Genomic DNA, 63137 nt, shown 5'->3' with positions numbered 1-63137 from the left:
ACCACGAGTATTTTACAGCTGCAGTCACTAAATCGAATATTTAACAGTGCCAGTGTTGCAGGTCGCTCAAATACTAAAATACGTCGTTTACGAGCACAAGCGTCATTTTCGCCATCCCTGGTTCATTAAAAAAGCGGCATTGCGAGAAAACAAATCCAATCTGTTGAGAAATTGTTTAGTATATTAAAGCACAACACAAAAAGCAAAGTAAGCCAGCATGTCGTTCATGAACCCAGTCGATATGGTGGATGAAGATGCCGCGGACTTGCAGTTTCCCAAAGGTAACAATAATAACAACAACAAATTCTTCAATTGCCACAAATGCAACTTACAAGTGAAGCGAAAAAGAGTTTTACGGGAGCCCCACATGGCACCGCATGTTTACCATAACACATTCAATTACCTCTTTGCAGCAAAGCCTAGCACACAACAGGTTCAGCGCTCCACAGCAAAATTTGCCCGCGCACGCACTGATCAAAAAACAAAGCGTACAACAGTCTTTTTTAATGCCCAGGCATTCCACAAGAGATTAGAGGAAATAGCTTCCAGCGTGGACAATAGTGCTCCCACGACAAGGCACCCATGCGGGCCCACTTGTGCGACTTGCCGTTGTAGCCTTATAGAACCGTACATCAAGTGCTCCGAGTGCCTTGATGTCTTGGTCTGCTTGCAGTGCTTTGCACGAGGTCGCCAAATTGGCGCCCATCGCAACTGCCATGCCTATATTATAGTACGGGATGATATTCAGGTGTTTTCCACCGAGCCCGGCTGGTCGGCACGGGATGAACGCACACTGTTGCACGCTCTGCGCACGCACGGCTACGGCAACTGGGATGCTATCGCGGATGCCCTTGAGCGGCGGCATAAGCCCGAGGAGATACGGAGGCACTATCACGATTGTTACTTTGGTGGCATCTTTGAACGGCTGTTGGGTTTGCAGCATACCCAAAACTGTTACCTGCCTGAGCGTATGCCATATGTGTTCAAAATGAGATCCCTCGAGCCGCCCCGCCACGATGACATTGCTTCTATGCAGTTTAAGCTGAATGCAGGCTATCGCTGTGCCCGTGGCGACTTTGACACGCCCTACGATGCTTCTGCGGAGGGTCTGCTGTCCATAATGGTGGATCAGCAACGTGTTGGCGCTGATGATGAGCCTGAAAATGAATCACCCGACAAGGAACTTGTCGACGAGCTGCAGTGCGCACTTGTCCGTGCCTATAACAATCGCCTGAGGTGCCTTTGACCCTGTCCAACATTTACAATCGACTTTATTCAACTGTCAATCTATTTGTAGAGAACGCCAGCGACGCTACAAAGTTATGCGCGATCATGGCCTCATCATGCCCAATCGCACGGTCAGCTGGATATCCAAGTATGTGAGTGCGTTCCGCAGCGATGCCAGCTGCATGCGCTTCCTCGCCCTAATGCAAGTTTGCGAGCCCACCGAGTTTGACCTGCTGGTGGAGTCGTTGAGCTACTTTCGCCAACTACAGAATCGTCTCCATTGGCTCCATGACATACGCCAGCATGGTGTACGCACACTCTACGGCGGCGGACTTTATACGCGCCTCTACAAGCAGCGCCAGCAGGCACAGCGAGATTATGCGCGACAACGGCAAAACGATGTCAACGACTGGCAACAATTGGTGCATCATTACGAAAACAATCAAAATGCGGGCCAGCTGCCACAGGGCAGCAGCTCCAGGGTATATATGTTGTATCCGCGGCGCAAGGCGAGTCCCATGGAAATTTCGGGTAAGCAAAAACAAGGGAACAAAGCATAGAAAATGAATATATCACTATACATACCTGAATGTCCTCCATATGATGGACATTGAATTATGGGAACGGGATCTTGTCTGCGATAATCTGCATATATTTATCATAATCCTAACAGGCAGGCTTTAGGTCTATTATTCTAGAAATTAGCATTAACAGCAACAATTTTTCTTGCAGATCTGCCCGGTTACTCCAAGCTGGATCCTGGAGAACGTAATCTTTGTAGCGTGGCACGTCTGATACCGCAGGCCTATTTGGAGTATAAAAATCAACTGATTGCCGAGCAGGCCAAGCTGGGTCATCTGCGGCTAGGCGATGCACGGCGGCTGATTAAGATCGATGTGAACAAAACGCGACAGATTTATGATTTCTTGGTGGAAAATGGCCACATACGACCGCATTCTTTTGGCTAGGAGTTTTCCTAGCATTACTTTTCGTTTCACTTGTAAATTGCAAAAGCAAATTAAATATTTTGTATATCATGTATGCTCATGAGCTCCATCTGGTTGTTTTGCAGAGTTCGAAAATGCCGAAACGCTGCTCATATCGGAGGTGCACATGCTGCTCGATCATCGCAAGCGCCAAAACGAATCCGCCGACGAGGAACAGGAGTTCTCAGAGGTCTTTATGAAAACCTACGCATACACAGACAGTTTCCGCAAGTTCAAGAACAAAGAGACCATTATGTCCGTGCGCAGGTAAACACCAAACACCTGTCTTAAAAGGAAGCATCTGTTCTAATATTTTATTTTATTAACTCCCAGTTTGCTTATGCAAAAGAAACTGCACAAGTTCGAGCTGGCCGCGCTGGGCAATCTGTGCCCGGAGGCGCCGGAGGAGGCCAAGGCATTGATACCCTCACTGGAAGGTCGCTTTGAGGATGAGGAGCTGCGCCAAATACTTGACGATATCGGCACCAAACGCAGCTTGCAATACTAATTTCGCTAAGTTTTGTAGAAAAAGAATTATTTAAAATATATAAAAACTTAGTTTTAGGTATAATACGATAATGTTACCTATGGCTTATGTATTGTAACTAATATCTGCTCCGGGCAGACTTTCCGCGACCTACGAGTTTTAACTGCTCCAAGGGACACATGTTCCCTAGTAGCTATTTAATTTTTTTATATATAAATTTGAATAGCCCAGTTGTCTAGCAAATGAAGGAGGTCCTATAGCCGAAGGATCTGGGCAACATGAATAAGTTATAGCATCCGTTAATGGTCATGAGATCAACATGGAGAGTTTGGTTCTTTTGGACTCAGCACACAGTTTCCGATTATTTTGGTCTATCGAACTAGTTGAAAGTTCCGACTCGGAACTTTTGCAATGCGCAAGCCGAGATAAAATGTATTTATTTCCGTTTGTTATTTACTAAAAACATAACTAAATGCATTTTTAACAACATAAAAGTAAATAAATGAACGCAAAAGATAGAAAATAGTTAGTTATTTGTTAGCGCATTATTCATTTGAATCAGCCGAAACTCAGTTCAATTGAGCTTGTTCCGTAATGAACAACAACAGAAATGAATGTAAACACGATTAGCTGAAGCAAGTGCCGCTGTACAACAAAGTGGACGCAAAGTACGCAACATGAACAAAGATAACTCCAGCATGCAAATGGATCCGGAACTGGCGTTACGGCTGCTCGCAGACGGCGCCGTTTTGGCCATAGCTGGCGTTCCGGTGGGCACAGAGTTCGGCATTGACTTGTGCGCCTATACGATAGGGCCGGATTTTCGCGGCGTCAAGATGATACCACCTGGCGTGCATTATGTGTGGTGCGCTTCGCGCGGCCCCTATGGCGATACGGCGCCACGTGTTGGCTTCGTGCATTTCTTCCAGCCCAACGAGATACTCGTGCGCGAATGGGACAATGAGCTGGAGGAGCTGCGTCCACGCCAGACAGCGGATCCGGAGCTGGAGCGTGAGCGCATACGCAAGAATCTGGCGCAACTGGAGCGCGTGCTGGCGCCCTACGATTATCGCTACGTGTGCCAGTGGAAGGATCTGACGGGCAGCGTTACCGAACCGTGTGTAAAACGCTGCCAGCCGGAGCTGGGCACAATCCGTACCAACATTGAGCTGCAATCCTGCACGGATGCGGACAGGCCACGCGGCGGCGCCGACAGCATCAGCAGACGCAACACAGCTGCCAAACTGCTGTTGGACGAAAGCGATATGCTGCCTCATCTGAAGCCCGTGGAGGGCACAGCGCCGCGTTTCTGTGTGGTGCCTGCGCGTGTGCCACAGGATGCACTGCCGGCGGATGTGTCACGTCATGCCATGGACTGCATAGCAGCTGTGGATAGGCTATTCGAGAGCTTTGGCAACAAGCCGGATGCGCTCATTGAGGAACTGCAACTGGCATTTGTCTTCTTTTTGGTTGGCTATTCGGTGGAGTCCTTGGATCACTGGCGCAAGCTGCTCGCCCTGCTGGCCCACTCGGAGACAGCCGTGGGCAAGCACAAGCTGGCCTTTATGAAGTACAGTGAAGTGCTGGCCCACCAGCTGCCCCATCTGCCCGAGGAGCTGATGGCGCCCACCACGCACAACACAGTCTACAAGGATGTGCGCGAGCTCTTGGTAAATCTCTACGCTGGCGGTCTCATGGTGAATGCGGAGCGTCTGATGAAGCGACTGGCCAAGGAGCTGGGCTGGCACTTCGAAGGGCTACTCGACGAGGATCCCGAGGAGCAGCCGGTGATCATAGAGCTGGCACAGTAAGGCCAAGTAAGCAAAGCTTATCATATCATTTTCTGCTAGGTTCTTTATTGATGTCTATTTCGGTTCGCAGGGAAATGGCCTCAGCGCAGCGAATGCTGGGTGCGCAGATAGTTCCACAGATCCCTGGCGGTGCGTATGCTGACCATAAACTGGCACAGCTTCGTTTCAATCAGACAGAGTATCAGGAACTTGGCACGCTTATCCTTCAGCAGGGACTGCAAAGTGCAAACCTTAATGTGGACACCAAATGCATCGGGCTAAATTTGTACCTCTTCGTTATTCTCGGGTCCATTCTCGACGACGCTCCACAGATCCTCGGACTCCAGATAGGCGCGCACTGTCATCGACCACGCTTTGTAATTGTCCAGACCTTTGAGCTTCTCAATTTGCAATTGCAGCGACATTCTGTCCAAGTTGTCGTCGTCTCCTCCAGCCCAGCGACTTTTTGCAAATAAATCGTTACGCCTTTCGGCTTGTCCACTTTCAACTGCTGTCTGCCAATTTACCTAGATTTTTAAATATAGATATGTAAGCATTTGTATGCCCACCTCTTTTGTCATCTATATGTGCCTGGCAAGGTCGGCTCGGCTCGGCTGTGCATAACCCAAACAATGGCCCCTAGACCTAGTTCTGCTGCTGCTGCTTCTGCTCGAATCAATGCCGCCTGGCTTTGGCATTGAGCTGAAGTGGACACGGACACTTCGAGCTGTGGTGTCTCCGACAAGTGTCCAATATTGATCCACGTTTCCAAATTGTGCCCTTATGTACAGCGGGTATTTTAGTTTTGTCACGCAATTTGTTGCCACTCAATTTAAATGGGTCTATTAATTTTCTGCAAAGCTATTAAAAAGAAGGAAGAAAAGAAGGATCGTCTGGATCCAATCGATCTGGGAAATGTATAAAATTTAGATTTAAAATTTGAAATATATATTCCCCTATATTTTTTCGCTATCTCGTTGCAATTTCGAAATATCAATAGAAATCGAATTATTTTTTTTAGTTAACCTCAAAAACGTTAAATCAATTTTTGTATTTAGGGTCTATAAGAGTCTAAACTAGAACATTTTGGTCTTTGGTTGCCTCCACTCCTGTCCCAATAAATTGAAAGAGCTCAATTTATGCCTTTTAAGTTTTATGAAGAGCTGACTTTGATTTCCCAATAGTTTGTGCCAGGAGTAATATATCTATAAGTATCTGCACAATCATTCTAGAATAAGATTTGAAGAATTCAAAGCGTTGACTAAAGGGTTACAGGGAATTTTGTAGTCGAGCACACTCGACTACAGCGTACTAACTTTTTGCTTTTCTTAGAAACATTTTACCAAACTCGGAAATATTAATGGAGCAGGAAGTAAGCACTCGAAATCATTTGATTGAGATTGATTTCCCAACTTAAGAATACCCTAGAAAGCTTGAACGTAGATTCCCAAATTGCAAACATTGCACTTTTTACTACTCAGTGCAATGATTCAGATTTCCAGTAAATGCGGGTCTTTATTTGAACTGCATGCTGGTGTATAAGCCGTTAGACTTCTACGAGTATAAGTATAAAAGTATAAGAGATTAAGTAGAATTCGAAGAGCAGTCGTTTTAAGGTACCTCAAATAGAATGCAGTTATATTCCAGCCTTCCAGCCAAACGCATGTAAAAGCTCCTTAAATAGAATGTATGACTTTTATGAATTCTTATCAGATTTATGTGTTTCTTTTGAATATCGTATTTTTTTTATATTAGTAATGCCCACATTTACTATAAATTATTTGTAATCCCAGTATTTCTACGCTTCTACAATACTAAGAAACTTTCAATAATTTATGCTCAATTTCTTTTTTTTTTAATATTTTTATTTGAAATGAATACGAATGTCAGTTTAGCTGTTGATTTTGTTGTTGTTGCCTTTAAGAACCGTGTTTTTCGTTAATAATTATGTATTTGCTGCTGCCAAATGCTTCGTGAACTTTCTGCTCGGCTTTTCACATCTGCCTTTGCACAAATATAAATACATACATACATGCGTACGTGTGTGTGTACATACATATACAATTTCGGCTCAGAGGCTTCTCATTGGCGGAAAATACAAGCGGAAAGTCTTCGAAAAGCATCGTGTTCGAAAAAAAAGGCTGTTCCAATTGGTTAATCAATTTGTTCGCCTGGTACGCAGCAACAAAGGGGGGGGAACACATAAACTTTTAAATGTTTTTGGGGTTTTTTCATATTTAGCTAAATAAAATTGTTGACGGTTAAATGCAAATATTTTGTCGCCGTTTGGTTTTTGGGGTTGGTTTTCACTTGGAAAAATTCGGAAATCTCTACAAATTACATAAGTGGTAGGCATAGAAAATATACAAGTACATACATACGAATGTATATATACTAAGATGTATACAATATATATTTATATATATGTGTACCATTTGTTTTTAGCAACTACAAATACTTTTCTTTTTAATAATTATATATATATTTATTTATATATATATATATATATATATATATGAAATGTTTGTGGCGAAGTGAATTAAAAAACGTTAAACAAACTCTTGTACATATAAAAAACACTAACGTAAACTGCGCTTAATTTTTATTTCCATGCGAGCAAGAAAGAGGTGAGAGAAATATAAGAGTAAAACGGGAAGAAAGCTCTTCTATTTGCATTATTTGTGATTGGCTGGCTGCACCGTGTATGCGTGTTCTTCGTACGTGTGTGTGTGTGTGTGTGTGTGTGTGAACAATACACTTACGTACATACAACTTTAAGCTTAATAATCCGTTTTACTTTTATTTCGTTCGAATTTCGCATTAACTAACATTCATTTTTCTCATTGTGATTTTGTTTTGTTTATATATTTCTGCTTGACTTTGCTTTTGTGTGTTTTTTGCTCATTTCGTTCTTACTTCACATTTGCTTTTTGTTTCGTATTAAATTAGATTTAATTGCTGCTGCTTTTTGTTACGGCATTTGCTTCTTTTACACATTTGTTACGTTACGCTTATGCTTGCTTCGCTTTAATTCAATTTGCGCTTATTCATTTTTTTCTTTCTTTCTTTTATTTTGTTTTTCTTTCGTTTTTGAGTGTTATTTCCTTTTAATTTACTTTCTTTAATTACTTTTATGACTGGCTTAAAATTAAAGTTGAAGTTATGTATCTTAACGTTTTCATGCTGATAAGATTGTTAAATGAATATTATGCCAACTTTCGGATGAAATTTACGTTTTGCTTACTTTGTGTGTGTGTGTGTGTGTGTGTGAGTTTTTGTGTGTGTGTTTGTGTGTTGTTTAGTTTGAAATGATTTTATTTTGTTTTTCGCTTCTCAGAATTAAATATAATATTTATTTAAATATAATATAATGCTTTTGTTTCTCGAATGCAAAAAATTTCAAATGTAGTAGTTGTTGCTGCTGTAGCTTTTGAAGGAGCCTGGGCAAAGAAGATTCGGATTCGCATTCGATGGATGACGGCGACGGCGGCTGCATCTCAATTCTCTAGTTCCCCAACAACAGCCACAGCCACAGCCTCAGCCACGCCCACGCCCACGATCGCCCCTTCAGTTTCGTGTTGCGCTTTTTGCTGTTGTATTTGTTGTTCTTGTTGTTGTTATATTTTCGTGTGTGTTTGTGTGTGTGTTTTTATGCTACTTGCTGCTGTTGTTGTTTTTGTTGCTGTTGTTGTTCTTCCTGTTCATGTTGTTGTTGTTGCTGCTGCTGCCCCTTTTTAGTAGTTGGTTGTCGCTTATCGTTGTTGCTGTTGATTCTTGTTGCCAGATGCTGTTCTTGTTGTTGTTGTTTTTTTTTTTAATTTTTGTTTACTACCCGGTTGCGTGTTGTTTTTATTGTTGTATGCATATATATTATATGTATTATATTTACTTTAGAAGGTATATGTTTTTGTTTTTGTTTTGTGTTTGTTTTTTTGTTTTGTTTTTTTTTTTTTTTTTTTAAATGGAAGGGCGGGGGTTTACTTAAATTACGACACATCCTGATCCTCAACATCCTGAATTTCCTGTTTGGGCTCGCCATCGCCTGTTGTGGAGTCTAGATACGAATACAGAAGCAAAGATTTTAGTTGCAATATAAATATATAAGAACGATTTGGATTGTTAGGGATTACACACCATCTGCCTGCATATCGGACGTCCATAATGTGAGGTTGTCCCGCAGAAGCTGCATAATCAGTGTCGAGTCTTTGTAGCTCTCTTCGCTTAGCGTATCCAACTCAGCGATGGCATCATCAAATGCGGCTTTCGCCAAGCGGCAAGCGCGATCCGGCGAATTGAGTATCTCATAGTAAAACACCTACGATTTGAACAACACATTTTAGTTTGATTTTCGATTAAATACTGACTGATTTCTTAGCGCGCTTACCGAGAAGTTCAAAGCCAGGCCCAAGCGTATGGGATGTGTTGGTGGCAGATCGTTCATGGCAATATCACTTGCTGCCTTATAGGCAATCAACGAATTCTCTGCAGCATCCTTACGGTCCGAACCGGTGGCGAATTCGGCCAAATAGCGATGATAATCGCCCTTCATCTTATAGTAGAATACTTTACTTTCGCCGGACGTGGCGCATGGAATGAGATGTTTCTCGAGCACATTTAGTATATCCGAGCAAATGTCGCGCAGCTCCTTTTCCACCTGACCACGATAGGTCTTGATCATTTCCAATTTCTCTTCGGCGCCCTTGTTCTCCTCCTTCTGTTCAATGGAGGTAATGATGCGCCACGAAGCTCGACGTGCTCCGATCACATTCTTATAGGCAACCGAGAGCAAATTACGCTCCTCAACGGTCAGCTCAACGTCCATGGAGGCGACCTTCTTCATGGCCTCGACCATTTCTGTAAAGGAGCGACAAGAGAGAAACATGTAAGCGCGTAAGAAATGATAACAACTTATGCATATTTTAAACTTAATAAATGTGCCAAAATTGATTAATAGCATAGTCGGAAAAATTCTTAGATATATTTATGACCGAGTTGCGCAATGCTTAATATTTGATAAGTAAAAAAAAAAAAATAGATTTCTATAACTCTTTACCTTAATTCCATAAGTATCCATTGTTTTTTTTTTCCTCTTTTTTGCATTTTCGTATTTATCTACAATTCTCTATAAACACACACAACCTCATACACTATCTATGAGTAGGAGGTGCACACTCTCCCAATATTTAATGGCATAACTTATCACAGTTAGGTACCAGCACGTATAGCTGTTTCCTGTGATCGAGTCTGCCCGTTTTAGACCGATTTTCTCATGGTGTTGATAACAACAACTGTTATGAAAAGTAACGCCTGCCAGACACATTGTTGCACATTCCCAACACTGGCTGGCAACGGCGTCATCGCACTAAAAGCGCGTCATGAATCACATGCATTTGCAGTGACTCTGAATTCGATCGAATGACAGCTGCAACTTACAAGTCGCCGTTATTTTAGTGTGCGTGTTGATAACAGGCCAACTGATACACATACAAAACACCCACACACATACACACACAACAATTTGTAGCACACATTGAGGCAAATCAGTGCTAAATAGCACTGTATCATTTTTACTTTGCCTGCAATTCAATTTGTTCTCTCTCTCTCTCTCACTCTCCCGCAGCAGGCTGCTGACGTATATGCGTGCGTTTGTATGAGTGCGCCGCCCCTTCGTACCCCTCACACTTATAAGTTAAAACAGCGGGAGCTTTGTTATTCGAATATATATATATAAATATATACATATATATAGCTGCAGCACGTAGCTGTGAAAATTGGAATAAAGTTGGCCGTGTGATTCACGGTGCTCAATTTAGTAGCAGCATCTCGTTGTTGCTGCTTTACGGTGAACTTCAAATTGTTGTTTGGCAATGGCACACAATTGCAATGCATTTTGCAACACTGCGTCAGCGTACACAGCGTCGACAAACAGTATTAATAGGGTTGCCATAAACAGACAAATTTCGAAATTCATAGTTCGATTGCACCTGTTCAATTTTTAACAAATAAAAGCTTCGCTAAGACATCATTAAAAACTGCCAACAGAACAGCACATTAATAACAAGGCCAAAATATATATTAATCAAACGAAATTCCCACGGCATGACAAACCCAAAGGTGCCGAAAAGATACGCCGCAAAGACAAAGTCAACAGCCCAAAGTAGACAAAATTATAGCGACACCCAACCTCTTCGAGCAGCACCCACCCACACATGCACATATACCCCACACCTATATAGAGCCAGAACGCGTCACACCAAAGTATTGTAAAAATTGTTGAAGGAATTTAAGACGCTTTTGACAAAGGAAGGTAGGATTCGTCTGCACCTTGAGCAGACGTCTTTTTTCGTGGGCGTGTCAACACACATAAATTATGCTCATACATATATACAGAATACATACAAACAAATTTACATACAGGCAAAGCCAATTTATATATATATATATACATGCGTATATGTGCGTACGTATGCATGTGTTTGGTTATTAGCGTGCCGTTACTTGCCAATACTTTCCGTTAGGAAAGTGTAATTACGCAAGCAAACTAAAAAATACGCCAGTCAAATCTGTAACATTTTGTAGCTTTTCCTGTATTCTCTCTCTGTTTTCCATTGACGACATTAAGCTGAACGCCAAATAAAAAACATGCACGGCAGCGACCTCGAAAAAAAAAGTAGCTAGAATAAGCGGGAGCAGCAGCAGCAGCAGCAGCAATCAGCACCTGAAAGCACACTCAAAGGCTAGCTACCGCCACTGACGTTAATATGTATGGTGGTGGGGGGCAAGGAGGCGTTCGAGGGGTTGGCATTGTGAAGGCGAAGCAGAGGCAGGAGAGGGGCTAGAGGCAGTCACCCAGACGTTGCCGGCTGCCTGGAATGCATTTGTATTAGTCTCTCCAGCATGACCAAAGCTGTCCAAGTGCGACAAGGCCAACGCCAAGAGCTCGCACAAATACACAGACGAATACAGTTTGGAGCTCACGCAGGCGAAAATAAGAAGAAAAACATGTGATACAGACTTTAACGTTCACGTGTATGTGTGTGCCCGCAGTAGCTGCTAATAGTTGATTGACTTCTTTGGAGCGCCGTTGCTTGGGCAACAAGAGGAAGGGAGATAAAAATGCCGCCTGCCTGTGTTAAGTGTTGTCTGTTTTCCTGGCAATTGCCAGCAGAATTGTTAGTTGTAATTATTACTATTAATGCTTAGTCCAAATACAACAAACATTAGCAAACTTCTAACCGTCACTGTGTATTGGGACAGAAAAGGCATCCGCGTCTGTGTGTTTGCAACACTCTAGTTATCTCGTTTTAACGCACACGGCAACGCATTTGAGCAGTGTCGTCGAGCGCGCGCGCTTTTTAGTCAAATGCTAGAAACGCTGGTTTGCTGTCTAGTGCTTTGCATTTTGAGCAGCCGCAGCATTTTAATTAATTGAAGTATTTTTAATTAAATAAGCAGCCAGCAACAATACAATTTCCGACTGTGATGGTGTGAGTAGTTAAGATAGTAGCGGTGAGCGTGCGTGCGTATGCCTCTCAGAGGCACACACACACATACATACATATGTATGTACATACATACATACACATGCGCACAAAAGCATGAGTAATGCTAGTGCAAAATTTTTTTTTCTTTCTGCACTATCAGGCAGAGTTGCCTGCCCTTAAATGCGAGAAAATTCTTTTACAAATAAAAAAAAATTAATAAAATGCGCAACTTATTTGCATAAAAACCAAATAAAAGAAAATATTTGAAAAGTCTGGCTGCAGTCGCCGATCGTTTCGTTTCTTCAGCGACTAACTTTTGCGCCAGTCACACAATCGATTCATTCATCGATTTTTCGCAGCACGGCATGATGACGACGTCGCCGCCGCCTTGCTGCTGCGCAACAAAAGCACATTTTGAGTGGCGATTAAATTGAGCGAAAGGAACAAGAGAACAAGAAAACGTTATGGGCGCCCCTCTCGCGGAGGGCCAACTGTTAACATATTTGGAATATCCATTAAATGATGTTGCTTCTAAACGCAGTTAAGGATTTTCCTTAGAAATAGTTTGACTTGGCAACACAAAAGTTTTTACAAAAACAGCCCTTAGCAACGATGTCATTTCCCCCGCCAACGCGCAGCCCCCCCCCTGCACGCCTATCAACGAGCACTAAATACACAAAATTTCAACTTGAAAATCCCCCCCCCCCCCCCCCCCCCTCCATCCTATAAATTTTCTTTAGAGTTCAGTACCTACATATACAAATGTACATATAATATAATACGCAACAAAACTTGGGTTTTTGCAAAAGCCAACTCAATAACGAAAACCACGCGAATTTTTGCCGGTAAAAATCAGGTTTGTTTTACATTTTTCTTTTTCCAGTCTTTCTTTGCCTTTTCTACAGCGCCGCCTCGCCTGCTCGTCATCTTTTTTATTCGGTATTCGGTCTTTTCGCAGAAACACCACACTCATCGGCTGCGGCGACGCCGCCGACTCGACGCTTCTGACGAAAGCCATTGGCAGCGGGGCGCACCTACACACAAATGTCTGCAAAATTAATAATGCCTACTTTTTTTTTTCTTTTTTTTCACCCGCTGTATAAATTTGTGGACATTTTGAGCAATTTTCGACGTAGCGCAGGCCACGCGACGAGCATGGAACTGGACCCCTCCCCAAAAGTTGGCGCTCCGCTGACAAAAAAAAAAAATTTTTTTTCCTCGCCCCGTTTTTTTCGTACTCACCATCGTAGCGCTCGGCCTGTTCGGCCAATTTTGCCTTGTAGACGTTGTTTTCACGTTCAGTCATTGTGTTTAAATCCTTTTTAGTAAAATTAATCCACAGAAAAAATTATTTTAAATGCTCCCGGTACGTGCGGCGTCGATTATGCTGCTGCTGTCTTCGTCGCCTTCTTTTTCTCTACTGCTTTTTGAGTTGACAAGCGCTCTGCTTAGCTCACTCGCACGCTCGGTTCGGCTGCCGTTCCGTTTTCAATGTCGTCGTGGACGCTACACGAATCTGCGAGTACAGTAAAGAACGTTTGGGGGTAAAATGAATAATTGATACACTGAGAGCGAGCCTGCGTCGTTAAAGTTTTTCAGTTTATAAAACTATTTATAATTTTAACTGTCTTTACACACACACTGACACTAGACGAGGTTAATTTGAATTATTTGATTGATTTTCAAACGCTTACTTCGTCGTCGGTATCTCAAAAATGTCTCTGAGAATGAGAGGCAGAGGCGCGGCAAAAAAAGATGGCTCTTGAATGGCGCTGCACGATATATCGCTGAGTATCGATAAGCGCAGGCTAACGTTCGATAAACATCGTACCTATGTCTCAGCACAGCAACAAAATTACAACACTGCGTTTACAAAAATCTTCATTTTTTCTTGAACAGAGGCGGGAAGTTAAGATATTTACTGGGACGTAAAGATAATTGTTACTTATCGTTTAGAACGGCCTTTGTAAAGGTATTAAATTGCATTGATAAGGATCAATTGTGTTTGGGCTAAGTATGCTAGAGATAGCGATAGTTGTGGCACTATCGATCATGTACGCTGAGTATGTCGTAACAGCAATTGCCGTCATAAATACCAAAACGGAAATTATAAGATATTTAGCAGTTTGCTTATACGATATTAGGTTTTCTCAACCATATTTGCGCGATAGTCCATCACGAATTGCAGGGCTGCCCATTTAAATTCGAGCCTAAAGTAATCGTTCATTTCCAAAATTTGTATATTTTATTGCGAAGTTATGTTTAAACAATTGCAGTACAAATTGTATAGGCACATTGGCACATTTTAATATAAAGCCTCTCAGCCTTTTAATTGCATTTTAAATATTGCCGAATGTTAACATTTTCGAAAATGTTAAATTTCAAATTCTGTTATTGTTAGCTGTTATGCCTCCTACCCATCCGTCAAGTTAAAGGGAACGAAAACATGTCTTAAAATATGTAAGGAAAACGCGAAAACATAATTTGAAGAAATGAAAAGCATGAAACAACAAAAGGTAGGATGATGCGTTTCACTCCCACCACAAATTATAATATACATTTTTAGAAGTCAGTTAACGGCCACAAGGAAACCAATTCAGTTTTTACAGTAATATTTTGTTTCTATCGCTAAACCAAATCGGGCTCATCTTTAAGGGGACCTCATCTAAAATGGCCCTCAATTTGGGAGGCTGGATACACAGTTTTACAGTGACCGACACGCAACAGCACAAAGGAGGCTACACTATTTACAAGATTACATCGATTGTAAGTGCAATTGTACCTTATGAAATATTGAACTAATTGGTGCGCACAACAATTTAAGGTCTTTCCCCGCTCGGTGCCGCAGGCATTGACCTGCCTGGTTGTATGGAAACGGTTTCATGAGATCAAGCGGCTCCACAGGGAGCTCAGTCGCCGGCACAAGAGCATGCAGCTGCCGGGCAAGTTGCCGGAGCCAACCGACAGCAGCTACTTCAAGCGTTTCGATGCGGATGTGATACAACGACGCAAGGACTATATACTATTACTGCTGGACTTTGCTGCGCAGCATCCAGCGCTGTACAAGTGCAACACTTTCACGCAGTTCTTTAGCGAAGCGCAATCGCCAAATGCATCGCCGCTGCGCAAATTGTATGTGGAGCGCTCGCTCAAGTTGCCGGGCAGCGGGGCCATAGCTGAAATACGCGATAAACTCGATTTGAACTACGATCCGCAAGACACATTGCCAAGCGCAGATAGCGAGGCAAATCAGCAGCCGCAGCATGATACGAGCATTGAGGCAAAGGAGAAACCGTCTAAGCGCGACTACACACGCCTACTCACGCCCATGGCTTCCGTGGAGAGCGAGGATAGCGATTACATCTATGAGGCCGCCTTGGAGTTCAGTCATGCCGTGCAGTCGGAAGTTAATCTGGAGTATGAAGACGCCCATAAGCGTTACAAGCGGGGCGTGGAGCTGTTGCTCGTGGGCGCCAAGCATGATGCCAACGAGGATCGCAAGTTTATAGCCAAGGCCAAGATAGCCAAGTATTTGGCGCGAGCCGATGATATCTATGCTAACTTCTTGAGCTCCGACGCCGTCTGTAACAGACATGGTAAAAGAAAACTGCAGTTTCAGCTCTCGCTGGACGAGACGGACAACGTGTCGCAGCTGGAATGTCCCTGGAATCAGTTGGCCAAGTACAAGGTGCTGCAAGTGCTGGGCGAACGTGTCATGCAGGTGCAGTGCATCACACAGCCGCTGTCGCAGCCCGCGGCTGTCATGAAGGGCATCGAGAAGCCAGCGAGCAATTCGCCAACCCAAAGCATCTTTTTGCCACAGCGTGTACCTTATATGTGCCAACTGCTGGCCTACTTTCAGTCGGACCAGAAGATTTTCCTGTTGCTCAAGCAGGCGGAGGGCGGCCGTCTCTTTGACTATATACAATGCTACACGCCCACCGCCAGCAAGTGCGGCGACTTGGCCGATCTATTCCCAGCGGAGCAGCCCCTCACGACGGACAGCGATGTCACCGACTTGCTGCGCAATTCACAGCAGCTGCTCAGGTCCGTCTCGCATACGCTGAGCACCTTGCAGGCGGGCACGCTCACACCCCGGCGACTGAATACCGGAGCCAAGCGTCTGCCCGAGGTGTGCCTGCGTCAGTGGGCATGCGAGCTGGCCGTGGCTGTGCACAGTCTGCACGGCAAGGGTGTTATATTGCGCGATCTGCACATGGAGAACATTTTGCTCGGGAATTCGGGTCAATTAATGCTTACGTATTTCTATCAGAACGAGGGCCTCAGCTCCGATGACAACTACGTGCACAAGGCGCTAAGTTTGGCAGCACTCAACGATCATTTTGTGGCGCCGGAGCGACCTCTAACATTTCGCTCAGATTGGTGGAGCTATGGCATGGTGCTCTACCAGCTGCTCCTGGGTGTGGTAAGCTGCCGTATAAAAAGTCGGTTTTATTTAATTATGCTAATTGGCATCTCTTTGCAGTCCTACAAGTCGATGCATCCTGGCCAGCTGGAGCTCTATGGCTGTGTGCAATATCCATCGGATGCGCTGGACATTTCGGATAATGCCCGGGATTTGCTGGAGCAACTGCTTCAACTGTCCCCGGAGCTGCGCCTGGACTACGAGCAACTGCAGGCGCATCCGTTTTTTGAGGGCATCGATTGGCAGAAAGTTCGGGAGCAAGGCAAAACTTAATCCTAGATTAAAGTTAGTCAATTCAAGAGGGCTTTAATAATCTTGTTAAAAGTCTGATATGAAATGTGAAACACAAAAGAACGTACGTTCCACATAATTATCCAAAAAGAAGAGTCTCAAAATATTATTTGTTTTTTTGTTTGTTTTGTTTTCTGTTGATTGTTTCGTTTTCACTTGTTTGGTACAAAATATGTTACTTTATTCATTAATATAATTGTATTATTAATATCTCTATGTATATATACATTGCAAATTGTAAGTGTATTTAATTCTAGGAAAAAGAGCTATACTTATATTTATGAAAACTTGAAGCAGCTAAAAACTCGAAATTACAAAAGTATGATGCATACACGCATAAGTATTAACATTTTTTTTTTTTTTTGTAAAGACCATAAGCTAATTATACAAACATACAAACACTTTATTGTCTAACTACACAACAGTTTTTGATATACATCAATTTATACATACAACTAGGCGATTAATTATTGGGCCAGAGTTGAGACAAAACCCAATTGGAGTTTGCCTCATGCTGCTGGTCGCTGCTAGTAAGGCACATTTGGAATGCATTCCGTACGTGTTGGCCAATGTAAATAGCCAACAGTTTGTTTTTTTTGGTGGAAACTAAGACTAATAAAGTAGCATTAAGTTGTGGCAAGACTTGTCGATTTTGTTGTTGTCGATCAACTAAACTACGCTTAAATGTAACAAGGAACCAATGCCAACAACACTGGCTGTGATCCACATTTTCTATATATTTGGCATTTTCTAGCACTGTTTGACTGTTTGAAATGCTGCACACGCACGCAAAAAAAAAAAAAAACTCAAAATGGCCGCTTAAAGCGTGCTGCTGCTGCGCAGCCACTGGCAGAGGCAGAGCGTCGCTGCTGCCGATCCACATGAAATGCAGCGCACACACACACACACACGCATGCAAAGGCATGCATAAGAAACTTAAAATGGCCGCTTAAAGCGCGCTGCTGCTGCGTAGACGCTGGCAGAGGCAAAGGCAGCGACAGAGGCAGAGCGTCGCTGCTGCCGACGTCGATGTGTGAGCATTTCTCTTAGTTCAAAAAAGGCGGCAGGACATAGCTTTGCGCCTGTTGCTGCTGCTGTTGCTGCTGCTGCTGCTGCACAGCAACTCCTCCTGCATCCTCGCTCTTGATCACAGTATGCAGGGCGCTGTCGTTGTCCTCGCTGCCGGATGCCGCTGCCGCCGCCGCCACGGCGCTGACATAATGATGCGCATCCATGTGGCAGGCGGCGCCGTTATCCTCCAGGCCCGTTGGCGGCTGGCACTGCACCTGGACATACTTGGCCTCCTCGGCGCTGAGATACTTGCCATTAAGCTGCTGATGCACTGTTATCAGCTGGGTGCTGCCGGAACCGTCCAGGTGCTGCTGCTGTTGCTGCTGCTGCTGCTGCTGCTGCTGCTGCAGATCTGTCGTCTGGTAACCGTTGCCCGCTTCAGCTGCCTCCGCATTGCCGCTGGCTGTGCCGCCGGCGCCGTTCATCTCGATGCGTGGCGGGCTGCCGTAGTCAAAGTGGCGTATGGGAAAGAGCTGGCTCTCGTGCACGTAGGTGCCGTACTGGCCGGAATAAGTGCCGTAGGGACTGGCCGCCGGCGACAGCAGGCTGAACTGTGGACTCAGCTCGTAGGGCGTCTGATAGCTGGTCCAGCTGTCCATGCTGCCCGGCGGCGTGACCGTTGTCGTCTGCGGGAAACTGGCAAACGGCGGCGCCAATGTGCTATTCAGTGCCGCCGTCGGCGGCGTATTCGTCTTGATGTAGCCCGTCTTCCGGGGTGGCTCGTGCTTGCGCCACTTGGCCCGCCGGTTCTGGAACCAAACCTGCACCCGGGACTCGCTCAGATTCAGCTTGATCGCCAGCTCCTCGCGCGCAAACACATCCGGATACGGTGCACGCTCAAAAGCACGCTCCAATTCCTCCAGCTGATAAGCCGTGAACGTAGTTCTGCAAATGCATACAACGAGAACATAAATATGGTAAATTTTAAATGTGCGCGCGCTTGAGTTTTAACTGTTTTCCAAATAACTAAGTGTTGTAAAAGGCTTGTGGCGATCTGGCATCACAGAAATTGATGCAATTCAGGTGTTTTTGTTTTCGACAAGTTTGGTTACACTAATTTTGACTATTCAAAATATAACGGTAAGTATTTACAACTTCTTCTAGCTCGAGCTCTCTAGGCTTCACTTTTTTGGTGTATAAATCAACTATTGCTAAAAGAATGTTTTGTAGCTTAGATGAAAGAACTGCCATCTATAGTTTTCAAGTGAAATATTCCTTTTTAACAGCTCAAGACAGGGCTTTCTAAAATCAGCTTTGAATATATTCGACATGCTATGAGAATATCATAATATAATATAATAACATATAATACATATATTTGCAAGTGCTTGGTTTAAAAAACGAATTGACGCATTCTTTTCTTGAAAACTTTTCTTGGAGAGAGTGCTGGATCAAATCTGTAGCATTTAGAAATGTTTAAATTGCAAAAGCTGACGTTTACAAATGTTATTCATGATAATTTATAATTCAAGCCGATAACTTGGTAATTCTATCATAGAGGAGAATTCATAAATGTATTACTAATTCATTAGATTATCAGAAAATTGAAAACTATAAAGCTTTCAGTTTATTACGGAGTTTCTGATAAGTTTTGCTCTCAAAATATGCCACAGATCTTTTATCTGACTTTATGAAAATTCAAATAAAATATCTACAAAAAAGGAACATTTTTTTCTCTATGCAGAATTATTGTACCTCCCGCAGTTTGATGTGCAACAAAAATATTAAGCATACGCCCCGTTGTGCGTATATAAATTGGCAGATAATTTCATTGATTTCCCGTCGTTAAGCTAATTGGAAATTGTCGCTTACCTCGTTTTCTTCTTTTTGATGCCATTCGGATCGCCCTTCTTCTTGTTGTTGTTGTCCTTTTTGGGAGCTGACGCAGCGACGCCGACGCCGACGCCAGCGCCAGCGCCGCCAGCAGCAGCAGCTGAAACCGAGGAATTATTGGTCACACTGTTATTATTGTTGTTGTTGTTGTTGTTGCTGTTGCTGCCGCTGCTCCCGCTGCTGTTGGCATTTCCATTGGCGATGCCGTTGGGCGTTGACGATCCGTTCTCCAGCTGGACGCACATCTCCTCCGGCTTCTTGTGCTTGCCGCCGGAGGTGCTGCCGAGCAACAGTCCGTCCGGCAGTCCGTTGCCATTGCCGGCATCCTCATGCACATGGGCGTGGCTATGATGCGGACTGCCGCCGTACAGATGCTGCTGCTGCTGCTGCTGCTGCAGCTGAACGTGCTGATGCTGCGGCTCATACGGATCCTTGGGCGAGTAGTCCAGCTTGCTGTTCAACGTATGATAGTCGCCCATGATCCCCACCAGCTGCTGCTGCTGCTGTTGGTTGGGCTTATGCTGCAGCATGCCATTGTGTGCATTGTGGGCGTGGGAGAGCGGAGGCGGCGGCGTTACGGCGTAATGCTGATGATGTTGCTGGGGCTGCTGCTGCTGCTCGACCAGCTTCTGGGGCGTTGTTATATACTCATATTTTTGGCTGGGCGAAAAGCAGCCCATCTTGTTGCCAAAGTCCATTTTCTGAGCATAGTTTGGCGAGCCCGAGCCGCCCCCTCCCCCATTCGGGAGTATGGTATTGCAATCGGGCAATCGCTGCTGCTGCTGCTGCTGCTGGCTGCAGAGCTCGTGAACGACGCTGCCGAGCATGACAGGATGCAGGCTGCTGTGCTGGACCGTTGCCGTGGAGGTCGGCAGCAGGGGTTTGCTGGCGCCCAGTGGACTTAGTGGGCCGCTGCTGAAGTCCCCGAAGATCTGATCATCGAAGCTGGCGTGCTCCATTTCAAAGGGCACACACACACACTAACACACACACTAACACACACAATTAAACCGTTACGCACTCGTTAGTTTGTTTTAGCGTTAATCCATTTAGTTGTTAATCAAAGTGCGCGCGAAGCCAAAATCAAAATCAAAATCAATTGCCGCTGCACGCTAATTGTTGTAAATGAATTAATTGCATTTAGTTTTTGGCGCACGCGCAAAACCATTTGCCGCTCCTTTCGATACAAAAACCAACCCAGCTCCGGGCACGATCAACCGTTCGAGTCTGTGACTGTGGCCTTAATTGAGCACACAAGTCGCGATGATTGCCCTTTTATACCAATTCGCTAGCAGCGACGCAGCGCAGCCGGTATCGACCAATCAGCGGCGAGCAATGGCTGCTGTCGCCGCAACAGCGCGGCGGCAGAGCGAGAGCGAGTGCGAGAGAGAGAGAGAGAGACGTCGCCTCTGCGTGTATTTGTTTGTGTTTGGCCATTATGCTGGCGCGTGTGACTTTTTGCTTTTGCCTTTGCAATTGTGGGGTGTGGTTTTTGTTTTGCCCTGAGAATCGGCTCGCCTTCAGTTTGTGACGTTTGGCAGCGGGTTGTCGAGTGCGTTTATTTCCCCATAGCGCTGCCAGCAGATCGGTTGACAGGAGCGGCATGTCCTGGGAAATTTCGTGTCAAGTATTTGGAACTCTCTAACAGCTTTTGGGTAATTCTTAGCAGAAGCTCTTAACATTAACTATATGGTTCACAATAGATCTAGCAAAACTCTTATTTGTTTTCTATTTCTTGTTCTTAAACTGATTCGCTTGCTTAAATTTATTTATTGTATTGGATTTACAATTGTGTCTCGTTTTTTTTTCTTTCGAAAATTCCCCTGCTTTCATGTTAGGCAGCTTTTGGGTAATTTTTAACAGCAGCTCATAACATTAACTTAATTGTTCACAATAGATCTGCAAAACTCTTATTTGTTTCTATTTCATGTTCTTAAACTGATTCGCTTGTTTATTGTGTTGGACTTACAATTGTAATTATCTCGTTTACTTTTTTTGATATTGAATTATCTATAACCTGCCTGCATGTGCGCAAATGTTTCGCTTTCGATTAGCTTTGGCCAGCACGAATCCCTCTACATGCTTATTAGCATACACTTTTACACTCAAATCCAATTGGAATTGTCTCACGCCATACGATCGCATGAGGGTCTCGTTATTGTTGCTGGAATTTTTACAACCACCAAAACCTCAAGGATCGCAACCTTCTTCACTTTTTTTTTTTTTGCTGCGCGTGGCACCCTCACCCTCGCCCTTAGGCTGAACTGCACTGAACCTCACCCTCCGGAGGTTGGCGTGCGCGACCTTTTGGCCAAATGCTGGTACTGGTACACGCGAGGGCTAGAAAAGTTATGGGTCGCTGAGATGGTATTTAAGATTTCACATCAAGACTTTGGCTGGTGAAAATGAATGGGCAGAGGGTGGGCGAAAAGATTCGGAGAGATGCGAACTCACTGAAAAGGGAAATTTAAAAAGTTCAGATAAGCTTTCAAATATACTTAAGCGGCTGTTTTTGATTGGTGTTAAAATATCCCTTTTTTATATATCCCAACATTCTTAGTTGTCAAAACTATTCCCTACCTTTAAAGTGAACCCATTCCAGCTATTCCTCATTCTACCAACTATTGCTATTATAATTCGTACTAGATTTCCACTCAAACTCTTATCTAAGATATTCTCAGCATTTATTGCTAATCAAACCACGCCAGCCAATATTATTACTGCTGTGCATTAGACAAAACTGATGCCCGCATTGACCTTGCCAAAGGAACAATAACTTGCACCCAGTTTCTTCCCAGGATCAACATACCAAATTTCCCATCGAATTTCGCACAAACAACAGGAAAATCTCACAGCAAACAATTTGATACTTTCGGTCGCCCTATGTGGCCATATACGAGGGATTTGTCTTGCGCAGGTTCCAAAATGCGGGCAGCGGAAACGGAATTGGAATTGGTATTGGAAGCGAGAATGGGAAATGCGCACGCGATCGGCGCAGAGCAAAAGAAACAACAACTCACCCCACATTCGGGGCAGAGATGAGATGATGCGACCCGGCCGTAGTCCGGACGTTTGCGTGTGAATAATCGGACAAAATTTGGTGTTTTTTTTTTTTTTTTTTTTGCATTGCGATTGCGGCATTTATGTGGGCCCTGTTTTGGCTATGGTGCGGGACAATCCTCGGTCGGGTCTGGGGAGGGGCTGACTTGAGGCTGGGAGGGTTAAGAAAAGTCAACGAGGCTAGCATCTGCACGAGATCAAAAGTCAAAAGGACATGGACAAAGCTAATAGTTATAGAAGATCTTGCTGATAGTTTCTAAATGGAAGAGTACGATTTTATCTTAATTATGTAAATAAAGCTGACTTCTGGGAGAGGTCATGGAATGAGGATCAGGTCAGGGAAGTCAACTTTTACAAAAATAAAAATAATATTTAAAAACTATTATTTAGAATAATAATCTAATAGGCAATAGCTTTTTGACTACGATTACATTTGATGCGGTGAAAATTCTCTTGGTTAGCCTGCGAACGCCGGGTAATTTGTGTCTTAAGAGAAGAGAATTCACCTAATGGAAAGGGAATGGATTTCGCTTGCTGCTTTATGGAATTTGACGAGTGACTGTCCGTCTAAGAGGGCTGTCCGTTTTGAGATCAAATACGGATTTAGTTCAAATAAAGATTTGCTCTTTGGGTTTCTTCAACAAATAAAAAATTTGGTACAGTTTGCCACACAAAGCAAAACGCGCTGCCTAAGCTTTGTTGAATGTGATTGCGAGAACTTTTCATATTTTTTTTCCATCACCATTAAGATACACACACACACACACACACACACACACACACACACACACACACACAGAGAGAGAGACACGTCGCACTTGTTTTGAGCCCAGTGACAGTCACTCCACAGCATCATCATCATCATCATCATCATCATTATCATCATCATCATTCGGCAGCATTCCCATCCTCCAGTGGAATATTATCACATTGTATTACGATATACGGTACATTTGTTTTTGCTTTTCGTTATGCACTTCCAGACATACCTACACACAAGCACACATACATACATACATACATATATACATACATATGTATGTGTGCTGCTCGTACGCGATTGTGATCTGCGCAACGAAATTCCAATATGGCGTGCACGCTGGCACACGCACACACACACACACACATGTATGCATGTCGTGTGCATGTTTATAGTGTCAGAGTCCAGAGCTGGGCAAAGCAGTTCACCAATACAGACGCATTCAATTAAGCTTCGTTAAGATCAATTTAAAATCCCGCATAAAATATCAAATAGTTTTTGTACTTTAGTTCCATTTCTGCTGTCGCTATTTGTTGTCGACTGTGTCGGGCAGACACTCTCCGAGCCAGACCCCAGCTCTGGGCAACAGCAACAACATTTCGAAATCCATACACAGCCCACGGTACGAGACAATGTCTCCAAGTCCAAGTCGGGCACCGCCATGACAAAGATGTATAGTTTTTCATATTTCGTTAATTCTCTATGGCACTTGGGGTTCTTCACTTGCCCACTTGTTGCCCACTTCACCCAACCCCCCTTTAGCGCTTTACATGATGATGAGGCACTCGGCAGGCAGGCCAGCTCCAGCTCGAGCTCGATAGCAACGGATGTGCGAACGTATCTGACATCTGACCCGGCCCCTGATCACGAGCTATACGAGTATTTACAGTCAACGATCAAACGATCTTGGTAGATCAACATTTTTAGTTCAAAGTTCTTACAAGACCAAATAACTTTTTTGTTAAAATGGGCTTATGATTAAAGCATATTCATATATCTCTTTATTTATTTTGATATAATGCATAATTTTAAGAGTAGAAAAGACATAAATTGAATAAAATTAATAAGTCTGCATTGGTTCTAACTGCTGCTAACTAAAATGATTCACAATAGTCACATTCGGATGCAGCTTTCTTATTAGAATTCGGGCTAAAATAAGTTGAGAAAGGGTTTCGCTTTCCATGATAACGTTTTAATGGAAATAATTATTAAGAATTTCATCTTTCGCATAACTTTTTTAGAAAAACTCGTACTGGAACTGGTTTTTGCTCTTTGAAATCCTAACTTTAAACAAAATGGTAGACTTATGACTTCCGGTTGTGCAGATATTTTGACTGTCGTCAAGATAACATAGACATTCTGTTAAACATAACATTTTTCCATACCGATTCTTCTATTGATATGATGTATTAGTTCGATGTGTTTATGATGTGGCTTATATATAAGTTATTCTATAATCAAACAAAGGAATCGATCTTAAGAAGATCTATATATGATATAAGGGCTTAAGTCGGTCGATTTCGATATAAGTACTGCTTGAACAACTAAGTTAAGTTTCATTACTTTAAAACCGAGAGACTAGTTTTCAAAGAAACAGAAAAACTGTATCGACTTGGATATTGATACTGATTAAGAATAATTAAGAATATATATAGTGTATAAAAGAATAATTTAGAACATATAAGATATATATATATAAGGTATATATATTCTTAAGCATTCTTAATCAGGCATCTTTTCATTAACACAGCATATTCTAAGGAATATCTTCTCAGGCTAGGCAGAGTGTATTCATAAGTTTATCTGATGATTGATATATCGAAGACGTAGTCAAAGTAATCATCGAAGCTGATAAAGCTTCATAAGCTGATCTCTCTACATGATCTCTTTTGATTATTGGCATTTGATTCCGGGCCGTAATATTGCTAATATCATAGCCGTACGTGTAATGGATTGTCTTGAACTGAGCCGAATACTGAGTACAAGTGTTTAATTGTGTTTTTGTGCGCTTTTAACCCAATTATTGGTTGCTCGACAAAATGGAACAGATACAACTTAATGCAATCAGAGTGAAAGTGAGAAGACGCCAATAAATTAAATCCAATCAGAATCGCGTATAGAGCTCAAATGTATAAAGATGACAACCACTTCGTTTGGCTTTGGCCCTTGTAATTGGCTCTGGGTCGGAGACGGCTCGGCTCGCAAAAATCCCAACGCAGCGCGCGTAATTCAAATTAATTGCCGACAATTGTGACTTATTTCAGCCAAAAGGCGCCATTTAATGTAGTGCAACGTGGACGGGGTAACAGACGGCGTCTGCCACTGATAACTTAAACAGCGCGATTATCGCAGCGACTGAAGAATTACGTAATTGGGATCAATAATAAAGCAGTGCAGAATTAAGTACTGTGCACAACTAACTACACAAAAGTGTGTGCACACATATGTATGTCAACAGAAATTGCAATGTTAACGAAACATCGTATTGGTTAAGAATACGTAATTGGGATCAATAATAAAGCAGTGCAGAATTAAGCACTTTGCACAACTAACTCTACAAATCTGTATGTCAACAGAAATTGCAATGTTAACGAAACATCGTATTGGCTAAGAATTACGTAATTGGGATCAATAATAAAGCAGTGCAGTATTAAGTAATGTAAATGTAAAAAAGTGTGTACACACATCCGTATGTCAACAGAAATTGCAATGTAAACGAAACATCGTATTGGTAAGAATTACGTAATTGGGATCAATAATAAAGCAGTGCAGTACTAAGAATGTAAATGTACAAGTGTGTACACTCATCCGGATGTCAACAGAAATTGCAATGTTAACGTAAATCGTATTGGTAAGATTTACGTAATTGGGATCAACAATAAAGCAGTGTAGTATTAAGTAATGTAAATGTAAAAAAGTGTGTACACATATCCGTATGTCAACAGAAATGGCAACGTTAACGAAACATCGTACTAGTGAAAAATACGTAATATGGATCAATAATAAAGCAGTGCAGAATTAAGTACTGTGCAAAAAAAACTGTACAAATCTGTATGTCAACAGAAATTGCATTGTTTACAAAAAATCGTATTAGGGAAAAATTACGTAATTGGGATCAATAATAAAGCAGTGCAGTATTAAGAATGTAAATGTACAAGTGTGTACACTCATCCGGATGTCAACAGAAATGGCAATGTTAACGAAACATCGTATTGGTAAGATTTACGTAATTGAAATCAACAATAAAGCAGTACAGTATTAAGTAATGTAAATGTACAAGTGTGTACACTCATCCGGATGTCAACAGAAATTGCAATGTTAACGAAAAATCGTATTGGTAAGATTTACGTGATTGGGATCAACAATAAAGCAGTGTAGTGTTAAGTAATGCGAATGTACAACGATAATCGTATTAGTGATCGATCGATATCGATATCGATAGGCTTAACTGTCTGGCAATATTTGAGCTGTTGGTTAAACGTTTTATGCATGAATTGAATAAACAAATTATGTTTGGAGTGTCGCTGATCCTAATTTATAATTGAGTTTATGGCACTTTTTGTCGCTGTGGGCGTCGCATATCGTTTTTGGCTGACATCGGCCAATGTGTGTGCGTTCGGCTTAATTGTTTGTAATTAAATAAAATTGTACAAGGTCGCTTACAAACTCACAAACTGACATTGGAAAATCCATGGCTACCAATTCGTTTTAATATAGTAGCACAATAAGTAAATGAAAAATGCCGGCCGGCCGGCAAAATTGTATTTGTTTTGTATAGTACGAGTCTGAAATTGATTCCTGCTCATTATTTCATTAAGAACAGAGCGTTCCAATTGGCCACACTCGGCCCATTCAGCTGGAGACATGGAGACGTTGTCGTCGACGTCATCATGTTTGAGCGCTCTGTGATTTTTGCCTGCATTTCGATCTGATTTTATGAATGAAATTGTATCAATTGATTGTTTTGCTGCTGTTATCGTTGCCTTTTGATCGTCGATAATTAAGTTGGGGGCGTGTGTGCCTTGTTTACCAGTCTCCCTCTTTCTGCTGCCTAATTAAGAAATCAAATTGACTAAATAGTAATATAATTATGTTTATTGAAGGCGGCGCCTGGCAACTCAATTGCAATAAAGTGTATAAGTTTACTAGAATCCTTAAAAGTTACCTTCTTTCTTGATTCCCCTCAAATACTTTAAGCTTATTTGCATCGTTGTAAAATTACCAAAGTTTGAACTTTAGAACTTTCCTAGTCTCAGGGGAAAAGCTTTCCTAACACTCTCTGGCCACCTTAAACAGGCGTGAGAGGAAGTGAGGGTCCGCTTAAAAAAAAAATACAGATAAAAATACCATATTGCCTCTAAAAAATACCAACTGGAGATTCAAACATAGCAAATAGGTTGACACTTGTCCGAAAAAAAACGAATATTTAGAAAAATACTAAACAAAAATACTGTCCCAAACTGATCACAAAAAAACTGTTCTCAAAATATGTAAAATTATGGCTCAAGTATTTTTTAGCTGACTTTGGAGCTTGTATAACTTCAATACGCATACATATATACTAGTATAATGCACATACATACATCTATGTAGATATAGGCATATACATATATGCATATTAACGGTTCGACACGAAATTCCAAAATGTGTACGCACTGGGCACAGTCTGTCCACAAGTATGTACATATGTTAGAGACATGGTCCACAGCGCGGGGAGGGGTGGGGCAAATGGCGTGTATGACATGCGGGCAAGTCTTTCAATTGATCTTAACGAAGCTTAATTGGCTGCGCATGTATTGGTGTGTGTGTGTGTGTGTGTGTGAGCCTCAGGCAAACACACACACACATGACTGTGTGCCGCATACACTGAGCGAAAATAACTGGAACAGATTGTCGGCGAACGATGTGGACTGCAACTGTGCTGATGAGAATTTCGCACAGTGTAACAATGGGAAAATTGTAGATTTCAAACATAAACAAGTCAGTTTAGTGCAGTCGGGCGTGCCCGACTAGCAGATACCTTAACAACAAACAAAATACATACATACTCTGCTTCATTTCTAATCTGTAAATACCATAAAATATATATCTATATATCTCCATATCTAGCTCTTAACGAAGATATAGACTTGGCTATGTTGACTCACCTTGTCTTCCTGATCGAGAATATATATGCTTTATGGACTTCAAGATGCTTCCTTCTGCCTGTTACGTACATGTATAGGAATGATAAGTAAAAAAAGAAGTTCCTATAAAATGACTTATTTGTTTAACAAGATATCTAAACCAAACTTGTTATTTGTATTAACTAAGCTTTATCTTAAAAACCTTGGACTACGATAACACATATAGGAAGAATAGGTCGAATAGTGGGCTTTTGTATGGAAAGGTTTTGTTTTTCGAGAATATATGCAAGTTATAGTACTACAAGGGTATTAAATCTTCGGTGTGCCGAACACAGCCCGTATTTCTTGTTTTTTTTTTCTAAACCAATTCAGTTTCACTTCCTCTAGAAAATACTATTTGTATTTTATAATAAAGGCTTAAACATAGTTACTAACTGTGCCAAAGGACATTCTGATATGCTAAAGAAAAATGTAATAACTGTACCTGAGTCGAATTTGGGCCGTCTTCGTCCATCCCCAGTTCATCAGATTTCCATTTACATCCTGTCTATAAAACCGTTCTTCCTGAGGATTGTTTATTTACCTAAGCCCTGTCTACAGCATTGATCACAAATCAGGAAAACTTTTTGATATACATATATATACCCTGCAAAATAATCTATGGCCAGGTTTTAGTTACCCTACAATTTATATTTACTTATGTATAAAGTAGCGCGTATTACCCGGCCTTGCCCATTCCAAGTTATTTATTTACAATTTTCAAATTTTAGATATCAATTTTCCATACATTTTCGGCCCATGGAAAAGCCCAAGAAACTATCGAACAGAACAAGCTAATCATCTTTTTGTTCGAAACTCTTCTCAGTCCAGAAATAAAGGAATAAATAAAATTATAAAAGATAATTTGGAATTAAATAAAAAAAAATTCTTGCCTAAGATCAATTTTCCAACTTTTCAGGCAAAGTCGATAACAAATATTTGAATTCCTTCGCATAATTGACTGGGACAAGGGCTAAAACGAACTTATTGCTAAATTAAATGTCTATAGTTCTTAATCTTTCATTTTATAATCTCCGAGATGGATGTGTTTATAAAGACAAAACTAGTTTATGGGCTCGCAGATAAGACGTTCTGTCTGTGACACAGATTTCAAGTTGAACAGTAAATTGTAATCTTACTTGATTCTTAAGACTTCGACAAGGACGCGTTCATATAGATGGAAAAAGGAACAGATTCTTGGTTGATTTTATCAATTTTCCAAGTATAAAACTTGTTTTTTTCAAAAGCATTTGGATTGTCAGGTTAATTGTAATTTCTTGACATTTTACACTTCCTGAGTACTTTCTAAAAAAAATAATCAATATCAAATGTTACAATTATTTATAAGGATGATGAGCACATGGCTGTTTAATCTTTGGACACACGAATGCTTTACACTTTTCAACTTAAAACGACCAAATTTGCTAAGTAAGTAACCAATGCACGCATGAAGGCTAAATGATAACTAATGATGGAAACAATTGGGGGGCTGATTGATTGATTGACTGAACTACTGATTGACTGGCTAGTGGATAGCAGCTTAAGCATTGGCAAAGTCGATGCCCTTCTGGATGTTCTTCTTCAGCTCGGGAATGGCAGCCTCCAGCAGCTTCTTCTCATAGTCGTTCAACTTGGGCAGTCCCAGGTTCTCCTGCAGACCAGCCTTGCCCAACACCAGGGGCGTGGAGAAGAATGTCGCCTCCGTGATATTGGACTGCACGTACGAGCACTCGATGACGTTCTTATCGCCGTTGAGTCCCTTGAGCAGGGAGCCGGCAAAACGAGCGCCAGCGTAGGCCATCGACAGGGTGGCAGATCCGGCGCCAGCCTTTGCCTTAACCACCTCGGTGCCGGCCTCCTGAATGCGTACGGTCAGCTTCTCGATGGCATCCTGGTTGCCCTTGAACTGAGGCTGGCTTTGCGACAGTACCGGCAGAATGGTGACACCGGAGTGGCCGCCAATAACGGGTATCTGCACGCTCTGGGGATCAACGCCGAGGGCGTGGCCAATAAAGGCACGAGCACGCACCACGTCCAAGGTGGAAACGCCAAACAGACGCTTGGGATCGTAAACGCCAGCCTGCAAAAAGCAACAGAATTAGTCGCGATCTATGGTTGTGTTTATTGTCAAGCATTGTTTACCTTCTTTAGAATCTCGGCAGCAATTGGCACACAGGTGTTGACGGGATTCGTGATAATGGCCACCAGAGCCTTGGGGCAGTTCTTGGCAATCGCATTGGAAATATCCTTAATGATGCCGGCATTCACATTGAACAGATCATCGCGAGTCATGCCAGGCTTGCGGGGCACACCAGCAGGGATGACAACAACATCGGAACCTATTAGAAATGATTCATATAATGGATTAATAAATGTACAAGATTCTGCTGCCTGCAGAAAACACAAGAGAGACTTGGAGATTTTGCATCCTCACGATGCCCCACATAATGACGGACGGAGAGACGGACATGGCTAGATCGTCTCGGCTATATATCAACTTTGCCTTTTGCACAAATTGAAAAGCTGTACATAAAGGCCCTTTGATCTTTTGTATTATGCTCCAAATAGTAGCTACCGTTAAGAGTTGATAAGTGGCTGCACTGATTACAAGCCAGTTTATTGGCCAGTTATGAATACCAATAGACGTCTCCCTTATCAGACGACTTGCGACGACTTATCAGGCGCAAGTTATATACATGCATATGCACAAAGAAATTCTGATCTTTCTCTATATATTATGCAAATCACAAGCACACAGCATCTGCTCACAATCCGAACGTTTCATAAAATGTGTGCCAAATGTGGTAATTTTCCACTTGGAGCATTAACCTAACCTCACTTATTGCCCCCTACACTCACCCTTCAGGGAAGCGCCCAATTGATCGGCGCCCATGAATCCCACCGTCTTGCTCTTGGTATCGATGTGAGACAAATCGGCGGCAACGCCGGGCGTGTGCACAATATCGTAGAGCGACAGATCCGTAACGAGGGGATTTTGCTTCAGCAGCAGCGACAGCGGCTGGCCAATGCCGCCGGAGGCGCCGCATACGGTCACCTTATAGTTGTTCTGCCAAAATAGGAGAATATGCAAATTACAGTTAAATGCAAAAATCAAATGTAAACTAAAAGGTTGGTTCAGTCTTGCCTTGCATAAACAACGGTTTATTTAGTTCGACATTTTTGCGTTCATTACGTAAACCGCAAAAGTCAGTTGGCGGACAGATTAGATTTTGCTTGTGGCTTACCTGTTGGCTGACCGAAAAGTTGCGCACGCCTTGCAGTGCCAATTGCTTGGTTACTTGCTTCAACATTTTAGTTTGTTATTTTTATAAAAATTGTTCAATAAATTGTTATGCTAAACAATAGGCAGCTGCGCAGCTTGCAAAATCCCAATAGCTATTCGCGAAAAGCTTTCGGCCAACCTGGCGCAAGGTTAAATGTTGAGAACTGTGTAACTGTGCTTTAACAGCTGTTGCGCGCACAGAACGGCGCTGCCAACTGTTTTGCAGAAAAGCGCGCGGGCGAGCGCGCGAGAAAGCTTTTGATTGAAGCTAAGCTTTTTCCTATATATTTGGATAACATTTCATTTAGTTTTGTTCGATAGACATACACTGAGTAAAATTTGCATTAATTAAAAGTGCTGCATACGTAGCTCAACCTGAAGCGCAATGCAGGCCCGCCGCTCCGCTTTCAGCTCCTTGCCCAGCATTTTCTTTTTGTGCTCAAGCAGCGCATTCTCGCGCGTATAATGTTCAATAATGCGCTCGTAGTCAGCCTCTGCTGGGAGCTGTTCCTGACTTGTCGGCGGCGCAGCTTGCGGCTTCTGCGCTTCCTGTTCGTACAACTGTTTCAAGCGAAACATCTCATTGCGCTCGGCAAGAATGCGCGCCTTGAGCTCGTTTTGCCAGATAATAAGCTCGTCGTATTCCATTTGCAGCCGAAGCAGCTCGTCACGCTGTGGATTCGTCTTCGGCAACAGCAGATAGCCTGTCTGTTTGTCTATGGTGTATTCAACCGGGTTTGGCGGCGGGGAAGCAGGAGCACTAGGCTCATCAGGTTGATGCTCCGAGGTGTTTATTTGCGACGGCGCGGACTTCGAGTCGACGGTATCCTCGTTGATGCTGGCTGTTGGGATTGTTGGTGGGACTGCTTGTTGAGCTGCTGCTGGTGCAGAGGTTACCGAGGTGCTGACCTCCAGCTCATCTATGGACTTCTCTTGCTTCTTTTCACAGCTTCTTAGTTTGCGTTTTAGTTGGGTAATGATGCGTTGAACCTCCCAAAGCTGCTCCTCACGTTTCTTGCTGATGAAGCCCGCATTCATTTCGCTATGGATTTGGGTCAGGAGACTGTCCTGCTTCCGTAGCTCCGTTTGGATGTCTTCCGGGTTATCCGGTAAACCCGGACTGGCCGAGGTGAGTGGAGGAACATATCTGCAAGAGACGAAAACCTTTACTTGGAAATCTCTTAATTTACTTGACGGGTTGATGGCTGCCTTAACAAAAAGCTGACAATTCGCTGAAAAGGATTTCGTTTAGGCGGCACTACGCTCATGTTTTCGTTAATGTGTTCAAGAGATCTATCTATCTAGCGTGCGGTCACATAATGCGCTGCTGTAATCTAATCTGGTCAATGTTTACTTACTTTATCAACTTTACGTCCGGAAAGAGATTCGCGCAGTGGCACAAGAGCGCAACCATCAAGCGATGTGACATCTGTAGCGTTGGGCTGAGGAGCATGGCCAGCGATTGGGCATTCAGTTTGTTGTAACGCTCCTGTTGGATGACTGCGTCAAAGTGCAATATTACCCAGGCCAAGAGGGTGCGATTACATTTTGGCAACTGTTCGAGGAGTTGCTGCAGCTCCGCCTGCTGCTCGGTGACTTTGGGATGCGAGGCCACCTCCTCGAAGCGTGCAACCAAATCTGTGGTCAGCACCGGTTCCGGCAGCTCGCGCAGAAACAATTTGAGCAAACTGCAGGCGGTCGGTATATTCAGCTCGTCCACAGATGCATCGTACTCGCGATTGTTGTACAGGCGCTTGTAGTGCATCAGGCGTGTCTTGATGGGCTCCACCTTGTAAATATGATCGCATTTGAGCGATTGTTCCTGCTGCAGGTAGTCGATGCAATCGCGCACGACCAGCGGTAGATCGACGCCGTCGTGGCAGCGGGAGCGCTCGGTGGCCAGACTGATGGAAACGCCAAAGATGGGATACCCGAGGGCCAGCACTTCTTCTTCGCCGATGCTGTCCTCTTGCTGCGCTTGTTTGCCCTTTTTATCCTTTTTATCTTTCTTGTCGGACTTGTCTTTTTTGTCCTTCTCTTTGCGCTCTTTGTCCTTCTTTTTGTGATCTTTTTCATCATGGTGACGCTCTTTGTCTTTTTCCTTTTCCTTGTCTTTTGTTTTATGCACAGGATCTTCCTCTGGACCTTTTGGCTCCTTTTCCTTGTCGCGCGATTTTTCGCGCTTTTCCTTACTCTTTGAGCTTGTAAATTTAAAAGTTTTTGACTTTTTTGACTTGGAGGGACTCCTGTGCGGATTAAAATGAGCTTGTGTTGTTCTTAGGGGAAGATTCCATTTGACTTACTTGGTGTCCAGCTCTTCTTCAGGCGAACTTTCACCTTCTAGAGCAGCATAACCGCGATCTTTGCCCTTCTCTTTCTTATCCTTTCGTCGTCCAATTAGCAAATCTTTCTTGCTGTGCTTGTCATGGTCTCCATCGCTGACTAGACAAACAAATTAAATGAATTTTGCAGTCGCGCCTTTTTAGGTCTTAAATATGCTCACAATCGCTTTCCTCTTTGCTCTTCTTGGACTTGGCATCGACCGCTTCAGATGCATATAAGCCGGGAAACTCCTTTTCCTCTGGACTGTCGAAATCCATACTGTAGTGGCAACTAGCTTAAATAAATAAATAATTAAAATCAATGTGTTTACGCCATCTGCAATCAATAAACAAAGTAGATGCGCAACACATATTCGATATTTAAATCGATTTAATCGAATGGAGCTGCCAACCCGGTGCAAATGCGGCTTGCAGGTCGGTACGCACAAGCGTAATTTTTGTAAAACATATACAAGCAAGGCGACAGTATTTAAAAATATTAAATTTACTTTTATAAATCATATGAAGCTTTTGTTTTTATCAATCTGAATTTTTCATAAATTCATCAGCAGTCTGATTATTTAGTATAAATAGTTGTGATGTTTTTTATTCAGTAGTGAGCTGCATACTATTAAGCAAAATAAGCAAATGTAAGAAGATTTGTTTACCTTTTGTATGAAAAAGTTTGTTTTTCATACTTTAAGTTTGATTTTCGATTAAAAACATCATGTCTTCTGTGCGTTTGAGCCAAGTGGAACGTGACCATTTGGCGCTGCTCCAACGTCCGGCCAACGAAGTTTTGGAGCTATGCAAGTCGGCGTTCGATTACCTCGTAAACGGACCTAACACGGATCGCTACGATATGCTGGCCAAGAAGTACGCCGGCAATGTGAATAGCGAGGCAGTGCAGCGGGCAGTGGAGGCGTTAATATCGCTGCTTATTCAGGTGACAACGAAGACTGGAGCGAACGGCGAGCACGTGAACATACGCCAGATGTTTCCTAATCTTGGCGACGATGTGCTTGATGTGCTGGAACAGTTCGTGACCAGCAAGCGGAGTTTCGTGGAAGGCTCCATTAAGTCGGCCAACATACGTGCCTATCGGCTGGTCAACCTAGACTGGCGTCTGGAGGTGCGCACGGCGTCTCGTTGTTTACTGCAACAGTCCAACGTGGTGATAACAATGAAGCTGTACCTGCACACAGAGCCGAAGAACGAAAATCGTGAGCTGCTTGAGATAGACACGTCCAATCGTAGCGAGCAGGAGCTGAGTGTCATGCACGAGGATGAGCGACGGCATCGCAAGGATCTGGTAGTACAAACGGATGTCAGCAGCTTAGTGCACTTAATCAAAACGCTTGAGGATGCCTTGGCCGAGTCTAAGACGCGTCGCATTAAGAATATTGTCAATGCCATACACTAAGAGTAAATAAGATATTAGCTGTTAAGTCACGATATTAACTATATTTTAAGCTGGACCAATTTATTGCAACTACAACCTAAACTAAAACCTAAAGCAAATGCTTGTGACTCAATCGGCTGCTGCCAAAGCCTCAGCTGCGGCCGCTCTTAGTGCCACCTTCTTTTTCTGGCGATCGGTGCGTTTCTCCTCCGGCGACTTCTTGAGGGCCTTCACGCGGCGCGTCTGTATTGAACCCGTTTGTTGTTTGCCCAAATGAACGCGTCCCTTTGTATTGCCCAGCGCATCGGTGCTGAGGTTCTTCTTTTTGGTTACCCTCAGCTGCTTGGGTTGTTTTCTGGCCAGCTTGTACAGATCTTCGGAGGCAATCTTGGTGCGACGAATGGAGAAATCAGCCGATGGTCCGATCTCCTCCAGCTCGATACGTGGCGTCTTCTGACCAGACTTCTTTAGTAATATCTTATAGGAACGCATCAGTACACTCATGTCGTCGGTGACCGTGAAGCTAAGCACATGCTCGACACCTTGTAGCCGTATGGACTCGACCTTCTCGCGGTGAAACATGTCAATGAACAAATTACGCAGACGACGTAACTCCTCCGTTTGAGCCCATTTTGGGCCGTTGAAAACCAGACAGGGCTTGACACAGGCGCCAATCTTTTCTGTTTTAAATTCGGCAATTGCCTGATAACGCTTTATGCCCAGCTCAAACATGTCAAGTACTTCGTTTTCGAAAATCCGGCCAATGATTATATTATCCGGGCGCTTCTTTGACGTTGAGCCAAACGTGAAGAGCGCCGCATCGTTTTTCATGGTCAAGCTGAAAGGGAATCATCAAAATCGTATGTTCTGTAATGTTTGGTACATTTACTTACAACTCCAGTGAAGACGGATCATCAAAGGGCGTTATGTCGTTTTTGCGATTTAGGACTTTAACCAGCGGCTTCTTCAGTTGCTGAAGATCCTTCATGCACTGTTTAACGTGGCCACCGCATTTTCGTCCGTCCACAAACAACATTGTACGCGCCGATTCAATGAGCTGCGGCTCACGGGCTAGCAACACTTTCTTTCCCTTGCGGGTTTTTGGTTTTCTGCAAAAAGGAAATTTACGAGAAATAAGTGATGATAATGGTGATGCTTATACAAAACTTACCTGATCATCAAAAGCGACATCCTAAATGTATTAGTTATCCAAGTTTAAAATTACTTCTCAAAATGCATAAAACGCACGTGTAGCGTTCTTCTGATACTGCCAACTCGTTGCAATTTTGGAAGCGCTGGTAACACACACAGCTTGGCAGCGCTGTATCCAGTGTTGCCAATTAAGCCATATTCCAGCTAAATTTAGAAAACAGTTAACATATTAAACTAAATGCCTAGTTTCTGGTCAACTGGTAAATTAAAGCGAGCCTATTAATGGCAGATATGTACACAAAAAGCTATTCAGCTACTTTTGGCTATTTTTAATGTTGAATTCTTTAACTTCTTTTTTGAAGCGGCATTTGCAACACTGGCTGTGTCAGCTGTTGTGTATTGGTATTGAGATTAATCGAGTGTTGTTTGCATCTCATCTGTTGCATGTTGCGATTTAGTTTCGACCAAATGTGCATTAAAATGACATAAAAATGTTGCGAGGTAGCCAAACCCAAGCACTGCTGCTGGCACGCAGCTTTAACTATATTACGCGAGGTTTGACGACTGTAAAAAAGACAGCCAGCAAAGAAGGAAGAGTGAAGTCTAAAAATGGAAGCGGATTTGAAGTGCCAGTGGAGGAGTCTTTGAATCCCAACTATTTGGCGCGAACATTGGGTGAGCAATCACAACACAAACAAGCAAACTCTTTGCTAATAGTATATAACTTTAAAGGCAGCAACTATCGCACATGGGCCGCAGCTCTGGAAAAACATCCCGAGCTGAAAACCGTCAAGCGAAAGGATCTACTCAATTCCTACGAGACATTGAAATCGTTGAAGTATAGCGTGGATGACATTGTTACGAAACCCATGATCATTTATTACGGCGCCTCAACGCTATCCAATCGGCATAGTGTGCTCATCGAATGCGGATTCCAGAATGTCACGATTCCGACGCTGTTCAAATACATAACTGTTATCAACAAGCCGATAGATATGCTCAAGGGACACTGCTATATACCCTACAATGTGAATGTGTCACAGCGTCTGGCTGCATGCTTCACGGATGTCCAGCTGCCCAACGATGGCCAATTGGCAGACGAAAGCATCACCTTAAAGATGCTTAGGCAAACCTTACTCAATGCCTATCTGCGCGAACGTCTGCAAATGGAGGATGCTGACCTGCAGAAGATGTGGCGCGTCTATTCGCGGGTTCGTCATAAAAGCTTCCGCTCCGTGCAGGATATTATCGAGCTGTTGACTACGGTCTTTAAGTTTCCATTGGAGCGGATACGAAAAAATATTTTCCTGCTGCATGCGGATGCAGATAATGTGCGTCGCATTCTTCGGGAAATACCCACAATTTATGGCCAAGACATACGCGACATTGGCTATCGTCGGCCAAAAATCCTAATGTCCACTTGTGATAGTCTTAAGCAGACGCTGCAGCACGTGCGCTCCTTTGGCATCAGCGAGGATGCTGTGCTGCGCTGTCTCGAAGTGCTTACCCTGGGACCAGATACGGTTTTGGAGCGTCTACGCGACTTGAACGAAATCGAGGAGTTTCAGGTTCTGGGCAGCAATCCGCGCGTGCTCCGCCTGGTGCATTACCAGAACAAAGCTCGCCTGCGTCTAGACTATTTGAATCAGCTAAAGGTGCGCTGCGCCTCATTGCACATATTATCCTGCGGCTCGGAAATCTTTGCCAAGTTAGTGCCAAGTAGCTGTAGATCAATTAATACATAATTTCAAATTTTGCACTCGTAGATTTGCACGCGACGGCTCGGATCGCACAAAGGGACGTGACATTGTGGTTTATCTGGGCAACATTCTGCTAAAGGACGAGCAGGTGCTGCGCAATCTGCTGTCGCGACATCCCAACTGGTGTCATGTGCCCGTGCTGCATGTCAAACAGTGTCTGGAATACTTGCTTAGCAAGAGATTCAAGCTCAACGAGATCTTCAATAACATTCACCTGCTATTGTATCCAATGTGAGTAGAGATGTCTGCTTTTTGGGCCAACACGTTTTGATCTGTTTATTTGGTTAATTAAAGCAAACGCATTGAAGAAAAATTGTTGCAATTGCAAGCTGCTGAGGCCATGGAAGAGCTTCAGCTGCCTGTCGCCGATGTGCACGCTCTTAGCAACAATGAGATTTTAACGCTGATTTTATATCTCATCGAATCGGAATTTCATTTCACTGGAGATGGCATTTGGACGGAACAGCATACGCATCACGTCGAGAATTTCAATAATCTTTTGCCCGACTTTCCCGAGAGCCTCAACAAAGTGTACAAATATGGCGTAAGGCCATCAGAGAAGCTGTCCATGCAGCATTTGTAAATAATTTTGAAGCTATTTAATTCATAGTTACTGGAAATTTCTCTTCGATAAAAGGTTCATCAGAACCAATTCACATATTTATGCGAAGATTCATTTGTCATTTGTAAAGAATACTATTAATATGTAGATTTTAATAGCATTAATTGTGAATAAAATCAATGGAAATGTATACACTTAAGTAATGCACATATATTTAACATCATTAAGGTACTGTTTTACATCAAATATATAGTTAAACAATATTCAATCTAGCTTTGCTCAGGTTTGCTACTTGTGCTTGGCTCCGCAGGCGGCGTCTCTTCGTCATGATGCACAACATAGGAGTTGTATTTAAGGGACATATTTCGGGTTTTCTCCAGCACTTCATTGTAGGCGGCGGTCAGGGGCTTTTGTACGGCGTCTTGTTGCTCATAATCCTCGTCCTAGAAGCAAATAAGTCATGATTGCTTTAATTTTTAGATAATAACTATTGATTTTACCAATTCGTAGCTGAGATCCGCATCGTATTCACATTGGTGTGCCACAAATGGCAAGTGTACGACTTTATAATCACGTATTCCTGTGATGTTTCTCAACGCCTCTTCGGGCTTATCAAACCATTCTAAGGTCAGATTGCATGGCACATGACCCACGGGCATGGTGAACTGACGGCATACTACAAAGGCTTCGATGCTGGAGTTGCGCGATGCGGATGGCTTGAAGATGCACACATCCTTGAAGAAGCGCTGCAGCTGCAAGTAGACGTCGCTGGTGTTGGCCGCTCGATACACTTTGCCCATAAACGAACCGCCCTCCTCAAGGATGTAGGTCGAAATGCTCAGCGCTGATAATAAGAGCTGTGCCTGCATATAGGCATCCCAGTCGTGCATGCCCGTGACATCTGGAGCCCCGTCGCTGACGACCAGCTGCGCCTTTTTGCCATCAAAAAACTTAATAATCGCCTCCGCTGTTTCCTCCTTGGTTATATCTTCGCGCAACTGTGTGACACCATCAATGGGCGCCATGCCCTGCATATCCACTGCGATGATCTTCACCTGCTCCCGTTCCTGGGGCGTGCGCGGTTCGTACAAACGCTTGGACAGCACCTGTGACCAGCCACCAGGGGCAGCGCATAAGTCCACAGCGCGTGTTACACCTGAGCATGATTTAACATAAATATTAAACGCTTTCTGATAATGGGCTGGTGGAAATCTTACCCTCGAGTAAATTAAACGTTTCGTCCGCTTGAAGCAGTTTGAATGCACTTCGGGCGCGCCATCCCTGCTCCTTGGCTAATCGGTAAAAAATATCTCGTTTATCCTTTGATGATTTACCCATATTAATATGTTATCAAGCAGTTTTTATATATTTCATTTAGTTGTCCAAGATCAAGACAAAAAGTTGATCTCTAATAAGAAATTGTATTTTGTAAAATTACAGTTCAATGTTAAACTCGCTTCGGGAAATTTATCGCAGAAAATCGATAGGTAGTCAATATAGGGAAGTATTTTCGATATTTATTGAATTTAAATTAAGCCGGTTTTTTATTGGAGCCATTCATTTATATGTGTGTCTTTGAAAAGTCCTCAAACCTTTATTTCTAGGGATCAGGGACTTTCTGTATGGTACAAATTTGACAAAACAGTGGGAAAATCCAGTAGACAGGTTAGCACATTATTCATAAATGTATTTAAGTATGTATTTATGTATGTATACATCATTATACAAACAATTAAAAAAAAATAAAGTTAATCATCTTTAATAAGTACATTTGTGGTTGATTCGTTTCTGAATGGATTTTTGTGGCCTCAGAGCAACTACTTATACTCTACATTCATGGCAACTTATATTTGCTATATATATGTATAAGTAGCCATGTAGCCAATAGAAAATCCAATGCAGCTGTAGAGTAAAGCAGTTGCTCTTCTTTTGCGTGGTAAGCAGTGCAGCGCTTTGTTGAGAGTTTGCGGTTTGTGTCATGACTAATCGTTAGACATTAAGATTGAATTCTAGCTTTGAGGATCGGTTAGCAAAAGTTTCCTACAGTCTGTATAACAGTTCTTCCTTTTCAGAGTTTTATTTTAGAAAATAATTTCTGTTTTAAAATTTCTTTTACTCTTTCTTTTACTTCTCGTTTTACTTAAAATTTCAGCTTTAAAATAAGAATTTTCACGTAATTTTATGAGTCGTTCTTCTTGATTCAAGTACGACATGCTTGACTTTTTCTCTCTGTGTACTTGTTTATGTTAAATGTGGATATCTGCTGTTTTAGTGCTTTTACCTTAGTTTAATCGCACTAAGACCACGCAGGTTAAACACACCTGGCAGCAAAAAGATTTCTTTCTCTCTAATGTCTTATAGTAAATTTTATTCATAAACCCTTGTCATATTTTGCTCATAACAGAAAATTGTAGCTTTCTACTTTAAGACTATATTTCACCGGACTCTCAGTTCTACCTATAATATTTCATTTAATTATAATAATGAAAAAACAATAATAGATAAATAACGTTTAGCCCATAGTTTCTAAAACCCACACGTCTTGAACGAACCCTTTAAAAATCAGCTTGAGCCCAAAACTTCGCCCTTCACACTTTCCACCGAAGAGGGATGGATTTTGCGATAAGCGTGAAATACGTCTCAAGTGAATTTTTTTTTTAAGATCTTTGCCAACTAGCTTACACCCAAAACAACGTCCATTTGGCATTTTTCATTCAAAGGAGTTGATTTTTGGGAAGGTGTGAAATACTTATTAAATTTGAGAGAGAGAGAGAGAGAGAGAGAGAGAGAGAGAGAGAGAGAGAGAGAGAGAGAGAGAGATCGAAAAAGAGTTTTTGTATAATATTTATTTTTGAAAAATATCTTCTACAATATCTGAGCAATTACCAGCCTTACGGCTCTCCTCGCATATCTGCAAAGTCGTAAACCTAGACGTTTTATCTTGTTTCTTCATTTCTTTTTCATGGCATTTCAAATTTCTTCCTGAGCCCGCCAAAAGTAAACAAATGTTTATCTGCCCAGAATTATGTATAACAAAGTTCAACATATGCATAAACACGACTATTTTTATACCCTGCACCCATTAAAAATGGGTAAAAAGGGTATATTGTATTTGTGCAAAATGCAAATGTATGTAACAGGCAGAAGGAAGCATCTCCGACCCCATAAAGTATATATATTCTTGATCAGCATCAACAGCCGAGTCGATCTAGCCATGTCCGTCTGTCCGTATGTATGAACGCAAGGATCTCAGAGTCTATAAGAGGCTAGATGTAGGTGCTCCTAGTGCCTGCGCAGATCGGGTTTGTTTCCGATAATCGATAACTTGGCCCGTTTCCAAGTAATCGATAAAAATCGATATCGATATCCTGTTTTTTGGGCAATTTTGGTAAAGAATAAGAGCTAGAGTCACCAAAGTTGACATATATATGCATTTAATGTTGGAAGAAGAGGGTTCAGGGTATCCCCTAGTCGGGAGCTCCCGACTAGAACCTCTTACTTGTTTTTCATTGTGGTTTCAAAGATGTTTTTTGTTATCAACAAGATATGGCGAGTGGGTTTCAATAAAATCTACCATGAGCCTTTAAACTAAAGAAAAACAAATGCGATCTCCTTAGTGGCGAGTGCCCCACTAAGGGATACCCTGGATATTTTGCCCGCTTGCTTAGCTTTACATTTTTTACTTGCATTTTTAAAAAATTGTCCTTGTTCCACCTTATATGAATGGAATATACATCATCTGTATTTCTTATACCAGAAGCTATGCATATGTAAAATTTGCTGACTAAAGCGGCTCAAACCTACACAAAAAACCGGATTGCGATATGCTTCATTGCTTTATTCCTGAGATCGACGCCTTAATGCAGACGAACAGGGCTAGATGGGGCTAGATGGGGCTAGATAGTCTAGATGACTAGACTATTGTTGGTCCCCATGAATTTATATACTTTATGAGGTCGGAAATGCATTTTTCTTCTGCCTGTTACATGCGTCTGCACTAAACCAATATACCCCTTTCTAAGCATTTGCAATGGGTGCAGAGCATAAACGAAAATGAGTTTTTAAATGCAATTTCTTTCGTTTCAGATTGTGGATAAAGTATAAAAAGGGTCCGTTTGGCTGTTTTTTTGGACAGTTATTGAATATCTTTTCAGCATGTTTGCGACTCCACTGCGGCAGATCAGGAGCCAGAAGGGGCCAGAGGTGGGCGGTCAGGAGCAAGGGCAAAGGTACAAGATACTAAACAAGGGCTATGGCAAGGATGCATTCAAGCTGATGTATGTCAAACGCAACGGTTCGGTGCACAGCATTCAGGAATTCGAGATGAGCACGCACCTGAAGCTGAGCAGCAGCAAGGACTATTTGTATGGGAACAATGCGGATATTGTGGACACAGATGCACAGAAGAATCTCGTTTATGTTCTGGCCAAGAAGCATGGCATCGAGATTCCCGAAAAGTTTGCCCTGCTCGTGGCCAGGCATATACTGAGCAAATATTCGCACGTGGAGGAGGTTCATGTGCACATGGAGACGTTGCCCTGGCAACGCATGCGCATGGATGACTCCTCCAAGCTGGGCGAGAGCAACTCTTGTCCCAGAACCAGCGACAGTTCCCAGCTGCACAATCACGCCTTCATCTTGCAGTCCTCGGCGCAGCATTTTTGCGACGTGATCCTTACACGTCAGGGTAGGTGGAAATATGATTGGTAGAAAAGAGTTCTCCCTTATAACATTTCTCTCTCTGCAGATTCCAAGCCGACCGTCTTCACGGGCATCAAGGGACTGCGCCTCCTGAAGACCACCAAATCCTCGTTTGTGAATTTTGTGGACGACGAATATCGCACGCTGCCGGATCTGCCCGATCGCACGCTCTGCACCGCTGTGGACAGCTCCTGGGAGTACTCGGACATTGAGACGGCCGACTTTTCGCGCACCTGGCAGATTGTCAAGGATGTTGTGCTCAAGGGCTTTGCCGGCGATCCAAAGGAGGGCATCTCCTCGACTTCGCTGCAGAACACAATGTATCTCAGCGGGCAGCAGGTGCTCGATCTGGTGCCACAGGTGTCGCTCATCTCATTCACCATGCTCAATTTGCACTACGGCAAATTCAATACGAAGCCATTCCAACAATTGGTGCCAGGCGAGAATAACGAGGTGCTCGAACCGGTCGACAAGCCATTTAGCACCGTCTATGTTCAGCTCGCACGTTAGAGCTTTTAACTGTTCGACAATTTTAATAACAATTGTATAATTTTAATTCTTAAAAAAAGGCATGTAAGTGTCTTACCCAACTGGAAGATAGCCTGACTCTTTGTCTGGCAAAGAGATAAATCTTACAATTAGCTTGTTATAAATAAATTTGAAAAATCCCTGGCTTCAAACTCGCGCCCCCATCAAACAAATGAACTGCTTTCCATGCCGCCATTCTGTAATAGGATAACATCATCATTGGTAGCCCTGGCTATGTTATTTCCTTGCCGATATCTACTTAGCATACTGTTATAATTAACATAGATAGCGAGACTGTAATAACATAACATAGATGATGATGTTATCCTGTTAAAATTTTAACAGTATAGATACATCTATTCAAAATATGTATGTACATATGTATATACATGCTTCGTTTTAATCAAAATTATAAAAAAATATAAATTAGTTTCTCGTATTGTATGCACTATATGTATGTATATAAGGTATGTTTCTAGTATGTTTGCAAAAGGAATCCCGGGTTATCTCTTGCGATAGTCCCCGTAGAAGCTCTATGACATAGAATTTTGATGTTGATAAGATTTTGCTTAAATGAGTTTCTTTTAGATATCTTGAATAAAGTATTTTAGGGCATTTACATAAGATTCCATATGATATAATGATCTCCAAGACATGAACTGTCCGTAACAAAAGACGGAACTATATAAAGTTGACTGGACCAAGGGGAAGCACAGTTCTTCCGATCAAGAATACATATAAGGTATATATAGTTTATACTTCAGGTCGGATTAAAAATTAGCATTTATATATTGATAAACGATACAAAGATCACAAGGACTCAAAACTTAAAAGTAAGAACGTATAAAACATTTAATACAAAAAGAAGAATGTGAATTTACTTAAAATAAATAAAATTTGATATTCGATTCGACCGATTACTTCATCTGTCGGCCCGTGCGCTTTTGTTTGACGGCTGCGATCGGCGTGGACGCTTCATTTGGCACGGAATCCATCAGGCCGGAGTCCACCTCGTCAACGTTCCTTTTGCCCGACACCAGCTTCTTGATGGATTTGGTCTGCAGCTTCGGCCTGGCCGTGTTCTGGGCCAGGGTTCCGATCGACTTGCGCGGCATCTTCGAATTGGCCATTGCCGTGTCTTCGCTGGTCGGAGTCACATCTGGGCTGACTAAGGCATTCTTCGCTGGCTTAGCTTTGGGCTTGGGCTTAGTGGACTCCTCCTCGAGTGCGATCTGAGCTGCTTTGGCCTTGCCCGCAGCGCCGGCCAGCTTGGCATTTGCCTTCTTCTTGGGCGGCTGCAGGTGTCAAGCATTTGGTTATGGACATTTGTCTATTGTTGTCTATTATATACGAACCTCATTTGTTGAACGCTCCGACGCCTTCTTTTTGCGCTGCATCGGCTTTTCCGGCTTCTCCTGAGCAGCAGCTGGCGGCGGCGCCGCCTTGGCCTTTTCGGTCTTCTCTGCCTCCGGCTTGGTCGCTGCTTTGGGCGCTTTTTCTTTGGCCATTTTCTTTTGCCTTTTGGCCTTCATGTTCTGCTTGGCCTTGGAGGCTAGCTTGGCCGCCGGCGACAACTTAAACGAGCGCCTCACCTGCTCCACTTCGCCCTTGGCGACGGCAATTTTGAGCGCCCTTTGCACAGACTTGGCCATGCGCCGGGCATCGGTCACCTCGTAGCCGTTGGACTTCATGTACTTTATTATGGCTAGCACCGAGGAGCCGGAGCGACTGTTCAATGCCCTGATGGCTGTCAGAGAGTGCGCCAGTATGGACCCCTTCTTGGCCGCATTCATCACAACCGGCTCGGATGTGCCGGCGGCACTGTTCACGCTTGTCGGAGCAGGCGCTGGCTCCTTCTTGGACTCGGCCATGGCCTTGGTTTTCTTTGGTCCCGCCATATTGGTTTTTGTTTCTTTTGCCATCTTCGGCTTGGAATCTTTGATTGTAATCTTTTTAAGACCGTTGCCCAGCGAAATATTCCCCTCCGCATCGGGCGGCGGCGTGGGATACGGATGTTCGCCATTATCCTCCTCCTCAACGCTATCCTCATCGTTTGACTGCGAGTCAGCCGTGAATGGATGCTCGCTCTTCTCAGGCTCCTCTTCATCGGACTGCTCTGATTCATCGCTCGTTTCGTTTTCGATAATTTCCTCATCGCTTTCCTCGTCCTCGGAGCTTCCAATATGCTTGTTACTCAAAAGGCGCATTGTATTTCAATTTAATTTCTGTCTAAGCTCTAACAAATAATGCACAGACACGCGGCACGTTCAAACTGTAACTACGCAGATCAAAAAGCAAAAAGCATTCAAGAATCTGAGCAAAATGAAAGACAGCGAAAAGGAATAGGAATAACGGTAATCGTCCATTCCAATTGGCATTCGCTACGCGTGCAAATGAATTCGTGAAGAGAAATTCCCATTAGAAATTGAAGCACGTCGAAGTCTTAATACCCTAACCTATTACATATTATGAATTACAAGGAAGCTATACGATAAAGAAATCTATTTTATATAAGTTTTTAGTTATTTTAGAGCACAAAATATGAAAACCAAAAAAAGAATATTTCCGACTGAAGCTGATAAGATTTTGTGTTTATAAGAATCGCATAGAGAGGCGAGTAAATGTCAAGTATGCCCAAGATATTCAAGATATTGTATTATTCCAACTTTTATACGATTATTTCTGAAAAGCATACTGGCAAAACTGGTGCAGATATCTGCCAATGCCAACTACATATATATATGTTATCCTGCTCCAGTCTGGCTGATTCGGATACTTGTATATGCCACAATAGAAACATAGACCTATGACGATAGTTTAACAACTGAGGGACTCATTTGCATAGATCAAGAATATATATAAGATGTTAGTGGAATCGAATACTTAAGTTAATCCAATGGTAATAGTACATTTATTTTCCATTTGAATGAATATGTAACATGCTTTTTTGTATCATTTTTTAACTCATCATTTGCATAATTTATTAATTAAATTTTGCTGATTAATATTATTTAAATATATGTAAGTTTGTGTTGACAATTTATTGAATTTGCTGCTGCTAAATAGATTTTGGCAGTAACAATATGCAACCGATGCGGATCCTTTTCCTATTCACACGACCGACGAACCCTTCTCACGGACAACAAACAACATTTGTATGCATATTTTCAACTTTAGATAACATTCTATTTGCTTTAGGACAATAAACGAACAAATAATCAATATAATTTTATATATGTAATCTTTTTTTTTCTTTTTCTTTATAGATTTTTGTTTAAAAACATTTTGTTGCACTTAAAGCAGTTTTGCACTTAATATTTCATTGTTTAGTTTTGTTTAGTTGCTGTACAAATCGTTCACATAGTTGGGTGCAGGGAACAGAGTGAGAGGAACGGATCGGGTCCAGATAACAGGGAGAACGTGTATAATACTTGTGCGAACTGATATATAAGATCTTAAAGTTGAACGAAACGAAATAAGAGCGAAAGCGAAGCAAGCGAAATAAAAATAAATATGCATTGTTGAATTTGGTTTTGGAATGCTACGATTCAGTATGCAGAAAGATATAAATTTAAAAACTCAATAATGATCAAGAAATAATAAACAATTTACGGAGCGCACACACTTAAAACCTAACAAAAAATTGGTTAAACTTTAACAAATGATCGACGTGTCGGCAACAAAATTGTAGGGTGAATGTTCATGTTTTGTTTTTTTTCTTTAAAGTGTGAATAGAGAACAATTAATTGAGTTTATGTACACTTGAGGATATTTAGACAATTTTGATTACTAAAACACACACATATTTAAAATACTTTCCGCTTATTTAGTGATTAGAGAATATTTAACTAGTTATTGTTTAGGCTGCGCTTCGACTCTCTATGTATACACAAATCAAATTTTTTTTATACGTAGATATTACAATATTAATATCCGTTTCGTGGTTTATATTGTGTTTATGTGTATATATGTATGTATATATATATATAGACGCATATACAGCGGATTATTGCAGAAGGGGGCGCGCCGCACGCTGCGCCGCCAGCTTAAATTATGAATGAAACAAAATTTTGGACATAAATCAAAAACAAAACAATTTTAAACAGAATCTAATGGCGCGAGTCCCTAGGATAGAATTCAGCCAAAATGGAGGCTGGAATACGCTTAAGCATCTCCTTGGGGAAGATACGCAGCAGCTGCCAGCCAATGTCCAATGATTCGAAGACAGTGCGGTTCTCGTAGTTGCCCTGCGCGAAATTACAAATAAAAGCATCAGTATATATGGTAATTATGATATGTTTCTGTGATTCATCTCACCTGCGAGATGAAGTTCTTTTCGAACTTGGTCAAGAACTCCAAATACAGCAAATCATCGGGCGTCAGAGCCTCCTCACCGACCACAGCCTTCATGGCCTGCACATCCTTGCCGATGGCGTAGCAAGCGTACAGCTGGTTGGACACATCCGAGTGATCCTTGCGTGTCATACCCTCACCGATGGCAGACTTCATCAAACGCGACAGAGACGGCAGCACATTCACTGGCGGGTAGATCTGTCTGTTGTGCAGCTGACGATCAACGTAGATCTGACCCTCGGTAATGTAACCAGTCAAATCGGGAATTGGATGGGTAATATCATCGTTAGGCATAGTCAAGATGGGGATCTGTGTAATGGAGCCGTTACGACCCTCAACACGACCAGCGCGCTCATAAATGGTGGCCAAATCCGTGTACATGTAACCGGGGAAACCACGACGGCCGGGCACCTCCTCACGGGCAGCAGACACCTCACGCAAAGCTTCAGCATATGAGGACATGTCGGTCAAGATGACTAGCACGTGCTTCTCGCACTGATAGGCCAAGAACTCGGCAGCCGTTAGAGCCAGACGCGGCGTAATGATACGCTCAATGGTTGGATCGTTGGCCAAGTTCAAGAACAGGCACACGTTCTCCATAGAACCGTTCTCCTCGAAATCTTGCTTGAAGAAACGCGCAGTCTCCATGTTCACACCCATAGCGGCAAACACGATGGCAAAGTTATCAGTGTGATCGTCCAGCACCGACTTGCCGGGCAGCTTGACGAGACCGGCCTGACGACAGATCTGGGCAGCGATTTCGTTATGTGGCAGACCAGCAGCTGAGAAGATGGGAATCTTCTGACCACGGGCAATGGAGTTCATCACATCAATGGCAGAGATACCAGTCTGGATCATTTCCTCGGGATAGATACGCGACCAGGGATTAATGGGCTGACCCTGGATATCCAAGAAATCTTCAGCCAAAATTGGGGGACCCTTGTCAATGGGTTTGCCAGAGCCGTTGAACACACGGCCCAACATATCCTCCGAGACGGGCGTGCGCAGAATATCGCCAGTAAACTCGCAGAGCGTGTTTTTCGCATCAATACCAGAAGTGCCCTCGAACACCTGGACAACGGCCTTGGAGCCGCTCACCTCCAGCACCTGACCGGAACGACAGGTACCATCGGCCAAACGCAGCTGCACGATCTCGGCGAACTTGGGGAATTTCACCTCATCGAGAATGACCAAGGGACCATTCACACCAGACACAGTCTTGTACGCTGTTTAGATAACAAAGAAAAATAAAAACAAAAAAAAAAATTTATTTTTGTTCATTTGTAACCATTTTTATAGGTTACAATAACGCTGCTCACATGAATGCAAAGCGGCATACAAGTGGTTGCTAATAAGAATCCGATAAGAAAGCGAACGTCAAAAAATCATAGTGTGTCTTTGGGGGTTAAGTAGTCAGCTGACTGGCAAACTGCCGTTAAGCAGCTGCTGTGTCAAGCACAAGCTGCATATTGGGCAAAAGAGAAAACGATAACGAAAGACAGCGTAAAATGCAATGCGAAATAATGAGCGTTACATAAAAACAATCAAACGTTACAATCAATAAATCTCTATGAATGCACTCTGGCATTCCGTACAAATACGTTATAAACATATTAGTTATAGCTAATAGATTGTATTTAATCAAATGTATTTGTTTTTAGCAGCTTGTTTCTCTTCTGCGCGTCGCTTGCCCAACCATTTGCAAGTCAGGTGCTCTCTGGTTGCGCGCTTTGAATGGCAATAGCAAACAGCTGAGCTCGGCGATCGAGTCATGTGACAGCGAAAAATTTTCATTAGCAGTGAATATCTAGAGATCTAGATTGGCATTGTTCGAAACCTAGTCGTATTAACAAAATATTTCTAATATTTCGTGTGTTTTTATTCGAATGGGTGGGTCTAGGAACGTTGAAAAAACACTATATTGATTTTTTTGTATCGTGTTCTGCTTTCGCATACGATTCGTACAAACTGTCATGGCGGCCGAATGCCCTTGCTGTGGGTTCAGCAAAAACACAATTTTTTAAATGCACTTTTCACTATTGTCACATAATTTAATAACAATTGGGTACTCACTCAAGCGTGGCTGGGAGATGAAGTCCCGGGTAAGAGCAAGGACATGCTCCCGTGTTGCTTGGGCGGCGTTCATTTTGCGGAATGAATTTTCTGTCTATACGCAACTGCTTCTACCTTGAAAAGTGCACAGCAAATTTCGAGCTGCAAACAAAACGAAAGGGTTTTAATTAGATTCCATTATTTTTATCTGGGCATCATTTCAATTAAAGTTGGCGTTACAACATACAATTTTTCCGTTTCAAATAATACTGAGCGACACACGCAAAATTTTGGCCTGCGACGTCGTTGCAAGTACGAAGAAAAATCACTCTGACACGGGTCAAACTGTGTAGAATTTATTGTGACGTCACGTGCCGTCACATGACTTTGCGTGTGACCATATTTTGCAGTATTTCTCTGGATTTCGTTGCGCAGCACTAGTCATCGTTCCAATACATCCCTGGTTTTCCAGAAGCAACTCTATACTGGCATTTTTAGTCACATTAGTGGCATTATTGAATTAAGCGTAGAAAGTGATTTTTATGTACAATTAATTAAATTAAACTAGTTAACAACTGGCAGCACGATCAAATGCGGTATAAAACGAACATGGTGTACGATTAACACTGAGAGTGGCTGTATCTATTGAAATTTCGCTACACTTACCTAAATAAATCAAAACCGCCCGCATAAAAAAAAGCAGAATAACTGCAGCGGCAGCACACAAAGAGATAGAGCTGGGCAGCAACGACCACGACATCTACACAACCGTGCGACCAATACAAAAAAACTCGTTTCTTGTGTGCGTGCGTGTGTGTGTCTTAATTTTATTTGCATTGCAGCCAAAGCGGTCGCTGCGGCATTTCGTGGCAGAGGCTGACCACAAAAGGGGCGTGCCTGCGTCTAATACTCTGTAAGCAGCAGCAGCAGCAGCAGATTGCAGCATTATGATGGTTGAGTCCGACGGCACCGCCGACGCCACACGCCGTCTCAACGTTAAAAAACAAACGCTGGACGATGCGTATGCTGTGCCCGCAAATTTTCTCGAAATTGACGTGGTCAATCCGTTGACAACCATGGCGGCGGGCAAGAAGCGCTACACGGACTACGAAGTGCGCATGAGGGTGAGTAACTGGCGGGGTGGGGTGTAACATGTATGCAAAATGACAGCGGACTGAGCTTGCAAAAAAAAAAAGTGCCAAAACTGTTGATAAAGTAACTGTTCGTATGCGTGTGTGTGTGTGTGAGTATATATATATGCACTGGTGGACGCTGTGTGTGATACGCCTATAAAGCGAAGCGATAATTATTAGTCACAACAAAATTGTTGCAGCGGAAGTGGCCGACTAGCAGATACCCTGTCTGAATTGCCTCAGCATGCATTTCATTAACCTAAACATGCGTTCTTCACATATTTAGTGCAAGCTAATTGAAATAACTTTACAAATCGCCATTAATTTCTCGACAATCTATAGTCTATATATAAATAAACTCAATTTATGGAGTCGAAGACGTCATATGCTGTAGGCATTTCAATTATAGCCATTTTGTATTGGAATACAGGGTATAACAATAGGCGTTCCGCGTTGCATTGTGTGCGTCCGCTTTGTGCCCGATTTTCGGATAGCATTAATATACCCCTGAGTCATGTGCTGATATGAAAATATGATATGCGTGCCATATATATATATATATATTTTAATGCAGCCTGATTTAAATGAGCTTTAAGTAAATAATCATAATATTTGTACTTTGCGACAGACAAACTTGCCGGTGTTCAAGGTGAAGGAGTCGAGCGTGCGACGTCGCTACAGCGACTTTGAATGGCTAAGAAATGAGCTGGAACGTGATAGCAAGGTAACGAATATCATGGATTTAATGCAAACACAATTTAATATTGTTTTCCGTATGCAATGCAGATTGTGGTGCCGCCGTTGCCGGGCAAGGCCTGGAAGCGACAGATGCCATTCCGCGGCGATGAGGGTCTCTTTGACGAGAACTTCATCGAGGAGCGAAGAAAGGGCCTGGAGGCGTTCATCAATAAGATAGCCGGGCATCCGCTGGCGCAGAACGAGCGCTGTCTGCACATGTTCTTGCAGGAGAATGTCATCGACAAGAACTATGTGCCCGGCAAGATACGCAACACATAAGGATGCGGATCCGGATGACCAGGAGATAGCAACAAATAGCAATGCAATGAAGCAACAACTCGAACGAACAAAAACTTAAGAAAGAAAGATTACGAAACCGATTTGGCTAAATCCGACCGTGTGTTGTATGTGTGTGTATGTGTGTGTGTGTGTGCGTGTGTGCGCGCGCGCTTAGCCAACAAAGTAATAGATGCAACTGCTTATTTGGCCAAAGCAAGCGGATGTTGTGGCTCAGTTAATGTTGAGCGCGCTCTAGTTGAACTATTGGGATTTTTTATTGCTAAATTAAATTGTTTATATGCAACGGTATACATACAATACAAAATATACTATATATACATACATATATATAAAATATACATATTTACCTAATAGTGTACATAATACATGCATAAATCCGGCATTGACTGGTCCTCGTCTCATCCCTTGGCCCATCTATTTGGCCAGGACAAACGCTCAGTAATGGACTTTTTCTCGAATCCGCGTGCGAGCACAGCCCTCCTCCCCCAACCCCATCTCCCTACCTTTAGTCGTTGTATGAAATTTGAATAATTATTGAGTTTGAAATTGCAAACAGCAAGGCATCAAGTTACCCTCCACCTCCATGGATTAGTAATACATAATTATACAGTTGCAATTGTTTTGCAAATTACTGAATATTTTTTTGAATCATTTTAGTAATTAATATATGTATTGTACTTCGAATCAACCTAAACATAATTCCAATAATAATACATGTATTTTACTAAAAAACAAAAACAAAACAAACAAATTCCTTTTTTTCTAAACCTTAGCACTCAGCGCAAAGCTATTCGAGATGTGTTTTTTACAAAATATCACATATAACAATATACACTTAACAAAAGCTAATGTGTAACAAGTTTTATGTATATATATTTTAAATTTTAAGAAAGTGATGTTCCGTAAAGTGTTAGGGTAAGTGTTAAAGCTTTGTAAACTGAGCGCCGGGAACTTATAAGATTCGATTTCTCATAATTCCTAAAATAAGGGGAAATTTCTGATCATGGGCAAACTTATTGTTCCTTTCTTTCCACGTATAAATTCCCATTATATTTGTATGGCAGCAACTTTTTTTGTATTCTTTTATATCCAGTTTCGAAAATGGGTCTACTTTGATTTTAGATAAATAAAATTTCTACCTTTTGGTTAAATCTTTAAATTTTGAATTGGACAACAATTAGATTGCTATCAAATGATAATATTTGGTAGTTTCGATTATTCAAAATTGTGCAAATAATTTGACGAAAACCTTTTTTTTTTTTTGTTAAATACGGTGCTGCAATAATTGAAATCGATTTGCGAGATTTAAAAAAAAAAAAGGCGCATAAAATGCAGCCGAAAATGCGAAGCGTGCATTATTGCGTGCGTGCGTGCGTTGTGCTGGCGCAGCCACTGTGCGCAGGGCTGCAGCAAGAGGCGTGCGAGCGAGACGGCCATAGTGCCGATATGGCTGCATGTGTGTATAGGGTTGTCATGTGTGTGTTTTTGGTTTTTTTGTTTTTTATTTTTGGCATGGACACTGCGGATTCTCCGACAAAAACGCAAGACAGCGATGATGAAAATTACAATCTGCTCTGCCAGGCTCACGAACAGTTCAACAAGTAAGTGCCGCACACTATTTTTCATTTGCACATTCATTTCATTTTTATTTCCCGCCCAACAGTTGCGAATATGACCGCTGCCTGGAGCTTCTACAGCAGCTGGAAACGAAGGGTGAGAGCAGCGCTCTAATTTTGCGCCACAATCGAGCTGTGGTCAACTATTACAAGAGCGGCTGCATGCAGCATCAGGCGCTGCTGCAGGAGCTGGAGCAGCTGCCCGACGCCAAGCCGGCGCCGGGCGAGCCCAACGGCGGCATCTCCCTGAAGCATGCGGGCAGCGCTCTCACCGTGGCGCGTTACAACAAGGCGCTGATCTACTACCATCGGCATATGTACGGCACGGCGCTGGAGCGGCTGGCGCCGCTGGTGGCCAGGCTGGAGGCGCTGGAGAAACAAATGGCCGCGCTGGTTGCCACGTTGCAGCTGCAGCTGCTGCTGGCCACCAATCAGCTGAATCGTGCCGAGGCATTTCTCGATTACTTGCAGTATAAGCTGAATCTGGTGGCCAGTGCGCCCAGTCCGAGTCCCAGCGGCAGCCCTGATGAGGCGACGACAACAACAGCCGCCGCTGCCGCCGCCGGGTCTGGGTCGACGGGCGTGGCGTCTGCGCCGCCTGCTCTGGAGAACAGTGTGACGCGCGTTGCGGGCGAGAGCGGGAGCAGCCTGCAGCTGTTGCAGCTGCTGACGCACGTGCTCAATCGCAAGCCCGTGGTCATAACCGAGGATGGCACGCCGCAATTTGCGGCGCTCAAGGCGCAGCAGTACTACATCATGAAGGACTTCCAGATGGCTGCCAAGCAGCTGATGCGCATCAACGATGAGTGCACCCAGGCCGGGTAAGCAGCTCGTCCAGCTGTTCCAATCCACAATCTGACTGCTTGGTTCGTTTCAGCACCGTGACGCCGCAGCTGAGCACGTGCATCGCCAACAACATGGGCGTCATCCATTTGCGTGTGCGTCATTATGCGATTGCGGCCAAGTTCTTCCAGAATGCGCTGCGCTTCGATCAGCAGCTGGCGGCCAATTTGCGGCAGAGCACGCTGCAGACGATGAGCTCGGCCCGTTCGTGCGAGATTATGTACAATCTGGGCATTGCCATGCTGCATCTGCGCCGACCCAAGGAGGCGTTCCACTGCCTGCTGGTGCCCGTCAAGCAATACCACAGCAATCCACGTCTGTGGTTCCGCATGGCCGAAGCCTGCATCATGGAGCACGAGGCGGTAATGCAGCGTACTTTATTAAATCATTTCTCCAGTTGATTTGAATGCTTTACTTAGCAGAAACTACTCGGGAAGGAGCGTCATACGATAGAGAATGTCATGAATTCGCTGGGTTCCAAGCCATACGGGTGAGTAGCCAGCGATGCCCCTCCCAAACGACTTGCTCACCATTTGTCATTCCCGCAGAGCTCACTCGACGGCGGTGCCGGAACCGACGCTTGAATTTGCCGCCTTGTGCCTGCGAAGCGCTCTCACCCTAACGCTGCAATACAAGGCCAACTTCTTTATGGCCAACTCGCCGGAGGTGTCACTGGAACAGAAGGATGCGGCACAGCAGCTGTGGAGCCAGCAACAGGACAATAACTTTTGCAATCCATCGAAACCGATTAGCCTCGAATCGCTGGAGAACATGCTGGCCGCCATCTATGCGGCGCACAGCTTTGTGTCGCTGCGCCTGGGCGACCATGTCACCGCACTGGAAATGGCCAAGCAGCTGTTGCAGAGCGAGCGTCTCTCCGATGCACACAAGTACGAGACTCCTTTTTCTATTTTAGACTCAATTCTAATTCCTTTTCCCTTGCCCCACAGATTGCTGGGCCACATGTACGCCGGCGAGGCCTTAATGATGATGGACAGATCTGGCGAGGCACGCGATCATCTGGAGCCGACCTTTGTAAGCACGCTGAATGCCTTGGATCTGGAGACACGTGACTGGCAGCTCAAGTCCCTGGATGCCGCCCAGAACGTTGTACGATACAATTTGGCCGTGGCTCTGGCACTGCAGAACGATTTTCAGGCGGCCAAAAATCTGCTGCTTACCCTAACCCACCCGATTGTGAGCAAAAAGGCGCTGATCCTGCATCGCTACATCGAGCTCAAGATAAGCACCAGTACACTCAGTTAGGCAACAAATTGTGTAAATAGCATAGAGAAGGATTCAATAAGCAAATCAATGCGGCCTGTAAATATAGATAAACCACAAACAGACAACTCCAAAACTCGCATCATTTCAATGGATTCACGATAATCCAAAAGCATTCACTTCATTTATCTAATGTTCATCTTTAGTTAAGGATCCTTTAAGGAAAGGTTAACATCTCCGACTAAATTTAGTATGTGTTTTCATGATCAGTATATTATTATAGATATTAGTCAACTGATCACACGATTCGATTTGAGAATTTCTTTGCCGATATTTGGAAATATTGCTATCTTAATCGTAAAGCTTAACGATTCACTTTGTACTTCTGAGATATGATTGAAGAGATCTAGCCTTTAAAGGCTTTCAGATGGACGGACTTGGATAGATCCAGAATATATATACAAGCAGATGTTTCCTTCCGCCTGTTGCATATATTTGCCAAAAGGAGTTCAGGGTATAAAAGAAAATAAAAATCCCCCGGGACAGAAAGATGGACATGGACATACAATTTTCAAAAAAACAATATGCCCTTTTTACCCATTTACAATGGATCCAGGGTATAAAAATAACAATAACAATATTGTGTGGGAAAAGGTATCCGGAATAATCCGTACGATAAGAATACGACGAACTATTCTTTGGGAGAGCTTCATGAAATTTTTAGGAGCAAAAATCTGTTACCTATGAGAAGTTAATGAAAATGAAATAAATGAAATGAAACGAAATGAAATGAAACGAAATGAAATGAATGAAATGAAATGAAATGAAAGAAATGAAATGAAATGAAGTGAAATGAAATGAAACGAAATGAAATGAAACGAAATGAAATAAATGAAATGAAATTAAACGAAATGAAATGAAATGAAACGAAACGAAATGAAATGAAACGAAATGAAATAAATGAAATGAAACGAAATGAAATGAAACGAAACGAAATGAAATGAAATGAAACGAAATGAAATAAATGAAATGAAACGAAATGAAATGAAATGAAATAAAGGAATGCTCACATTTTGGTGTTTCAAAAATTCGTGGTGATAATTTGTCCGAAATTTCTAAGGAAAAGCCCTTAAATCGCAACTATAAATAAAATATTTATTAATCAGTACGCATATCCGCAGCTGACAACTTGGGCATCAACCATGGACTCATAATACATATATACTAAATATAACATATATACTAAGCTCTAAGTATTTGGCACTAGTAGAAGTTGTGGCTCCAGCTCCCTGGCATTTAGTTTCGATCAGCGTCGTCGTCGGCGGCGGCGCAGCTCGTATCGATTCATGGACAGGACAATGTTGTCGAAGATGTACTCGCGCACGCCCAGGCCGCAGATGAAGTCAAAGTGATTCCAGCGCTTGCGGGGCACCTTGTAGACGGCCTCCACGTTGGGCAGCCGAGCGACGAGGCGCCAGATATCCGCCGGCGCCACAATGTAATCGTTTTCCGCAAAGAAAATGGTCACCGGAGTTTTGACATTTTCCAGTGGGTACTCCGGCGGCTCGAGCTGCTGGTAGTGCAGCCAGTTGCGTTCCGGGCCGTAGTCGTACTGCCTGAATTTGGTGGACACATAGCCCTGAAAGTAGTGCATCAGCTGCTTGACGGAACCGCCCGCCGGAAAGTTGGCCATCAGATCCGGCAAAAGGGTTTTGTTCAGAAAGCGCGTATCGTAACCGACGGCCGGCCAAAGCCGGGTAATGCACACCAAAGGCTTCTCGTTGTCCAAACAGGTCATGGACAGAAATTTCTTGAAGAACTTGTTCGTCGAAAACATCTCAATGCCCTCGAGCATCTTGGAGACATAGTTGCGCGTGCCCAAAATCGGGCCAATGATCTTGGCCAAGCCGCTTTGCGTATTGTCCACATAGGCAACCGGCGCCAGGAGCGTGGCCGTCTTGAAGACCGCATTGTACTGCGGCAGCATCGAGTTGAGCACCAGGAATACGGTGCCGCCCTGCGAGATGCCCACGAAATGCATGCTCGAGACGCCGCTCGAGCGCAGCACATGGTCAATCTGGGCGGGCATATCGTAGACGCTCATCTCGTGCCAGCTAAAGTTCCAGAACTCACGCTCTGTCGTATTTAGCCAGAGATTCCGGCGGCAATAGATGTTGCCCCGATTATTGCCCAGCCACACATCGTACCCAGCGCGCCAGAGCAAGTACGCCAGCGAATCCTCCCGCCCGTTGAGCAGCCACCTGCAAAATGCACGAAGCATATCAGTTAGTAATGGATCAGGCGGAAGATCATCAGCCTACGCACACATCCGACGAGGCGTAGAGGCCGGAGAGCAGAAAGACCACAGGTCGTCGCAGCACCGTATATAGCGTTCCATTCGCTTCCAGCTGCACCTGCGGTATCCGGTGCAGGGTCAGCACATAGCCATCCTTCGTTATCACCGTGTGCCGCTCCACGTTGTAGCCGTCGTGCTGGATGCGACGCACCTGCAACGAGTCGAGGAACAAACATGGCCAGGAAGTGAGACTCGCTCTCTTTTAGCTTGCCAAACACACACACACACACACATGCACACCTGTACACACACACACATGCACACCTGTACACCTGCACACACTCATGCACACAGTTGGCACATTTATTGTTTGACATTTGGAGGCCACGCGACGCGTGCGTTGTGACATTCAATTAATTAGGAATTCCGCACACGACACAGCTTGGGATTTGCCCCCAGCCCACCTGTGCGCACCTGTCCGGCACCTACCGCATCTGTGATAATAATTTCGCGCGAGTGTCGTATAGTTCCAAGCACCTGGGGCAGCAGCAGGGCCAGCATGACGAGCTCCAGACGCGGCGATCTCATGCTGCCAGGATGGCGATTACATGTAAGCGGGATTAGGTAATATAACGTTTAAGCCACGAACCGGTTCGAGCCGAAAATGAAAGCCAAAGGATCGAAAGAAAGTGCGGCCGGAACTTTCAAAAAAAATACAACAACAACAATAACAACGGCCGAGGCGCACAGAAAAGCACGCGCAATATATATACATATATTCGCATGAATGGATATCAATGAGAATTGCAATCGCCGTCGCCGTCGTCGCCGTCTCCGCCGTCGTCGTCGTCGCGCGCGCGCTGCGAACGTTCGATTCGAATGTGTTTTATCGACTGCGCGCCGAGCGTCGAGTCGCAGGGCTTGTTACTCACGCCGAGCGCCAAGCTCCCAGCCAGAAAGCCAGGCCAAGCCAAGCCAAGCCACCTGCATGTCGTGTGCCTTACCTGTGCGGCGCATCCGGACGCCGCGCTACCTTCGAGTGAGCGTCTACTTTTCTACACTGCGCTTAATACTTGTATTCAATTAGCCCCCCACTCACCCTCCCCCCTTTCACCACCAGCCCCTGTCCAATGAGTTGGCAAAATGCCATGGCAGTTTTTTTAATTATAGCAAAAGCCACTGAAAGGGAGCCTATGCTCAGAAAGTGTCAACGCTTCGGCTACACTGGTCAACAAAAGTTTGGAGACGAACACAATTAGAAATTCAGTTACAATTATTTAGAATCTTAAACAAATTCTATTACTAATAGAAAAATTTTAACTTTTAATAACTTTTCATATGCTTATTTAAAAATATTTAGCAAAATACTCTTTTAAATTTTTAGATTTTTCTTACACATTTTCCTCTATATCTCGTCTGACATTTTGAAGCATAAAAATTATTTAAGTTGTATTTAGATTCGTAAATTTCAATTCTATAAAAAAATAGAAAATTCAAACTTTTGACTTTATTACACAAATATTCAATGCATAATAAAGTTTTCTAACTAAAAGATGGATAAAAACAAATTACAGCTTCTCGCTGATATTAATATTCTGAAATAGTATTTTAGTCTTGTAGAACGTGTTCTTATTTTTGTAGGTTATATATATATATATATTTTTTAAATTTAATTTTCATAAAAAAACGTTGAGTTAATTAAAGCCCCTGCTACACTATCCGACACAATAAAGCGCTGTGTGCTCTGTGGGAAATTCAATGCAAATTCCCTTGGATTGCATTTTTTGTGCGCATGCAAGAAATTTTGGCGCAGTGTATTCAATTTTTGGAAGCTACTTACACATATACATATTTTTTTTAATATTTTGTCGGCTTGGCTTCCACCACGTCGCATTGTCGTCTCGGTCGCCGTTATTTTCGCTGAATTGCAATAACCTGTTGCCTAATGTAAGCGCTGATCGCAGTGGCAGAGTTCCAGCTGCGCCAGCAGCGACGTCGCTGCGGCAGAGCGTCTGCTTATTTAGGACCAAGACAGCCCATACCCAGCTTTGTATGGCTACTATATACATATATGTGAGAGTGTGCGTGCTTGTGTGTGTGTGTGTGTGTACTTAAATACTTGAAAACAATCGACGCCGCTGCCCGTCTCCCACCAACGTCTCCAGCACCGCCCACTCACCGCCCATCGTTCACAACAGTTGACTGGAAAGCTTTCATTGCTGGCAGCTTGTTTGTTTGTTTACCTATATGGCTTTTTAATAACGCGTCAACGAGCTGGCAAGGGGTTGTAAAATGTTGTGCACACACACTCGTACGAGTGTGCAAACATATTCAACAAGGCAGACCAACTCAATTTTGTCAATGGGACCAGGTTCGGGAACGGGATGAATGAGACCAGCCCACTGGCCCACTAAAGCCTGCTGACCCGCTGCATGACTGGTCACACTCGCACGTACGGTAAATACGTGCATTTAGTGCTCGCTGTGGCCCCGACATTTTATGTACATTACATTACATTGGGCAAGCCCAGGGGCGGGGCCAGCGGCCGCTGCGGGTAATTTTTGGCGTTAAAACAGTTTACGCTAATTTACAAATTTAAATATTGTGACACACATCCGCCAAGTTTGACGCGTGCTGACAGCGTCTCAGTCGGCAAACAGTTGACAACAAGTTTTGACAATTAAACCTACGAGTGCCAGCAATTAATAGGGATTGAGGCCACGGGCACAGAGAGTGACAGAGAGAAAAAGAGCGAGAGCGAGAGAGAGTCGGCTGCGGCTTGAAGCCTACGTTTTATCACCTTGTTGGGTTTTGTGCGGCTTTCTTTCTTTCATTCGCCTAATGGATTCTATGTAACAGGCACTTACACTCTCCGTAATGTACACTTTATAGCACAGTCAGTTGCCAAATTTGTTTGTTTTGGTCTTTCTTCATTTAATATGCACATATTTACTCACGCCTCTGGTAATTATGTGACGTAATTTGGCTTGCTCGAGCCTCTTTCATACACTACCCAAAGAAGGTATTATCACTCTCTTATAGAATGTGCTACATTCATTCAATTGAATGTGACATATTCAAAAAATAAATTGAAATAATATTTGTTCAATTTTTCAATTAAAGTTCCGATTCATATATGTTCTTAATCTAGATAACGAGCTACATTTTTCTGCACGTCTCCTGCGTCCTTTTGTTCTTATCAATTGTGGTCAATAAGTCCAGAAATACAAGATCCTTGTTGTGGCTGCCTTCGGTATGCTTTATATAAAAGTCCACATTGTATTATTATGTATATTATCATACTTTTTCAGAAGTCACGAATTTTGGGAATTCAATTATGTCTATTTTTAGAATAGCAAACTTTATTTAAGACAAACATTAATAATACTAATGCCACATCAAATATATTTGTTTTTAATGTTATTTAAAAGAATCTGATTTCTGTTTTTTTAATTTTTTGCTTAAATTCAAATCTGTTTAAATAACAACAATTTGGTCTTGCAAAGCACGCCAAATACTACAAATTTAATTCATTTATTATTTCCATATTATTTGTATTTTCGCACTGTAACATTCTAATTGCTTTATTAATGTGATCATGTTTACTTTGGGATATGGATAGAGTATGCAGACTACGAACATGCTTTCGCTTTTCAATTGATTTCGACTGCATTTTGTGAGCTTTGCTTTGAACTTGAAATTCGAAGTCCGAAATTCGAAATTCGAAATGCTGTACAACTATCTGCATAATGTTAACCGAAATGGCGGCCACTAATCAAAGGCTTGTTCAACTTTTCCCTGGGACAATGAGTTGACATTTCACTTTTCACTTTAAGTGCTCTTCTTGTCCGATAAACTTGTATATATATATATATATATATATATATGTATGTATGTGTATTTTTTGGTCATTTTCAGCTGCAGACAAAGCGACTCAAGTCTTGCATTTCCGGCCTGGGTTAGCCCTTCTGCTTGGTTATCGCCGCAAGTCATAGAGCTGCGGCGAACTGGCACACACATGCATACATGCATATGTGTGTGTCTGTATTTTGCCCTTCTGCTTGGTTATCGCCGCAAGTCAAAGAGCTGCGGCGAACAATGAATACATACACACACACGCATGCATGCATATATGTGTGTGTGTGTGTTTGTACATACATAATGCGCTGCCGCTTATCAGCTGCAGGGGCAATAAAGCGAAAGCGATTGATGCCGCTTGGGAAAAGACCCGCTCAGCGAATAATCAGCATAGAGTAAAATGGCCAAGCTTTGCGCTAATCTGCCGCTAATTGT

At 43.0% G+C, this 63137-nt stretch overlaps 19 protein-coding genes across 26 annotated transcripts in view; 8 read left to right on the top strand and 11 right to left on the bottom strand.

Moving 5' to 3' along the window:
• LOC115764687 overlaps positions 1-18 on the bottom strand; it is a 749-nt gene extending 731 nt beyond the window's left edge. The window contains exon 1 of the mRNA XM_030707876.1: positions 1-18. This exon is cut by the window's left edge and continues 308 nt beyond it. The gene's annotated coding sequence lies outside the window, so the exon portion shown is untranslated.
• Positions 19-127: 109 nt separating this feature from the next.
• Positions 128-2760, top strand: LOC115764688 (DNA-directed RNA polymerase II subunit Rpb4). 2 transcript variants are annotated; one of them, XM_030707877.1, is made up of 3 exons: positions 128-281; positions 2300-2480; positions 2547-2756. In XM_030707877.1, the coding sequence occupies exons 1-3, from the start codon at positions 218-220 to the stop codon at positions 2719-2721; spliced, it is 420 nt and encodes a 139-aa protein (XP_030563737.1). In that variant the 5' UTR covers positions 128-217; the 3' UTR covers positions 2722-2756. The 2 variants fall into 2 exon arrangements, with proteins under 2 accessions (XP_030563737.1, XP_030563738.1); XM_030707878.1 differs by lacking the exon at positions 128-281 and adding an exon at positions 2157-2227 and having other exon boundaries at positions 2547-2760.
• A 554-nt stretch (positions 2761-3314) lies between these two features.
• On the top strand, positions 3315-4663 carry LOC115764769 (protein AAR2 homolog). Its single transcript, XM_030708007.1, has 2 exons — positions 3315-4517; positions 4582-4663. The coding sequence occupies exon 1, from the start codon at positions 3378-3380 to the stop codon at positions 4509-4511; it is 1134 nt and encodes a 377-aa protein (XP_030563867.1). The 5' UTR covers positions 3315-3377; the 3' UTR covers positions 4512-4517; positions 4582-4663.
• Positions 4582-5249, bottom strand: LOC115764770. 2 transcript variants are annotated; one of them, XM_030708008.1, is made up of 3 exons: positions 5060-5249; positions 4781-5017; positions 4582-4726 (listed from the first exon to the last, which is right to left on the bottom strand). In XM_030708008.1, exons 1-3 carry the CDS (start codon positions 5069-5071, stop codon positions 4592-4594), a joined length of 384 nt encoding a protein of 127 aa, XP_030563868.1. In that variant the 5' UTR covers positions 5072-5249; the 3' UTR covers positions 4582-4591. The 2 variants fall into 2 exon arrangements, with proteins under 2 accessions (XP_030563868.1, XP_030563869.1); XM_030708009.1 differs by having other exon boundaries at positions 4781-5005.
• A 3155-nt stretch (positions 5250-8404) lies between these two features.
• LOC115764719 (14-3-3 protein epsilon) lies at positions 8405-13724 on the bottom strand. Of its 2 annotated transcripts, XM_030707919.1 has the most exons (5): positions 13669-13724; positions 13217-13490; positions 8875-9344; positions 8625-8805; positions 8405-8544 (listed from the first exon to the last, which is right to left on the bottom strand). In XM_030707919.1, the coding sequence occupies exons 2-5, from the start codon at positions 13278-13280 to the stop codon at positions 8477-8479; spliced, it is 783 nt and encodes a 260-aa protein (XP_030563779.1). In that variant the 5' UTR covers positions 13281-13490; positions 13669-13724; the 3' UTR covers positions 8405-8476. The 2 variants fall into 2 exon arrangements, with proteins under 2 accessions (XP_030563779.1, XP_030563778.1); XM_030707918.1 differs by lacking the exon at positions 13669-13724 and having other exon boundaries at positions 13217-13577.
• A 498-nt stretch (positions 13725-14222) lies between these two features.
• LOC115764726 (ribosomal protein S6 kinase delta-1) lies at positions 14223-17491 on the top strand. 2 transcript variants are annotated; one of them, XM_030707935.1, is made up of 4 exons: positions 14223-14490; positions 14544-14740; positions 14799-16400; positions 16461-17491. In XM_030707935.1, exons 2-4 carry the CDS (start codon positions 14645-14647, stop codon positions 16671-16673), a joined length of 1911 nt encoding a protein of 636 aa, XP_030563795.1. In that variant the 5' UTR covers positions 14223-14490; positions 14544-14644; the 3' UTR covers positions 16674-17491. The 2 variants fall into 2 exon arrangements, with proteins under 2 accessions (XP_030563795.1, XP_030563794.1); XM_030707934.1 differs by having other exon boundaries at positions 14541-14740.
• Positions 17492-17632: 141 nt separating this feature from the next.
• On the bottom strand, positions 17633-20814 carry LOC115764727 (transcription factor mef2A). The gene is made up of 2 exons (XM_030707936.1): positions 19575-20814; positions 17633-18647 (listed from the first exon to the last, which is right to left on the bottom strand). Exons 1-2 carry the CDS (start codon positions 20552-20554, stop codon positions 17738-17740), a joined length of 1890 nt encoding a protein of 629 aa, XP_030563796.1. The 5' UTR covers positions 20555-20814; the 3' UTR covers positions 17633-17737.
• Positions 20815-29920: 9106 nt separating this feature from the next.
• LOC115764630 (malate dehydrogenase, mitochondrial) lies at positions 29921-31979 on the bottom strand. The gene is made up of 4 exons (XM_030707796.1): positions 31826-31979; positions 31440-31647; positions 30723-30919; positions 29921-30660 (listed from the first exon to the last, which is right to left on the bottom strand). Exons 1-4 carry the CDS (start codon positions 31889-31891, stop codon positions 30121-30123), a joined length of 1011 nt encoding a protein of 336 aa, XP_030563656.1. The 5' UTR covers positions 31892-31979; the 3' UTR covers positions 29921-30120.
• Positions 31980-32038: 59 nt separating this feature from the next.
• On the bottom strand, positions 32039-34538 carry LOC115764628 (ralA-binding protein 1). Its single transcript, XM_030707795.1, has 4 exons — positions 34367-34538; positions 34167-34305; positions 33222-34109; positions 32039-33010 (listed from the first exon to the last, which is right to left on the bottom strand). The coding sequence occupies exons 1-4, from the start codon at positions 34461-34463 to the stop codon at positions 32212-32214; spliced, it is 1923 nt and encodes a 640-aa protein (XP_030563655.1). The 5' UTR covers positions 34464-34538; the 3' UTR covers positions 32039-32211.
• Positions 34539-34781: 243 nt separating this feature from the next.
• On the top strand, positions 34782-35680 carry LOC115764764. Its single transcript, XM_030708000.1, has one exon. It carries the CDS (start codon positions 34912-34914, stop codon positions 35605-35607), a length of 696 nt encoding a protein of 231 aa, XP_030563860.1. The 5' UTR covers positions 34782-34911; the 3' UTR covers positions 35608-35680.
• LOC115764763 (ribosome production factor 2 homolog) lies at positions 35647-36839 on the bottom strand. Its single transcript, XM_030707999.1, has 3 exons — positions 36758-36839; positions 36480-36695; positions 35647-36424 (listed from the first exon to the last, which is right to left on the bottom strand). The coding sequence occupies exons 1-3, from the start codon at positions 36775-36777 to the stop codon at positions 35716-35718; spliced, it is 945 nt and encodes a 314-aa protein (XP_030563859.1). The 5' UTR covers positions 36778-36839; the 3' UTR covers positions 35647-35715.
• Positions 36840-37145: 306 nt separating this feature from the next.
• LOC115764739 (transcription termination factor 5, mitochondrial) lies at positions 37146-39090 on the top strand. Its single transcript, XM_030707955.1, has 4 exons — positions 37146-37413; positions 37471-38446; positions 38505-38729; positions 38793-39090. Exons 1-4 carry the CDS (start codon positions 37230-37232, stop codon positions 39079-39081), a joined length of 1674 nt encoding a protein of 557 aa, XP_030563815.1. The 5' UTR covers positions 37146-37229; the 3' UTR covers positions 39082-39090.
• Positions 39091-39254: 164 nt separating this feature from the next.
• LOC115764740 (putative tRNA (cytidine(32)/guanosine(34)-2'-O)-methyltransferase 2) lies at positions 39255-40473 on the bottom strand. Its single transcript, XM_030707956.1, has 3 exons — positions 40278-40473; positions 39561-40216; positions 39255-39503 (listed from the first exon to the last, which is right to left on the bottom strand). The coding sequence occupies exons 1-3, from the start codon at positions 40396-40398 to the stop codon at positions 39330-39332; spliced, it is 951 nt and encodes a 316-aa protein (XP_030563816.1). The 5' UTR covers positions 40399-40473; the 3' UTR covers positions 39255-39329.
• Positions 40474-43215: 2742 nt separating this feature from the next.
• On the top strand, positions 43216-44271 carry LOC115764768 (uricase-like). The gene is made up of 2 exons (XM_030708006.1): positions 43216-43747; positions 43808-44271. The coding sequence occupies exons 1-2, from the start codon at positions 43216-43218 to the stop codon at positions 44269-44271; spliced, it is 996 nt and encodes a 331-aa protein (XP_030563866.1).
• A 797-nt stretch (positions 44272-45068) lies between these two features.
• On the bottom strand, positions 45069-46667 carry LOC115764669 (histone H1-I). The gene is made up of 2 exons (XM_030707857.1): positions 45645-46667; positions 45069-45584 (listed from the first exon to the last, which is right to left on the bottom strand). The coding sequence occupies exons 1-2, from the start codon at positions 46494-46496 to the stop codon at positions 45207-45209; spliced, it is 1230 nt and encodes a 409-aa protein (XP_030563717.1). The 5' UTR covers positions 46497-46667; the 3' UTR covers positions 45069-45206.
• A 1205-nt stretch (positions 46668-47872) lies between these two features.
• On the bottom strand, positions 47873-51035 carry LOC115764698 (V-type proton ATPase subunit B). Its single transcript, XM_030707896.1, has 4 exons — positions 50942-51035; positions 50716-50856; positions 48607-49868; positions 47873-48536 (listed from the first exon to the last, which is right to left on the bottom strand). The coding sequence occupies exons 2-4, from the start codon at positions 50786-50788 to the stop codon at positions 48399-48401; spliced, it is 1473 nt and encodes a 490-aa protein (XP_030563756.1). The 5' UTR covers positions 50789-50856; positions 50942-51035; the 3' UTR covers positions 47873-48398.
• A 91-nt stretch (positions 51036-51126) lies between these two features.
• LOC115764699 (sorting nexin-12) lies at positions 51127-53527 on the top strand. Its single transcript, XM_030707897.1, has 3 exons — positions 51127-51818; positions 52456-52551; positions 52614-53527. The coding sequence occupies exons 1-3, from the start codon at positions 51642-51644 to the stop codon at positions 52842-52844; spliced, it is 504 nt and encodes a 167-aa protein (XP_030563757.1). The 5' UTR covers positions 51127-51641; the 3' UTR covers positions 52845-53527.
• Positions 53528-53662: 135 nt separating this feature from the next.
• Positions 53663-56733, top strand: LOC115764697 (CCR4-NOT transcription complex subunit 10). Of its 3 annotated transcripts, XM_030707895.1 has the most exons (7): positions 53663-53780; positions 54416-54466; positions 54529-55302; positions 55359-55686; positions 55744-55814; positions 55873-56214; positions 56275-56732. In XM_030707895.1, the coding sequence occupies exons 1-7, from the start codon at positions 53761-53763 to the stop codon at positions 56588-56590; spliced, it is 1902 nt and encodes a 633-aa protein (XP_030563755.1). In that variant the 5' UTR covers positions 53663-53760; the 3' UTR covers positions 56591-56732. The 3 variants fall into 3 exon arrangements, with proteins under 3 accessions (XP_030563755.1, XP_030563753.1, XP_030563754.1); XM_030707893.1 differs by lacking the exon at positions 53663-53780 and having other exon boundaries at positions 54181-54466; positions 56275-56733; XM_030707894.1 differs by lacking the exon at positions 53663-53780 and having other exon boundaries at positions 54182-54466; positions 55747-55814; positions 56275-56730.
• A 964-nt stretch (positions 56734-57697) lies between these two features.
• On the bottom strand, positions 57698-60011 carry LOC115764651 (lipase 3). Of its 2 annotated transcripts, none has more exons than XM_030707832.1 (3): positions 59944-60011; positions 58874-59055; positions 57698-58809 (listed from the first exon to the last, which is right to left on the bottom strand). In XM_030707832.1, exons 1-3 carry the CDS (start codon positions 59992-59994, stop codon positions 57855-57857), a joined length of 1188 nt encoding a protein of 395 aa, XP_030563692.1. In that variant the 5' UTR covers positions 59995-60011; the 3' UTR covers positions 57698-57854. The 2 variants fall into 2 exon arrangements, with proteins under 2 accessions (XP_030563692.1, XP_030563691.1); XM_030707831.1 differs by lacking the exon at positions 59944-60011 and adding an exon at positions 59334-59714.
• Between the last annotated feature and the right edge of the window lie 3126 nt (positions 60012-63137).

Source organism: Drosophila novamexicana, unplaced genomic scaffold, assembly GCF_003285875.2.
Source record: "Drosophila novamexicana strain 15010-1031.04,08,12 unplaced genomic scaffold, DnovRS2.1 tig00000870-arrow-arrow-pilon, whole genome shotgun sequence".
Classification (NCBI taxonomy): Eukaryota; Metazoa; Arthropoda; class Insecta; order Diptera; family Drosophilidae; genus Drosophila; species Drosophila novamexicana.
This window is presented reverse-complemented; position numbering and strand designations above follow the sequence as displayed.

Coding starts and splice junctions, on each gene's coding strand:
- LOC115764688 (XM_030707877.1), top strand. CDS start 218: ATGTCGTTCATGAACCCAGTCGATATGGTGGATGAAGATGCCGCGGAC. Junction 282..2,299: donor GGACTTGCAGTTTCCCAAAG/GTAACAATAATA, acceptor GTTGTTTTGCAG/AGTTCGAAAATGCCGAAACG. Junction 2,481..2,546: donor ACCATTATGTCCGTGCGCAG/GTAAACACCAAA, acceptor ATTAACTCCCAG/TTTGCTTATGCAAAAGAAAC.
- LOC115764769 (XM_030708007.1), top strand. CDS start 3,378: ATGAACAAAGATAACTCCAGCATGCAAATGGATCCGGAACTGGCGTTA.
- LOC115764770 (XM_030708008.1), bottom strand. Junction 4,727..4,780: donor GACCCGAGAATAACGAAGAG/GTACAAATTTAG, acceptor TGCACTTTGCAG/TCCCTGCTGAAGGATAAGCG.
- LOC115764719 (XM_030707919.1), bottom strand. CDS start 13,280: ATGACTGAACGTGAAAACAACGTCTACAAGGCAAAATTGGCCGAACAG. Junction 9,345..13,216: donor ACAGGCCGAGCGCTACGATG/GTGAGTACGAAA, acceptor GCTCCTTTACAG/AAATGGTCGAGGCCATGAAG. Junction 8,806..8,874: donor GCCTGGCTTTGAACTTCTCG/GTAAGCGCGCTA, acceptor TTCAAATCGTAG/GTGTTTTACTATGAGATACT.
- LOC115764726 (XM_030707935.1), top strand. CDS start 14,645: ATGGCCCTCAATTTGGGAGGCTGGATACACAGTTTTACAGTGACCGAC. Junction 14,741..14,798: donor TTTACAAGATTACATCGATT/GTAAGTGCAATT, acceptor CAACAATTTAAG/GTCTTTCCCCGCTCGGTGCC. Junction 16,401..16,460: donor ACCAGCTGCTCCTGGGTGTG/GTAAGCTGCCGT, acceptor ATCTCTTTGCAG/TCCTACAAGTCGATGCATCC.
- LOC115764727 (XM_030707936.1), bottom strand. CDS start 20,554: ATGGAGCACGCCAGCTTCGATGATCAGATCTTCGGGGACTTCAGCAGC. Junction 18,648..19,574: donor ATCAAAAAGAAGAAAACGAG/GTAAGCGACAAT, acceptor ATGCATTTGCAG/AACTACGTTCACGGCTTATC.
- LOC115764630 (XM_030707796.1), bottom strand. CDS start 31,891: ATGTTGAAGCAAGTAACCAAGCAATTGGCACTGCAAGGCGTGCGCAAC. Junction 30,920..31,439: donor ATTGGGCGCTTCCCTGAAGG/GTGAGTGTAGGG, acceptor CATTTCTAATAG/GTTCCGATGTTGTTGTCATC. Junction 30,661..30,722: donor CTGCCGAGATTCTAAAGAAG/GTAAACAATGCT, acceptor TGCTTTTTGCAG/GCTGGCGTTTACGATCCCAA.
- LOC115764628 (XM_030707795.1), bottom strand. CDS start 34,463: ATGGATTTCGACAGTCCAGAGGAAAAGGAGTTTCCCGGCTTATATGCA. Junction 34,110..34,166: donor GAAGAAGAGCTGGACACCAA/GTAAGTCAAATG, acceptor TAATCCGCACAG/GAGTCCCTCCAAGTCAAAAA. Junction 33,011..33,221: donor CCGGACGTAAAGTTGATAAA/GTAAGTAAACAT, acceptor CGTCTCTTGCAG/ATATGTTCCTCCACTCACCT.
- LOC115764764 (XM_030708000.1), top strand. CDS start 34,912: ATGTCTTCTGTGCGTTTGAGCCAAGTGGAACGTGACCATTTGGCGCTG.
- LOC115764763 (XM_030707999.1), bottom strand. CDS start 36,777: ATGTCGCTTTTGATGATCAG. Junction 36,696..36,757: donor ATGTCGCTTTTGATGATCAG/GTAAGTTTTGTA, acceptor TCCTTTTTGCAG/AAAACCAAAAACCCGCAAGG. Junction 36,425..36,479: donor GATCCGTCTTCACTGGAGTT/GTAAGTAAATGT, acceptor ATTCCCTTTCAG/CTTGACCATGAAAAACGATG.
- LOC115764739 (XM_030707955.1), top strand. CDS start 37,230: ATGTTGCGAGGTAGCCAAACCCAAGCACTGCTGCTGGCACGCAGCTTT. Junction 38,447..38,504: donor GGCTCGGAAATCTTTGCCAA/GTTAGTGCCAAG, acceptor TTGCACTCGTAG/ATTTGCACGCGACGGCTCGG. Junction 38,730..38,792: donor CACCTGCTATTGTATCCAAT/GTGAGTAGAGAT, acceptor GGTTAATTAAAG/CAAACGCATTGAAGAAAAAT.
- LOC115764740 (XM_030707956.1), bottom strand. CDS start 40,398: ATGGGTAAATCATCAAAGGATAAACGAGATATTTTTTACCGATTAGCC. Junction 40,217..40,277: donor AACGTTTAATTTACTCGAGG/GTAAGATTTCCA, acceptor AATCATGCTCAG/GTGTAACACGCGCTGTGGAC. Junction 39,504..39,560: donor CGGATCTCAGCTACGAATTG/GTAAAATCAATA, acceptor ATTTGCTTCTAG/GACGAGGATTATGAGCAACA.
- LOC115764768 (XM_030708006.1), top strand. CDS start 43,216: ATGTTTGCGACTCCACTGCGGCAGATCAGGAGCCAGAAGGGGCCAGAG. Junction 43,748..43,807: donor CGTGATCCTTACACGTCAGG/GTAGGTGGAAAT, acceptor CTCTCTCTGCAG/ATTCCAAGCCGACCGTCTTC.
- LOC115764669 (XM_030707857.1), bottom strand. CDS start 46,496: ATGCGCCTTTTGAGTAACAAGCATATTGGAAGCTCCGAGGACGAGGAA. Junction 45,585..45,644: donor CGGAGCGTTCAACAAATGAG/GTTCGTATATAA, acceptor TGACACCTGCAG/CCGCCCAAGAAGAAGGCAAA.
- LOC115764698 (XM_030707896.1), bottom strand. CDS start 50,788: ATGAACGCCGCCCAAGCAACACGGGAGCATGTCCTTGCTCTTACCCGG. Junction 49,869..50,715: donor CATCTCCCAGCCACGCTTGA/GTGAGTACCCAA, acceptor TTATCTAAACAG/CGTACAAGACTGTGTCTGGT. Junction 48,537..48,606: donor AAAAGAACTTCATCTCGCAG/GTGAGATGAATC, acceptor AATTTCGCGCAG/GGCAACTACGAGAACCGCAC.
- LOC115764699 (XM_030707897.1), top strand. CDS start 51,642: ATGATGGTTGAGTCCGACGGCACCGCCGACGCCACACGCCGTCTCAAC. Junction 51,819..52,455: donor ACTACGAAGTGCGCATGAGG/GTGAGTAACTGG, acceptor ACTTTGCGACAG/ACAAACTTGCCGGTGTTCAA. Junction 52,552..52,613: donor AGCTGGAACGTGATAGCAAG/GTAACGAATATC, acceptor TATGCAATGCAG/ATTGTGGTGCCGCCGTTGCC.
- LOC115764697 (XM_030707893.1), top strand. CDS start 54,195: ATGCAGCCGAAAATGCGAAGCGTGCATTATTGCGTGCGTGCGTGCGTT. Junction 54,467..54,528: donor GCTCACGAACAGTTCAACAA/GTAAGTGCCGCA, acceptor CCCGCCCAACAG/TTGCGAATATGACCGCTGCC. Junction 55,815..55,872: donor CTGGGTTCCAAGCCATACGG/GTGAGTAGCCAG, acceptor TCATTCCCGCAG/AGCTCACTCGACGGCGGTGC.
- LOC115764651 (XM_030707831.1), bottom strand. CDS start 59,432: ATGAGATCGCCGCGTCTGGAGCTCGTCATGCTGGCCCTGCTGCTGCCC. Junction 59,056..59,333: donor AAATTATTATCACAGATGCG/GTAGGTGCCGGA, acceptor GACTCGTTGCAG/GTGCGTCGCATCCAGCACGA. Junction 58,810..58,873: donor CTCTACGCCTCGTCGGATGT/GTGCGTAGGCTG, acceptor TGCATTTTGCAG/GTGGCTGCTCAACGGGCGGG.